Genomic DNA, 72,089 nt, shown 5'->3' on the forward strand with positions numbered 1-72,089 from the left:
ATGTAAATAACTTCTTTAATTTCCATTTATCTTGTATTCATATTTGGTTGGTATTTGTGTGTCATTTCACTCCTATATCTTGTTTGTTGATTCTTTTATGCTTAATAACGTGTTTAACACCCAATTTGTGTGTTTTAAGTCATGTAGTGCGTTTGTGCTCGTGTTTGTCCGCTTGTGGATACTTGTTGTGGTGTCGGTACATGTGTGATGCATTTTGCATGTGTTTTGTGCCCATATAGTTGCTGCCTCGTTTGGGTCTTATTATTTCTTTCGCTTATTTTTCATCTCTTATTTCTTTATTCATTTTCTATTTAGCTTTATAATGCATTAATGCAATTCCTATTGCGGCTTTTTGTTATCTCTAACGTGTGTGCTAGTATGCAAGGCATTTTGAAAGCAATTCCCGATCGACGTTCATTCATCTGTGTTCCGCTTTATTTGCATAACATGACGCTATATTTCTTTTGATTCGCATTCTCGCTCATGAGACGCGTGTATACTTTATACCTATTTGTCTGGATTACTTGTTTTCCCTACAGGTGTATTGTATGTTTGTACTCGACGCACATATCGACGCGTGATTTATTTTCACAACGTTGATATGATTGCATGACTATGCGGTATATCGAATTGCTGACTATTTGCTTGTTGCTTATTGCTAGCTCGCTCGCGCATTTTTCGAATTTCTTATTTCTTTAGTTGTTGTCTACGGATCATAACCCATTTGGTATTTATATTGTTTCATTTTATTTCTTTCCTGCACTTTCTCGCTTTCCGCATCATACATAACATGAGAAGTAGGACTAGGCATCCTGCATCTGGAAGTCCTCGTGGGACGCTCTGATGGAATAAGGTACGACACAACAAGAGGGGTTGGATTGTGTCCCTTTTAAAATTTATCTAAGTATTTAAAAAGTTGCCTTTGATCAGAAGAAAAAGATTAGTAATAACTTTAAAGGTTTTAAGTAATTGGTGTTAAAGTGTGTGATGAAGTATAGTTGTAGATAATATGAATAAAGGACAATAAATAAAGAACACAAGAAAACTTATCCTGGTTCACCAACTTGGTTAGTCCAGTCCCCACACCCTGTGAGATTATCCTTTATTGAATACTTCTTACAATAACCTTTTTCTTCTATGTATTCTTAGCCTCACCAGGCTTACACTTCTGAATGGTATAGCTTACAGATAGCTTACAAAATGATTAGTTTGTATATCTATCATATACTTTGTGGTCTTAGGAGGTTTACAATAAATTCCTAAATACTCTCCATATGGCAGTGAGTATTTAAATATAGAATGTGTATGATAACTCTTAATATATTTTGATCACTATATGGTAGTGAGAGCTAAAGATAATATATAGAGAGTATGATTGCTTTGTGAATAAAGACTTTGGTTTTCTTTGTATGCTTGTGGATATTTTCGGTGCATGAGAATGAAGCATAAGTCTTGTATTTATAGAGCAAAGCAAAGTGAGAAGGAAGTGCCGAGAGTTTGTCATGAGAAGTGTTGGCAGCTTTGGACTTGGTCTTGGCTTGACTTGGTACTGCTGACAATCTGCAAGTTCTGACATTTGACCATTTCAACAAAGACTTATTCTTGGCAAAGTAAATCTGGAGGAGTAACTCTGGGACGAGTAACTCTGGGACAAGTAACTCTGGGACGAGTAACTCTGGGACGAGTAACTCTGGAACAAGTAACTCTGGGACGAGTAACTCTGGGACCATGATTCTGGAGAGTAACTCTGGGGCCATAATTCTGGAGAGTAACTCTGGGACTGTCATTCTGAAGAGTAACTCTGGGACCATAATTCTGAAGAGTAACTTATTTAACTTCTGAGAATCCATATGTTCTTAAAGCTTTGTTCTTTGTCAGCTCAATCTTGAATCATCATTTTAACTTTTTGTTTGATAGAGACCATAAATTATTTGGATGATTAATTGATGAAATCACTTTGGAATTTCTTTAGATAAAATAGTTTGTAATATTCAAAACATTAACAGAATATGTTTCAACATTCTCCCCCTTTTTGAATGGTGACAAACTTTTTATTTTAATTTCTTTGAGTAAGGACTTTGAAACTCCCCCTGAAAAGATGTATACTTTGAAAGGGCAAATGCTCCCCCTCAATGTTAGTTCATATATAGTAAATAATTTTATCAGCATTTGAAACACATGTTGATTAGATAGCAGTTTTTGATTAATGTTTGAGGAATAATATATTAATTGATTTACATCAATATTTTGATACACAAGCACAAAAAGATCCTAGAGGACTACTGCTAAATATAATGCAAAGTCCTAGTGAACTAAAGATAAATAAAGTACAAAGAACTTAAACAAGACAAAGCTTTGGTCAAAGCTTGTTCTCCCCCTTTTGTCAAACATACAAAAAGAAAGGGGGCACCAAAAGATAGAGGACGAGAAGATTAAGAACCAGATGGTTCATCATCAGATGTTGCCTCAGAAGATAATGGCAGAAATGGAAACTGAATCTGAGAGGGATCCGGAGGAGGCATTCCTGGAAACCTCGGGCATACTTGTTCAGTGACATAATCAATCCAGAATTTTTGGTAAGCCATTAACTGCTTTTGGAGAGCAGTAAATGATCGAAGGTTGACGCCCTGATGGGGGTTAACCGTTTCAGATGAGGTTGCAGATCGAGGATAAACTGGAGGACGATTACCAATGCTGGGGAAATTGTTAAAGAATGAGGATGTGATGGATGCAATGGGATTTTGAGGAAGGGTATTTGAATTATTAGTGGTGTTTCTTGGAGGTGACGAGTCATACCTTGGAGCAAGCAGTGTTTGAACGTTAAAAGAGTTAACATCGTCTTCCTTGGGAGAAGAAAATATTGGGGAGTTTGATTGGAATACATAAGGATCAAGTGGTGGAACAGAAGGCATAGCGTGTGATTCTGTAGGATCAGATTGTTCAGGTGGCTGACTGGAGTTATTAAAGAATGCTTCGATCTGAGCAGTAAGATCATCAGAGTCAGTATGATTGATGGAGAAGAGTTGAATTCTTCTAGGAGAAGGTTCTTTGTAGGAATTTGGAGAGTTCAGAGGTGAGGTCGTGGAGAGAGGATTTGTTGTCATAGTAGGGGAAGTGTATGTGGCAACATGGGGAATAATCGAAGTTTGTTGATTTGAAGTGGGTGGAGTTAATAATTCAGCCTCAAGCATGGATATGAGTGAGGACAGCTGAGCTGAAGCAGGAGTGTAAGGAGATATTGGTGAGGGTGGTTGATGAGCTGAAGCACTAGGAGGACTTGAGAGAAGGTTTTCAAGAGCGAAAATGTTGATCATGTCAGTGTTAGAAGTCTCTAGGGTTGGAGGACTTGAAACATTTGAGATAGTTTCAGTATGGAGAGAAACTGGAGCTTGAGTGATGACAACTGTTTGTGGTGAGGATTCTACTGGGATTGGTGATGTAGATGTGAGGTCAATGCATTGTGTGATTACAGGAGATTGTTTATTTGTTTCCTTTGGGTTTGGAGATACGGATTTAGAGGCATGAGGAGAGATCGGTGAGGGCTTTTATGGGGATTCTAGGTCAGCAGTGTTTGGAAGAGCCACAGATAATGGAATGGGAGAATTTGTGGTCAGGATGTTTGGAGAGTTAGGAGATTCAGTACCTGTTGTTAAAGGTTCAGTTGGAGCATATTGCTTGACAAGACGCCTGCGCTTTGATTTGGCCTCAGGTTTAGGTGATGGTGCACGCTTGAGTGAAGGAATTTTCATGCGCTTCAACTTGGAGGCATCCAGGATTTTGTTGATCTCGAAGGAGTCCTCATCGTCCAGAGGAACATTAAAGTGCTTGAATATTTTGGTAAGAAGCATACCATAGGGGGCGCTTCTTGCTCTAAGACCAGTGTGTTTGATATAGTTGAGCACCAAATATCCTATATTGAGAGGAGTTTTCTTTGAGAAATGATAGATAACAAGGAGGTCTTTATCAGTGATTCGTTCCATACTGCCTTTTCTTGGAAGGATAGTGTGAATGCAGAAGTTATGAATGATATGGCTGAGGGGTTCAAGGTTGGCAGACACAAAACGGTCAGTTTGATGTTTGGTGATGGAGAGTCTGTAGGATTCAATGTCTAGGTCATAAGATGAGGGCCAGTCATCATTAAAGAGATGAAGTCTATTGTTTGGGACATGCAAAATGTCGCAAAGGAGCTTTGGAGTTAGGGTTATTTGACGACCCTTTACAGATGAGATTAGCTGTGTATCACTTTCAGAGGGTTTAATAGCAGCAAAAAAATTTCTAACTAGTCTAGGGTAGAAGACATCAGAGAGTTGGAGAAAGTTGGTCCAACCTGTGGCTATTGCGAGTTCGTTTATGTCGTAACCCCAGATAGAGTAACTATCCAAGTTGACGGTTTTGCCGGCGACGATAGGAAGTGAACGTCATTTTTCGTTAAAGAGAGCACGAACATCATCATCAGAGATGAATTCTTTTGTTGAGATTTCAGATGGATGGTCATAGGCTTGGAAATACGAAGAGACAAGAGAAGTTCCTTCGCTTGATTGAGTGGAAACGTGCGAGGAAGATGGTTTGGTGGGTTGAGGAGCAGAAACGATCTGGGTTGAGGGAAGAGAAAGATTAGGGTTTTGAGATTTTTCTGTAGTTTGCTCGGATGGAGTGGAATCGTGGGGGGTGTTTGCATGTCGTGCTGAGCGACGGGTGGGAGTGGTGGGCGTTGGACGAGAATCAGTGGATTTCATGGTGGATTTTTGTCGAGTGGTGGTGGTGCGGCGTTTGGTGGGTGGTTTTTCCATGGAGAGGTTTTTCTGAGTTTTTGAAGGAAGAGTGAATACAGTATCAGCAAATGGAACAATAGTAGTGATGATTTTGAATACCATTTGAAGGGTTTAAGAGAGAGTAAGTTGAATCATTTGAGAACGTTGGGAAGACCACTGATCTGATGGGAGGTTGGTAGAAGGTGTGCTGATTTGATTGGTAAGGGAAGAGGCAGTTTTTTCTGTGTAATGATGAAGAAGTATAGAGAAACGAGAAGGACAAGGGAGAAACACACGTGATTCTTTGGACAATGCTTATTAAAAGCAAGTTTTGATTTAATTAAAATTCTAAATATTAATAGCAACAAAACAATGTATATATATATATATATATATATATATATATATTAAGATATTTTTGTTTTTTTTTTGTTTTTTTTTTTAAAGAATAATAGGTAAAGGAAAGAAAATAAAAGGAGCTATATTTACTTAGGTATTTTGATAATAGATAATTTTGATTTTAGAAAATTAAATCTATCTTCCACTAGAGGTTTGGTGAAAATATCTGCTAATTGATTGTTTGTATCTACAAAAATGAGTTCTATGTTTTCTTTTTGAACGTGATCTCTTATAAAATGATGTTTTATTTCAATGTGTTTAGATCTCGAGTGTTGAATAGGATTTTTTGACAAGTTTATAGCACTGGTATTATCACAAAAAATTGATACCTTGGAGTATTGAAGTGAGTAGTCTTCCAGTTGATTTTTTATCCATAAAATTTGTGAGCAGCAATTTGCAGCAGACACGTATTCTGCTTCAGTTGTTGATAAAGCAATTGTATTTTGCTTTCTGCAAGACCATGTAATAAGAGCTTGTCCTAGGAATTGACAGGCTCCACTTGTACTTTTTCTTTCTATTTTATCTCCAGCATAATCAGCATCACAGTAAGCTATTAAGTTGATGTGATTTCCTTTTTCATACCATAGGCCAATGTCAGTGGTACCAACGAGATATCGAAATATGCGTTTGACAGCAGTTAAATGTGATTCCTTAGGGTAAGTTTGAAAACGTGCACAAAGACCTACTGAAAAGACAATGTCAGGTCTACTGGCAGTTAAATATAATAATGAACCAATCATACCTCGATATTCTTTTTCTGATACAGATAGTCCTTGTTCATCTTTATCAAGATTTGAAGAGGGATGCATAGGTGTTACCATAATTTTTGCTTCATTCATTCCAAATTTTTTTAATAAATCTTTAATGTATTTTTCTTGACATATGAAGATGCCATTTTTGAGTTGTTTTATTTGTAAACCCAGAAAGAAGTTGAGTTCACCCATCATACTCATTTCAAATTCACTTTGCATCAGTTTTGAAAAATCATCACACATTTTTTCATTTGTTGACCCAAATATGATGTCATCAACATAAACTTGAACTATTAGTAAGTCATTTTTGTGTGATTTTTTGAAAAGAGTTGTATCAATTTTTCCTCTGAGAAAATCATTTTTAATGAGAAAAATACTAAGTCTTTCATACCAAGCTCTAGGAGCTTGTTTAAGACCATATAATGCTTTTGTTAGTTTAAAAACGTGATTAGGATGAGAATGTTTTTCAAAACCAGGTGGTTGATGAACATATACTTCCTCGTTTAGGAACCCATTTAAAAATGCACTTTTTACATCCATTTGAAAAAGTTTAATATTTTTATGAGCAGCATATGCTAAAAGAATTCGAATAGCTTCTAACCTTGCCACGGGTGCATATGTTTCATCATAATCTATACCTTCTTGTTGATTATAACCTTGAGCTACGAGTCTAGCTTTGTTTCTGATTACTTTTCCATTTTCATCAAGTTTATTTCTGAACACCCATCTTGTACCAATAATAGTTTTATCTTGAGGGTAAGGAACTAGTTTCCAAACTTGGCTTTTCTCAAACTGAGATAATTCTTCTGTCATGGCTTCCATCCAAGATTCATCTTTTAATGCATCATTGATATTCTTTGGTTCTACCTGAGATATCATTGCCATGTTATTAGAGTTATCTTTAAAGAAATTTCTAGTTCTTACCTGATCAGAGGTGTCTCCTATTATTTGTTCATGAGGATGATCAGTTACACTTTTCCATCCTTTTGGAGGATTTGTTGTAGGTTGTTCAGAGTTGTTTTTAGCTTCTTGAATAATGTTCATAGTGTTGCTTGTATCTGTTGATTGAGTGTTAGGAATTGCTTCTAAATCGGTTACTTCATCCTCGTGAGAATTTTCTAAAGCTGCAACATTTAGTTCATCAAACATAACATGCATGCTTTCTTCTACACATTGATTTTTCAAATTGTAAATTCGGTAACCTTTTGATGTTGAGGAATAACCAAGAAAGATGCCTTTGTCAGATTTTGAATCAAATTTTCCTAGAGAATCTTTGTTGTTAAGAATATAGCAATAGCATCCAAAGATATGAAAATATGAAATATTTGGAGTTCTATTTTTCCATAGTTCATAAGGAGTTTTCTTCAAAATTTTCCTTATGGTTACTCTATTTAAAACATAGCAAGAAGTATTGATAGCTTCAGCCCAGAAATATTTTTCAACATTTGATTCATTTATCATAGTTCTAGCCATTTCTTGTAAAGTTCTATTTTTCCTTTCTACAACACCATTTTGTTGAGGTGTTCTTGGACAGGAGAAATTGTGAGATATACCATTTTCATCAAAGAAGGTTTTAAAGGAAATATTTTCAAATTCTCCTTCATGATCACTTCTTACAGCAACAATATTTGAGTTTCTTTCATTTTGAACTTTTTTGCAAAAGATTTTGAATGCTTCAAAAGAGTCATCTTTATTTTTTAAGAAAAGTACCCATGTGTACCTTGAGAAATCATCAACAATGACAAAGCCATATCTTTTTCCACTTAGACTTGAAGTTTTTACAGGACCAAACAAATCAATATGAAGGAGTTCCAAAGGTTTGTGTGTTGACACAATATTTTTTGAATGAAAACTACTTTTGACCTGTTTGCCTTTTATGCAAGCTTCACAAATTGAGTCTTTTTCAAAATTGAGTTTGGGAAGACCTCTAACAAGATCTAATTTTGAAAGTGTTGAAATATTTTTCATACTTGTATGACCACATCTTCTGTGCCATAGCCACTTATCCTTTTCCCTAGATAAAAGGCAAGATTCAGATGAAAGATCATCTAAATAAAATGTGTAAAGATTTTTGTGCCTTTTTCCTAGAAAAAGAATTTTGTCAGAAGATGGGATTTTTACAATGCATGAATTTTGATTAAAACTAACTTCATAGCCATCATCACATAGTTGACTAATGCTAAGAAGATTGTGTTTTAATCCTTCCACATATTGCACATTGTTTATAAAGATATTACCTTTTTTACCTATGGAACCAATACCTTTGATTTTTGCTTTATCATTGTTTCCAAAGGTTACAGTTCCTCCTTCTTTATTTTTGAAAGAGACAAAACTTTCCCTATCTCCAGTCATATGTCTTGAGCAGCCACTGTCCAAGTACCAAGGCTTTTTCTTGAGAATCAGAAGACATTCCTGCATTATGCGTTAGTAGCCTTTTAGGTACCCATATTTCTTTGGGTCCTTTATTGTTAGAAATATGATCTTTTGATATAGTGGTTTTCTTTTTGAAATAACAATGTTTTTCAAGATGATTTGTTTTCTTGCAATAACAACATTTTGGTTTGGTAATATTTTTTCTTTTAAAATATTTTTTTCTTTTATTTGGATTTTAGTTCTATTTTTATTTGGAAGGAAAAAATTTTCATAGATCATTTGATTTTCAGATTGTTTAAATCCTAAGCCAGCTTTATCAAAGACCCCTGATTGAGATCCCATTATTTTTTGAAATGTTTCAGTAGATTTTACAAAGGAGGTTATATCTTTAGTAAGAGTTTCTACTTGACTTTCAAGATTTTCAATTTTATCTTGATTGTTAAGAGGTTTGATTTTTTCATTAATAACTTTCTGATGTAATGACAAACAAGAATATGCTTTTTGTAACTCCTTAATGGTTTCTAAATGTTTTAGGTTGGATTTTATTAGATCTTCTTTTTCAGTTTTAAGAGTGTGAATCTGTTCTTTTTGAAATAAGCATTTCTGAGTTAAGATATTTGAATCTTCTAATAAATTATCGAATAGAATTCCTATTTCTTTGCAGGTATAACAATAGTTTAGTGTATTTACCTCTTCAGAGTCGGAGTTAGTCATCAGGCATAAGTTGGCTTCCTCATCTTCGGCTTCAGAGTTAGAGTTCTCTGAGTCATCCCATTGTGCAAGCATGGATTTTTTAGAGGAGAAGTTCCTATGAGTTTTGAGTGGACATTCTGTTTTGAAGTGTCCAAGTTTGTTGCATCCATAGCATGTAATCTTGCTTTTATCAATCTCAGGTTTTTGGTATTCTTTCCTGGGTTGAAATGATTTTCTGTTTTGATTTCTTTTTAAAATCATTTGTTGAATTCTTCTAGAGATTAAAGCCAGATCATTTTCATCCTCAGATAGACATCCGGTATCTTCTTCAGTTGTTCCTTGTGAAGTGGTGATTTTAGATGCAGAATTTTGAGAGGTTTTAAGAGCTATCATTTTTCCTTTTCTTTGTGGTTTATCTTCATTGAGGATACCTTCATGAGCACGAAGAGATCCTATAAGTTCTTCAACTTGTAGAACCTTTAGATCTTTTGCTTGTGATATAGCTGTTACCATAGGTCTCCAAATTTTCGGGAGACATCTTAGAATTTTTCTGATTCTTTCATGAGCAGTATAAGCTTTACCAAGTGATCTAAGTTCATTGACAATTACAGTGAATCAGGAGAACATTTTATCTATGGTTTCTTCTTCCTTCATTTCGAAGGTTTCAAATTTCCTGACTCCTAGATCAATTCTTTATTCTTTAACATGATTTGTTCCTTCATGATGTATTTTGAGAGCATCCCAGATTTCTTTGGCAGTTGTGCATTCCTCTATCCGGTCATATTCTTCCCTGCTAAGAGCACATGATAATATAAATTGAGCTTTAGAGTTTAGTAGTACCTTGTCGTTTTCTTCTTTTGTCCATTGTGACTGAGTTTTTGGAACTGACGCAACTGTGTCTGTTGCAGTAGTCATTGGAGTGTAGTTGCCATTTTCAACCACAGACCACATGTTGTTATCTTGAGATAGTAGAAACAATCTCATCTTACCTTTCCAGTAGTAGTAGTCAGAACCATTAAAGTAAGGAGGCCTGTGTGATGATCCTCCTTCAGCTATAAACTTTGTATCAGTCATTTCCTGTTTGATCGATTAACTCTAACACGGTTAAGTGTTCTGTATATTCAGAGCCCGTAGCTCTGATACCAATTGATGGAATAAGGTACGACACAACAAGGGGGTTGGATTGTGTCCCTTTTAAAATTTATCTAAGTATTTAAAAAGTTGCCTTTGATCAGAAGAAAAAGATTAGTAATAACTTTAAAGGTTTTAAGTAATTGGTGTTAAAGTGTGTGATGAAGTATAGTTGTAGATAATATGAATAAAGGACAATAAATAAAGAACACAAGAAAACTTATCCTGGTTCACCAACTTGGTTAGTCCCCACACCCTGTGAGATTATCCTTTATTGAATACTTCTTACAATAACCTTTTTCTTCTATGTATTCTTAGCCTCACCAGGCTTACACTTCTGAATGGTATAGCTTACAGATAGCTTACAAAATGATTAGTTTGTATATCTATCATATACTTTGTGGTCTTAGGAGGTTTACAATAAATTCCTAAATACTCTCCATATGGCAGTGAGTATTTAAATATAGAATGTGTATGATAACTCTTAATATATTTTGATCACTATATGGTAGTGAGAGCTAAAGATAATATATAGAGAGTATGATTGCTTTGTGAATAAAGACTTTGGTTTTCTTTGTATGCTTGTGGATATTTTCGGTGCATGAGAATGAAGCATAAGTCTTGTATTTATAGAGCAAAGCAAAGTGAGAAGGAAGTGCCGAGAGTTTGTCATGAGAAGTGCTGGCAGCTTTGGACTTGGTCTTGGCTTGACTTGGTACTGCTGACAATCTGCAAGTTCTGACATTTGACCATTTCAACAAAGACTTATTCTTGGCAAAGTAAATCTGGAGGAGTAACTCTGGGACGAGTAACTCTGGGACAAGTAACTCTGGGACGAGTAACTCTGGGACGAGTAACTCTGGAACAAGTAACTCTGGGACGAGTAACTCTGGGACCATGATTCTGGAGAGTAACTCTGGGGCCATAATTCTGGAGAGTAACTCTGGGACTGTCATTCTGAAGAGTAACTCTGGGACCATAATTCTGAAGAGTAACTTATTTAACTTCTGAGAATCCATATGTTCTTAAAGCTTTGTTCTTTGTCAGCTCAATCTTGAATCATCATTTTAACTCTTTGTTTGATAGAGACCATAAATTATTTGGATGATTAATTGATGAAATCACTTTGGAATTTCTTTAGATAAAGTAGTTTGTAATATTCAAAACATTAACAGAATATGTTTCAACACGCTCTATTTTTGTTGGTGTGTTTACGTTTGTGCTTGCAGAAAGTCCTAACAAAGGCAATTGTAAGTCCTCGAGAAGGCAAGCGGAGAGGGTTCGCAGTCAACCCCCGTAACTTTCAGTCCAGTCGTTCCTATGCTCACTATTTACAAGTTTCGAGCTCTGAACATGTGCTAAAGATCATTGAGTCGAAGGCCCCAAGAGGGTAAGTGGACATGTTTAACAGCTAAACCCCCACATTTCTTATAGCTTGTGTTGTTTGACGCTGACGCTTGGTGTACACACGCACCTTTTCCCCGAGATCCTTTCATGCCCCGGTGATATGATACCACGGTTAAGATACCCTTTTCCCACAATGTGACGGCTCGGTTGCTAAGAGGGACTCACTCCTCTTGTTTATGGCCTGATCTCCTTATTGCGCTTGGTTTGATGCTTGGTTGAATCGGGTGATCCGCTCCCCTTGGATATGGCGGGACCATTTTTCTATTACTTGGATATGTTTGTATGATACTTTTGCTTGCATTTGTTTTCCCTATAGGTTGTTAGTTTTAGCGTAGTCATTCCCTTTGCATGCTAATTTAGGTAGAAGTTACCCTTTCCTTCCCTTTGTTCTAGGTATCCTTTTATGCATTGCTTAAAACACAAGCCAAACTATTTGATTTTCATTTTCTTAAGAGCATGTTATTTCCGCTCCATTCCCAGCTTAAGTCTCCAAAGGTCGAGCCGCGGAGTGTGAATGTAACTGTCCACCTAAAAAACACAAAACAAACAGAAATTAGTTAGTCGGGCTACGATACCTCTGATTACTCAAAAAAGGGTGCGTGGGCACAGGGTACGAACGCCCTAACGAGCAAACTTTTCTTTTCTTATTTTGTTTGAATTTTCTTCTATCTTGCTTTTTCTTCAATTGCATATTTCTCTTTGCACATTGCATGATACACACACTGATCGGTGGTTTTTACACGTTTATTCACCGTTTATTTTAGTTATCTTTGATTTATATTTTAAACATTTCATTTCATTCTTCTTTATTTTATGTGTTGGTTGTGTGTTTTAAAGTTTTTAGGCTCAGACGAATAAATCGGGACAAATTAGTGCGAAAAAGTGCAAAATGGAATAAATCTGGAAGCAAGTGCACAGGGGCAGAAGCTGACACGGGCGCCAGTGTCCTACGACACGGCCGTGTCAGCTCAAATGCAAGAAAAGAAGATCCTGAAACATGGGCAGAAGCTGACACGGGCGCTAGTGTCAGGCGACACGGCCGTGTCAGCTGAAGAGGCAGAAAAAATGCGTGTAAAGCAGGATCAGAAGCTGACACGGACGCCAGTGTCAGGCGACACAACCATGTAAGCAAGTCCGCTCAAATTTTTGGTTTTTTAAGTTTTTGAATTTTCTGATTCATTTTTGACATCTTGCATTATTGAGGAATAACCTAACACTATTTAGACCTAGTTTTTGAAGAGACTTGGATCTTTGTTGGCACACGGAGAATTGTACGATTGAAGATTGAAGCTTATGCAATTGGGGAAGAACAAAGAACTTTCATGAGCGGGAGCGATTGAAGATCAAAGTTCATCATCTATATTGCAATGTCTTTATTTGATATTTGTGTAATTTCTTTGAATCCTATGAGTAGCTAAACCCCCCAATGCTAGATATGGCATGTTGCAGCCAATTTCAAACGTTTCATTGCTTTTCTGAAAATGCAAGGGACATCCTTGATCAGTCTTGAAGCCACTCACAGGTCAGAACGAGTGCAGCCGTCTTCACCGGTTGGCCAATTTTTCTTGAATTCAATATGTCTATTCACGCAATATAAATGCATTTAATTCATACATCCATGATCATATTGATGTTTAGGACGTTTTAGTACCATCTTTTATAAGTTTTGATGCAGGAATAGTACTTTGCCACTGTTAGGGCTCGAAAATGGTGGAGCTTCGAACTTTATATTCCAGGCACTTTCAGGATATAAAAATTGTACCATTGAACTCACAAGGTCTGGTTTAGTGGATCTGGGCTATTTTGCTTTTTGTTTTGGTTAATTTTCGTAGGTTGCCATTATTGCTTCACCGGAGAAGGTGACGGAAAGCACTGTTCCGGCGGCGAAGACTGTCCTTGTTCTGATTGGCTCGTCAGGGGATAGTGGGATCCGCGTTGAATTTCCACATTAACAGTTATTTCTTTATTTATTCTTTGTGTCTTGTTTAATTAACAACGTAGGAAAGCAACATAGTTGGCAAAAGGCGTGGATGTTGGGTGAAGTTACCTAGGTTCGATCCCCAGGTTTTACAATATTTTTTTCAAATCTTTCAAACACGGATCCGGTGCCTTCCATACCTACACACGTATGATACATCGTTTCTTCTCAGCCCTCAGATTGTTGCACTGTTGGATCCAACGCTTGGGGATACGCAGACACACCATGGAACCTAACAGGCCAACCTCACAGAATTTTCAGCGCCCAGGTTTTGTTTCATTGTGTTATTTGCTTATTTTAAGTTGTTTTTTTAGCTATTTAACAACTAACTCTTTTACTTTAACCAATTAAAATTAGAATTAGGTTTTTATTTTTGAATTAGTTAATATAATATTAGGGTTTAATTTAGGCATTAGGTTTTTGATTAATCAATTTAATATTTTTAATAATTAGGATTTTAATTAGTTTAATAAAATTAGGATTAGGTTTTTATTTTATTTTAGTTAATTTTAATTAATTTAATTTAATCTTAAAATCTCATTTAGTTAATTAATTTAGTAAATAGGATTATATTTCCTCTTTAGGTTAATTTAGGCTAATTAGGTCAACTGACTTTTCCTTGTAATTTAGTGCAGTTAGGCTTAGTAATTAACCTCAACTTCAAAAATCATAGAAACCATTAAGGTAGGTGTTGTCCATTAACTATAAGTCCAGGTTAACCCTTAGGTTTTTATCCTTCGGTTTGCCTTTAGGTTTTTTTAGCCACTAAGTTAACCTTTAAGGTTTAGGTTTACCATTTTGTATTTAAACATTGAATTTCTTTTATGCACGAATTCTCTCCTCATCTCTTACTCCAGTGTATGTCGCATGCCTTTGATTGATTTCTTTTATTTATTTTTGCCATTTAAATTCTAGAAAATGTGTATAGGCTTGTAAGGTTTTTTTGTAATAGCTTAGGGCTTTTAATTTTCTGCCTTTATTTTCCTGCCTTTACTTTCCATACCTTATAACTGCTGCTATAACTGTGTTTATATTATTCTGATTTTTAAACTGCGTGGTTAGTAATTTAGGGAGTGACAACGATTTAATGAATTTATTTTGCCTAATGCAAGATAAATATTTAAATATAATCACGTGATTGTTGCGCCCACACACCTTTAGGGTAACTCCTCTTATTGCTGCCTTTCAATTAAAAATAGTCAAGTCCCTCAGATACAAGGATGCCTTAGCAAATGTTGCCCTCAGTTCATTATCATCATCAAAGATCATAAGACCCTTTGATGTTGCCTACGATAAGATGATGATCTTCCCTTTCAAATGCTAAGGTATCCTCATTGGTTGCCTAAAATGACTATTATATCCTCCCCTGAGACTTCCTACCCTCTTTATGGTATGGATAGCCTTATGGCGAACGGTAATTCTCGACGACCCTATTTAAATCCAATGAAAAGACTACCTACCCTCCTTATAGTATGGATAGCCCTTTCAAACGAAATGCTTAAAGAACAAGAAAGACGAACTTAGGGTAGGTACTCTTAACTTCTTGCTCACAACAAACTTTCAAATTACTTTTCACACCCCTTTTTCAAATCAATTAAAAAAGGCTACACTTATTTTCAAGCTAAAGTCCTTATTCAAATCTTTTCTAAACACACACGACACCTTTCAAATAAACAAAGTGAGCTAAGCAATTAAGAGCCCATGGATAACCATTGATACAAAGGGTGCTTACACCTTCCCTTTGTATAAATCACCCCCCGAACTCAAAATCTTTCAAAGGTATTTCCTGTTCTTTTTGCCTTTCCAATTGGATAAAATAAAAGTCGGTGGCGACTGTTGCTATCCGCACATTTAAAAAAGTCAATTCTCCCACCGTGTTACAACATCTTTAATGACTTTGATTTCCCAATTTTAGTAATCTATTATCTTTCATGTTCAATTTAATTGTACAATGTTTCTAAAGCTTTCCGCGTCGGACCAACAAGATTGATGTATGACTTGCAATTAGGCTGGACCGCCATTGTTAGGGTTTTTGTACAATTAGACTATAGTAGATATTTCCCAAGAATAGGGATACCCGATAGTAACCAGAACATTCTTGATAATTCAAAGGCTTGATTTCATCATGATTCGCTAAGGATTTAAGATTTAGGATGAATCTTCTAAGGTTTGCCCCCTAAGGAATTAAGAGCAAACATCCTTAAGAACCGATAATTGATAAGTTATAAATTGTTATTGAAATAAGGATTCAAAGTTGTTACATGTTAATGCACACACCTACCTTGGCATGTTACTCATATTTGGCTAAGTTAACCTTTTACGTTTATTTGCTATTTAATTCAAAATTTTCCAAACCAAAACCCCAAGGCTTTTGTTTAATTGAATTGAGATATAACTCTATAACATCACGCAATCCTTGAGATCGATCCTTTAGGATTTCCCATTATTACTACATTGGAAAAATAGTACACTTACACTTGCTATTTTATCGATCACACACACACACACACACACACACACACACACACACATACACACACTTAGATTAGAAACTAGCAAGAATGGATCATGTGGAGTACCACAGACGTGAGGGGTGCTAATACCTTTCCCTTGCGTAACACACACCCTTACCCTTTCTCTGTGACCATTGCTTATTTATCTGGTTTTCTTCGATATTTTCCATTCCTTCGCTTAGGATAAATATATGTTCGATGGCGACTTCATTGTTTATTTGATGAGTTTTGCGGTTGCTTCAATATGTTAGGTGAAAAACATTGGTATGTGATTATTTTCTCGGTTTTACTCCCTAGTGTATCCCGGTACTAAGGTATTTATAATCCCCAGGGCTTGGATCCATGTTTTCATAGGATACTACAACCACTCATGGACTGGGTAGTTTCTTCACTAAAATTTAAGGAGCACAGTTAAATCCCACGATCTCTTGTGTGACGTTTGTTAACTCGATACACATTTTACACACGATCTTACGCTATGTACGTAGACACCAAGGTTCCAAGTGACATATTTAGAGATCGAATGCCCTATCTGAAAGAGGGCCGCTCGAGCAAATGAAAAGGCGAGTTAGGAAGGACGATAGGCTAAGCATATGCCTTTACCCCGCCCCAAGGCCTCTTCTAATTACACCATTTCTCTATTATTCATATGAGACATTTTTTCAACCTAAGAGTCAAATAATAATTAATTTTTTGAAGTTTTTCCTCGCATAAATAAAGTTCAACAATCAAATCCAATAAATTAGCAGGTTATATAAAAATATAAACAAATGTATAAACTTGCTTAAAATGATAAAGATCATTGTCATGCTTGTGTTCTGTGTCGGCCACATACCCAATATAGTATATGCCTAACTATTGCTCATTGCAGATATACCACAATGCGAACAACAAAAAGTATAATTCTATTCACAATCCACTTTACACCCTTTATTCACATACTAAATTGGCTGTTGGAGTGTGAAGTTGCATTGCCTTCGCCTCCTTGGTTTATGTTTTGATTGCTTTTGCTTATGACTCAAATCAAACATTATTTTCACTCATTTTTGTGCTAGGTATATAGCACATACAAAAGCTTTCGCACTCAAAACTTTTCACAAAGTTTGAAAACCTACACTTACACGATTGATTTGAAATTTCACAGCACACTTGTTTTCTCACTTTCAAAAGAGTTTGGAATCAGTTTTGAGTTTTTTGGAAATGAATTCTTTCATCTTCTACATAATTCTTTTTCCATTTTCGTGTGGATATAAATATCATCTTTTGAGGTGTGTGATTTTTTAGGAGAGTTTGTTATTGTGGTTTACGTTTCTTTGAAGATTTCTTATGTTTTCAGAGGTTTGCAAAGTGTGAGTGATTATGACTAGTTTTGACAAGTCCAGCAAAAAAAAGGGGGTTCTTCTCTCCATAATTACTTTGTTAGTGTTGTATGGAAGCCTACGAACAAAGTGGGAGTTCTTCTCAATCTTCTGGCAGGTTAATCCTCAAGATGCCAATAGGATCGGGTAAAGATCAATGCATAACGCAAACTTTGGAGCATCATTCTTGGTGCTGGAAGATTCAAGATAATTTTGAGCAAAGATTTCACAAGTATTCAAATTGGATATTGTGTACAAATCAACAAGGATTTGGATAGAAGATTTTTATATTTTTAGCGTTATTCAGATAATGATTATACTGAAAATCTTGTAATTTGTCACAAATTATAGTGGAAGATCAAATTTTTTCAATGGGAAACCATTGGAGAGTGGAGTAGGTATAGTGAAGACGATGTCGGACCACTATAAATATGACGTACTCTCTTATTTCTTTCTCTCTATTTTAATTTCTTAGAATTGCATGTTTAGGTTGTCTTTATCGCTTTCATCGAATTGTATGTTGTTGGGTTTATTGTCTTAGTAGAGATTTATTTTCTAGGCGTATGTTTTGTTAGGTTGGCATTGTGAATTCTCTCGGTGTTGATTAATACTAGAAATTATGGTCTTAGAATTCTAATATGTATTTAATTTGTATACTTACACCTCTCATATGAGTTGATCATTATTCGATATACCATTTTGATTAATTTGACTAGTTACCTGGTTTGATTTTTGTACTTGTATATCAATTAAGATGTTTTGTGTATATATCATCCCATAAGCCTAATTAATTTTATACACACTTTGCTTCCGCAATGCAAATTGTTTTCTAAACTCTTATAAGTTTTTCAAACTAAATGTATTTTCAATTTGGTTAGTTTATTTTTATGAGGTCTATTCACCCCATCTAAATATTTGCATTTTCGTATTCTCGTCTAATAGAGTGCTAACCTTGAAGGTCCATCCAGCGCAATCACACCAGAGTAGCTTGTACCTTCCATAAAAAAATTGCATCAACATGTTTGGTTCTCGAACAGAACAATGACACTGTCGATGACATCATTTTAATGAAGTATCAAAAGTAAGTATTTATGTATCACATCCGTAGGTACTGGTGCAATAACATCATTCTAGTAACTATTATATTTTAAGTGAAAATGTTGATAAGATTGGTTTCAAAATAATTATAGAATTTGTAAAACCAATAAAGTAAACTTAGGATTTAGCAATGATAGAAATATGATGGAATTAGACTGTAATAACCATAACCACATGCACTTTCATGATCAATACATATAATTTTGTTAACATTTCATACTATCATGCGTTGATCAACAACATTATTCATATCTAAATAATGGTGCAAGATCAATCGTATTGATTAGTTGATGATCTCTCAGCTAAACTAATCAATACAATCATATTATACCATATTTAAGAAAAACTTGAATCTTATATATAGCTTGGACTCTCCCTTCTTTCACAAAATTAAGCGATGTAGGACGTATAAGAACTTCAATCCTGTATATAGCCTTGGATACCTTCTTCCTTCATAAAACTAAGCAATGTGAGACTTCTTCAACATATATATTTTCAACCAAACCCAACAATCTTCGTCTTGATTAAAAATAATACATCAACTTTCATTGTTTTCCATACTCCACCATAAAGAGTATCAACATGTATATTTTCAACCAATCTCCACCTAGATTAAAAATAATACATTAAACTTCATTGTCTTCACCGACAATCATACTCCACCATAAAGAGTATAGTCACTTGAAGCTACACCACTCCAAGAATTTTTCACATTGTCTTTACCGACAATCATAGTTTTAAAAACTATCATACTTTCACTTGAAGATAAACCACTTCAAGAATTTCACATTGTCATCTCCGACAATCATATACTTTATTATGAAGAATAAATTTTATTTGAAGGTAAACCACTCCAAATATTCCACATGTAAAAAACTAGGTTGAAAACTTATGGTGTAACTTTCTTGGTGGTAGGAAGTTCTTCAACCACCGACATAATCTTGCACCTTGTGTAAACTTGATTGTATCAACACATCATTGACTTTAGCCCAAACTGCACAACGGAATTTGTGATTGCAACTCAACAACTTTTTCACAACATTACCCCTTCTTTTCTAATATGGAAGATCAAACAAAGTTGCAACCACAAAGCATACTAAGAACATTTATTCTTGGATCGGACCAAAAACTCTAATACTAGTTGCTGTGATAAACAAAGCATAAAAAAAGAGGAACATAATAACAACTCAAGAGATTAACGTAGAAACTCCAAAACTGGAGAAAAAACCACGGGCTTTGTCAATAGACAACCAGAGAATAATACTATGTAAAAATTATTACGACACATTATATACCCTCAATTAACCCAGACCCCCAGTACACCCACATCCTCTAAAACAAATATTTAACTACATCTCACAATACTCTAATACAAGAGTATAAGAGAACAAAGAAAATCTAATACATGCTTAAAGTGTTTTTAATTGGTACATCTTGTAAATAAAATTTGAATCCTATATATAGCCTTGGAGTTCCCATTCTTTCACAAAATTAAGCGATGTAGGACTTCAAAAAACTTTAATCCTATATATAGTCCTAGACTCCTCCTTCTTTCATAAAACTAAATAATACTATGAGACTTCTTCAACATATATATTTTTCACCAAACTCAATACATTTAAATATCGATAATAAAGGATCAATTCATAAATGTAGAATAATATCTTACGCACAAATTAAGAATTTTAGTGGTTATTTCATGAAGAAAATAAGTATTGTTAAAAAAAAAAGAATATGTGAAATTTATGAAGTTATTCAGGTAAATTACACATTTAGTGCCTAAGAGGACCTCTTAAAAACTCATACTAAATAAAAGTGTGGTAAAAAAAATGAATAGACAAACTCTAAAATTCTAATAAAGTCAATGCCCCCATTTCCAAAATGATTTTCTTTAGATTTAGCTCTTATCTTAACGTGGGACTTAATGATACAAGATAACATTGTCCTTAAAATATTTTATAGCTTGTGTAATTAAAAAGAAAAAACTTTATCCTTTTTAAATTTTCTCTCTCAAGCATACTCAAAATATTGTCTAATAATAACACTTAAATATTTTCAATTATTATTAACCACAAAAAATCATTTATGATTTATTAACATGGTTTATATTATTTTAAAAATTCTCATTACAAAAGTGATATTGGGTGCAGTTACCGTGCATAGATAAAAATCTATGCATCATGCATAGATTATTATGGACCCTTGGATCATTGAATCAAATTCTATACATCAATTGTTATTACTCAATACTCAATACTCACCACTCAATACTCAATAATCAATACTCAATATTGAATTTAAAACATGATCCAATGACTTATGTAGACTTATGCATGGTGCATAAGTAAAATCTTTATGCATATTAGCCAAAGCCTATTACCAATTGTTAGTTGATTCAGTGGTGATTGACGCTTAACTCCAAAATTTAATGAAACTGGTGGTGATAAAAAAAATATATTTATTTAATTTATAAAAAAAATGTAATCAAAGACCAATAAATCAAAACAGCTTTTAAATAAATAATTAAATTACAAATTTGATATTTGATTACCGCATTTTGTTTTCGAAAAAATGTGTAAGTATAGAGAAAGGAAACCGTTGGGCGTGAAACATTATCTAAAATATTGCTTTTAAAAAAATACAACTAAAACAAGGTTATTTTACAAAATTATTAAGAAAAACTTGAATATTATCCAATTAAAGATTAAAAATGCATATTAAGGTAAGCAAATTCAAATCCTCAATAAAAGTCAATTTTACAAAATTCCAAGTATCTACTGATATTGAAATTTAATATATTTAGTAGAAAAAAGTAAATACATGAAAAAAATTAATAGTCAAAATAAAATTAAGAAATACTTTTTCTTTTGGTATAAAAAATAAGAAATAACTATTGGGTTAAAAATAAAAGAAAAAGTTATATTATTACTACCTAATTAGTATAAATTAATTAATTTTTTTATATTTTTTATTTTTTTATTGACATATTTGTTTTTGTGGTAAAAAATCAACCGAAACGCGTCTGATTCTGAAATTATATTTATAACTTCTATTTTTTTGATAAAATAATTCAAAAAACACAAATAAAAATTTGGGCGCGCATATGCTTTATTACTTTTAAATTTTTTATTTTAAATTTTATATGGTATTAATTTTATATGCCTACATTATTAAAGTTTGAATACATATAAAAAAAAAAGTTTACTTTTACTAAAATGAATTTACATATAATTCAGTAGCCAATAGTTTACATATTGTGCACACCAATTATTTGATTGTACCAAAAAGATATTTTTTGAAAAAAGAAAATATTGATTTAAAATGGAATTTAAAAAAAGGAAAGAAAAAATACAAAAAAAACAAGGGTAAACTAGTAAATTCGAATAACCGTATTATTAAAAATTCAAAAATAACGATAAAGGACAGGTTAAAACCTTAAGTTTACGTTGTTGTTCCTTACTCCTTAGTTAATCCAAATAAATCAGTTTAAACAAAACATATTCATAGCATTAAATAACATAATCTCATTAGGATACGGTATTAATACTGAGTTAAATTATCCAAATTCAAATTAATATTTTCACTCTGAGAAAAATATTTTTACAGTTAACGAGTCATCAGTGTTGTCAGAACATAATTCCAAAGAACCCACTATCTAGAGAGAGAGAGAAAATGCCACTTTTTGCGACCTATTGAAAGAGAGAGAAAATGGGGTAAACAAAGTGTTCTATTCTATTACATTTACAGCTGCTGCTACTCAAGCTAACATTGCTAGATTTCATTGTTTTGGGGTGTGAATGGTGTAATAGAGATCAAAGTTTGGTGCTTTTTGTGATTTAATACATACCCATTTGATTATTTTTTGGTGTTTTTGGATCTTCAGTTTGGATATTGTTGATCAGTGCTGGTTTTTGCTAGGTGAGTTTTGGATCTCGTTTTGAGTTTCATTTTGCATTCCTTTGAAGTTTGTACTTTTGTTGAGGTTGTCCAATGTTTATGTCTTCCTCGTAGTTCATGTTATGAACACTGTTTTTTCTTTTGATGTCATGTCACTGTTTCTTGCTTTTTTTTGTGGTAAGTTGTAACCTTTTTTAAGATTTCTTGTTTCTTTTTCTCTTCACCCTCTTGATGTCATTGTTTACCAGAAACATTTTTGTTTTATTTTGTTTTATATAATAAAGGAAAAAAATAATTGAATAATAGTTTTTGTACATTTGATTCTACCAATGCTGGTAGATTTTTTGGGTCATTTGATGTTTGAGATTTTTGCTGTTCTTGTTCAGGATCTCTTGGTTTCTGCTAAAAAGGTAGTTGTTTTAATGTATGTTCTTTCTTCTTTTTGTTCTCATTTTGTCTTTTTTTTCTTTCTTTACAGTTATCTTGATTTTGAACGGTTGAAGCTGTTGGAACATACAATTATATTTGTAACAAGAAGATATTAGAGCTGTGTTCAACTGAGCAGGTAACGCGGCATCCGTGTTTTTAATAGATTAAAGTTAAACCATGAAAGTAAAAGTTGAATTTCATGAATCTGAGTCGAATCTTATTAAATATGCGATGTTTTTTTCGTTTTCTTATCAGATAGACCTTGGTGGTGGAAATTTACGTACGGATAATCGGGACTGGATTCATTATCGGATCTTTGCTGTTTTGCAAAATCCAAACCAGCTTTGGTGTTGTTATTTGCTGGAGCTATGGCGGCTTTGTTGCATTCTGACTCGAGGCGATTATATTCGTGGTGGTGGGATAGTCATATTAGCCCAAAGAATTCTAAATGGCTTCAGGAAAATCTTACGGGTATGAATTCGTATTTTTAAGCTACATTTAATTTAATCAAAATACAATCATATTTTCTGTTGTTGTGATTCTTAACTTTAAGAGATGATTTTATGTGTTTTCGATAGACATGGACGCTAAAGTCAAAGCAATGATCAAGCTTATTGAAGAGGATGCAGACTCGTTTGCAAGAAGGGCGGAGATGTACTATAAGAAGCGGCCGGAACTCATGAAATTAGTTGAGGAGTTTTACCGAGCATACCGTGCGTTAGCGGAGAGATACAATCATGCAACGGGGGAGCTACGTCAGGCTCACAGAACAATGGCAGAAGCATTTCCCAACCAAGAACATTTTCTGCTGAATGACGATTCGCCGTGTAGTTCTTCAGGTGAGCCACACACGCCTGAAATGCCACAGCCGATTCGTACATTCTTAGATCAAGTTGACGGACAGAAAGATGCGTTAGGTCTAAGCAGAAAGGGTCTAAAGCAGCTGAATGATATCTTTGGATTTTCTCCGTTATCTGCTGAAAAACAGGATACGAATGCGAAGGGCCAGAACAATTCTGAGTCTGACTCTGAGCATGCGGGGAGAGCGGAAATTGAACTCGAAGCTTTACGGAAAACTCTAGCAGATGTACAGCTTGACAAAGATTCTATCCTTCTTCAGTATCAGAAAAGTTTGGAAAGTTTATCTGAATTGGAAAAAGAGCTTAATAAGGCGCGAAATGTATCTGAAGGCCTTGATGAACAAGCTAGCAAAGCAGAAATCGAAATCAGAATATTGAAGGAAGCCCTAGCAGAGCTAAAGTCTGAGAAGGATAGTGGTCTAGTTCAATACGACCGATGTCTGGAAAGGATAGCTAGCCTGGAGGCTATGTTATCTTCAGCTCAGCTAGAAGCAAAGGGGCATGATGAGAGGGCCGCTAAAGCAGAAACCGAAGCTAAAAGTCTCAAGGAAGAACTTGCCAGGCTGGAAGCTGAGAAGGATGCTGGTCGTCTTCAGTATGAGAAATCTCTTGAAAAGATATCTGTTTTGGAGTATAAAATTACCCTTGCCGAGGAGAATTCAAGGATGCTAACTGAGAAAATTGAAAGAGCAGAGTTTGAAGTTAAAGCGTTGAGGGAAAAGGTTACCACACTGAAAGAAGAGAAAGAAGCTGTAGCTTTCCTGTACAAGCAATGCTTGGAGAAATTATCTTCAATGGAGAGTGATATTTTGCATGCTCATGAAACTTCTGAACGGCTGAGTAGAGAAATTGAGCTCGGCGCCGAAAAGCTAAAGACTGCAGAAAAAAACTGTGACACGTTGGAGAAATCGAATCAATCTCTTCAGCTAGAGGCTGACAATCTAGTGCAGAAGATTTCTATAAAAGATCGAGAGCTTCTAGAGAAGCATAATGAGTTCGAGAGGATGCAGACTCTGATGCAGGAAGAGCATTCTCGCTTTCTTCAAATTGAGTCTACTCTGCATTCCCTGCAAAAATCGTACTCTCAGTCACAAGATGAGCAAAGATCCCTTGCGTTGGAGCTTAAACACGGGCTTCAGATGTTAGAGGACTTGGAACTTTCGAAAAAAGGTTTTAAAGAAGAAATGCAACATATTGTGGAAGAAAACAAGAGTTTGCATGTGCTTAACTTCGCAACCACCGGAACAGTAAAAGATCAGCAAATGGAAATTTCCAGGTTGAAAGAGATCAAAGAGAATTTGGAACGGGAGTTTGTTGTGAAAGTTGAAGAAAGCAATTACCTCCTACATGAATCTCGTCAAATAAAGGATGAGATCCATGGCTTGAATAATAGATACCGGGCCATACTTGAAGATCTAGAGTCTGTAGGTTTGAATCCGAAATGTTTTGCGGCATCTGTGATGGATTTACAAAAGGAGAACTCAAAATTAAAGGAGGCATGCAAAGTCGAACAAGATGAGAAAGAAGCTCTTCGTGAAAAGTCAAAGGATATGGATAAACTTTTGAATGAAAAAGCTGTTATGCAATGTTCCCTATCTAGTTTGAATGATGAGGTAAATGGACTAAGAGATACAGTGAAGAAATTTCAAGAGTCGTGCCACGTTCTGAAGGAAGAAAAATCCGGTCTTGTTGGTGAGAAATCGGCTTTATTGTCACAGTTGCAAATTATCACCGAAAGTATGCAGAAGTTAATGGAGAAGAATGCCTTACTGGAAAGTTCCCTCTCCGATTCAAAGATTGAGCTTGAAGGTTTAAGGGCTAAATCGAGTAGCTTGGAAGATTTCTGCAATCTCCTGAATAACGAGAAGTCTAATCTCGTTAAGGAAAGAACCGTTCTGGTATCTCAATTGGAGAGCGTTGAAGAGAAATTAAGTAACCTTGAAAAAAGGTTTACGAAACTCGAGGAAAAATATACTTATATGGAGAAAGACAAAGAAAGCAAAGCTAATCAAGTTGAAGAACTCCATGCTTTGCTTTTAGCACAAAAAGCAAAGCATGCGAATCATAAACACTCAAGTGAATCCCGATTGGTGAATTTGGAGAATCTCGTTCTTCGGCTACAAGAAGAGCGCCAGTTGGGGAAGGTAGAATTCGAACAAGAACTTGATAAAGCTGTAAATGCACAAGTTGAGATGTTTATTTTGCAAAAATGTATGGAAGACTTGGAGCAGAAGAATATGGGCTTATTATTTGAATGTCAAAAACATGTTGAGGCATCAAAATTTTCTGAGAAAGTTATTTCCGAGTTGGAGGGTGAAAACCTTATGCAACAGATGGAGTTAGAGTTCTTGCTCGAAGAAATTAGAAAATTCAAAATTGGGATTCATCAAGTGTTCGGAGCTCTTCAGGTTGATCCAGATAGGAGACACAACAAAGGTTTCAAACAAGAGGAAATTTCCGTATCGCATATTTTGAACAATATCGAAGGCTTGAAAGGTTCTCTTGTGAAAACTCAGGAAGAGAAGCTGCAACTGTTTATAGAGAATTCTGTTCTTGTGACGGTACTTTCGCAGCAAGAATCTGAGGGAAAAGAATTAGATTCCAAGAAAATGATTCTTGAGCAGGAGCTCGAGAACACAAGTGAGAAGAATGTGATGTTGCAGAAAGTTAAGCTTGAACTACTGGAGATGAACGAGCAACTGAGGTCTGAACTGACCGAGGGAGAAGAAAGGGAGAACGTGTTGAAATCTGAAATGGAGGTTCTTCGTATGAAATTGGTGGATTTGCAGAAAACAAGTCTTATGTTTCAGGAAGAAAATCGTAAGGTACTTGTGGAGAAAAATTCGCTAATTAAGAGTGTTTCAGAGCTCAAAGATGCAAAGTCTGCTGTTGAGGATGAGAACAGTGCGATGTTCGATGAGGCACTGAATCTTAAAAGCCTTAGTTTGGTTTACGAGAGCTTTTTCATTGAGAAGGTCTTAGAACAAAAAGAACTTTCTGAACATCTTAGTGTTCTTCACAGCATGAACAATAACCTCAAACAGGAGCTTGGTCTGTTACGAGAACAGTTTGAAGCGAAAGAAGCAGAGAATGTTTATCTGAAAGAGACAGTTGAGGCTATGGACGAAGATCTGCGAGAAGCCAACAAGGAAAATGACGACTTAAGTCATCAAGTTCAAAGTTCAGAGAATCTTCTTACGAAGAAGAAAACAGAACTGTTAGAAAAAGAGGAAAGGCTAAAGGCTGTGGAAATGTTGAACGCGGAATTTTGCAGAAACATTGAAAAACTGAAAACGGAGCAACAAGAATCAAGCCTGATCAATGAAAATCTTGAGAAGCAGATTCTCGAACTATCAGAAGGTTGCATGAATCACAAAAAAGAAATCGAACTCCTCAACGAAGCAAATAGAAGTGTTCTGTCAGAGATGAGATTGTTACACCAAGAAGTGGAACAACAGAAGGCAAGAGAAAAAACATTGAGTTCAGAGCTGATGGATAAAACAAACGAATTTCAACTTTGGGAGGCCGAGGCTGCTACGTTCTATTTTGATCTCCAGACATCATCCATTAGTGAAGCATTGTTGGAAAATAAGGTGAACGAGCTTACCGGGGTTTGCACGAGGCTTCAAGATGAGAGTGCTGCAAAGAGCTTGGAGATTGAAAAAATGACAGAAAGAGTCGGTTTTCTAGAAAGTGAAGTTGGAGGATTGAAGGGTCGTTTGTCTACTTATGATCCGGTCATTCGTTCTTTGGAAGAGGACTTTACTTCTTTAGAGCAAACTGTTTTTCTAACAAATAAAGCGTCCCTTGTATGCAAACAAGAACAAAAGGTAGAATTCTGTTATGTACTTTGGTTTTTGTCTTTCTCTTGTCTTGTTGAATGAGCATATGAAGATTGTGTATTCTACTTATTCTTGTTTGTCATGAATGTTTCCAGGTTGCTGTAGAAAACATCGATCCCGGTGTAACAGAAAACAAGATACCGGATGGTGTTTCAGATTTGATAGGCTTGAAGGCAAGGATTAAAGCAGTTGAAAGGCGTGTCAAGGAAGAAAATTTAACGTCTAAAGCCAATTCAGGAAAAGACTACAGAAAAGTAGAGAAGATACTCAAGGACGAGAACATGTTCGATATCACCACATGGAGAACGAAGTCCGAAAATGGATCGCTGATGAAAGATATTCCTCTCGATCAAATATCAGATAATCCAGCTTCTAAGTATCGCAGGAGAAAGAATAGCGGGACTGATGATGGGATGCTCGAATTATGGGAAACTGCTGAACATGATTGCTTTGATGATGGTTCAATGGTTCGTGAAGCAATGAAAAGGAATTCTGATCCAACCGAGGACATTGTTACATGCCATGAGTCGGACAACAATTCAGGAAGATGTATGAACACCTCTTCAGAATTGGAGGCGGAAAAGGAATTGGTTGTTGACAAGCTTCACATGATGAAAAGCATAAAAGACAGAACTCAAGATGGCAAAAGGAGAAAGCTACTGGAGAGGCTTGCATCAGATAAGCAGAAACTGAACGTTATTAAGATGACCGTGCAAGATTTCCGAACGAAAATGGAGACAAAGAAGAGAGGAGGCAAGAAGGGAGACGAAACCGAATACGAAACAGTTAAAAGACAAATCGAAGATCTTGATGGAGCTGTCGTGAAATTAGCAGATACTAATGATCAACTCACAAAGGAGATCAAAGAGAGTGTTCCGTCTTCAAGCAGGGAGACTTCGGCAGAGTTAGAAAAGAGCAGGCAAAACCAAAGGAAAAGAGTGATGGAGCAGGCGCGAAAAGGTTCAGAAGAGATAGGACGATTGCAGTTCGAGGTTCAGAACATGCACTATGTTTTGCTGAAATTGAGTGATGAAAAGAAGAACACAGGGAAGAAGAACAAATTCTCAGGAAAAACAGTAGTGTTTCTGAGGGACTTTATTCACATTGGAAAGAAGAGTAGTAGCAAAAAGCACAACAAAGGGTGTTTCTGTGGATCCACAAAGACTTCAGCTAATGAAGACTAAGTAAATATAGTCTCACTATGTTGTAAAGTGCTTTTTTTACTAATCTAGCTATCAATTCTTAATTTTAGCTTAAGGTTAGTGTTTAAATGATCATGGCAACTTATTTCAGATCTCTTATGTTTTTAGCTTTCAGAAGAACTTGTACTAAAACTTGTAAGTGACATTTTAGCTAAGTAGTTGTGTGTGACACTCTTATCAAGCATGAATCAGAAAATAAATCAATTTTTCACTCTCTTTCTTCAATATTGAATGAATATATTAGATTGTAAGTATTTATAAATAGTTTTTGACTTTTGCAAATTGGAAAATATAACTATGAAATTGTTAAAAAATAATATTTTTCTCACTTCACCTATTCTTGTAGTTTTATGGTCATTTTCAAAAATTAATAATTCTCTCTGCAACCAAATTCAAACACCTATTTTACAATCAAAGCCAAACAACACATGATGGAAGGAATTGCATGTTTTTCTAAATCTGATGCTAAAGAAGAGTGTGTTGATGTAGACTTAACCCAAATCTCTCTTCGACCCATTGTTCTTTCTGATCTTGATGATCTTATGTTGTGGACTAGTGATGAAAAAGTGGCTAAATATTGCACTTGGGAGCCTTATAGCAACAAAGAATATGGCATCAACTTCATCCAAAACATAGCAAGCAAATCTCTATGGTTCAGAGCAATTTGCCTTCGAGATCGTGCAATCGGGTGTATCGATTTCAGGTCGTGTTCGGGTAGATGCATGGACAAATCTGCTGAACTTGGCTATGCTCTGAACTCTAAGTATTGGGGCAAAGGAATTACAACACTCGTTGTGAAACAAGCAATTGAAACAACATTTAAAGAGTTTCAACATTTAGAGAGGCTTGAATCTCGAGTTGATGTTGAAAATATAGCTTCTCAAAGGGTGTTGGAAAAAGCTGGTTTTCAGAGGGAGGGAGTTCTCAGGAAATATCTCTTCATTAAGGGGAAAAGTAGAGATATGGTTATGTTTAGTGTTTTATCTAATGATTTTAAAGTTTGATTTGTTTTTGAACATGTTTTCAAACATGACAACTATTGTGCTATGATATCTAAAATGTAAAAGTAAGTTTATTAGTGATCAAAATTTCCCAGCATTCATAACAAGGATAAGCATTCAATATCTGCTCTTTTTTTCTCAAGGTACCCAACATAATCCAGACATTATTGAGTCAAAAAATGTTGTACACTCTGTTAGAAAATAGGTATGATAATCCTGGATAACTTTGAAGAATCGTGTTCGTACACTTTTCGAACAAAGTATTTCAACCTTATTCTTGCCCGGATTCACAAAATTTTTGTGGGGATAATTCTCGAAGAGCAATCTGTTTCTGACAATAGAGAACAGATCAGGAATGTAGAGAGGAAGTCTTAATTTTTGTGTCCAAAATCGAGGCCAAATGACTCCTTATATAGGAGATCAATAAAAGAAACCGAAAAGACACACCTGTTCAGAAAAAACGGTCATGCCTGTTGGGAAAGGGTACAACTGTTCAGAAAAATTTTCGAACGAGACCCCAGTCAGGGGCTCTGCCCCTTGGACCCCGACGGGGCGCTGCCCTGCACCCCGCTAGGGACTACACCCCTTGGAACCCCATTTCAATTATTCGTATTCAATTACACGTTTGGCTCGACGAGTGTGCACTCCGCACTACCCTAACTCGTTTAGAACTTAACGCATAATTGCATCGGCCTATAGTAAATCACATTACTACAAAAATACATTGATGATACTAAAATCACCAACACACTCTGCTTAAATTAAAAGTTCAGATTAAGTTAAACTTAAGCTCGCTCGAGGAGACAAGATACAAAAGAGATTACCCACATGCCAGCCATTTAGAGTATAAGAAAATGATGTCAAACTGACGCGTCTGATAGTGACCCTCGTATGGGCAAAAACAAACATCATCTGGTACCATACGGTCAAGAGAGACTATGAATGGCTCGACCGCACTATTCTCCATTTACGGAACAAATGTGGTTGCATGTGATCAGTCCGCATCATAGGTAGGCGCAGTCGCGCAGCTTCCCACCCAGTGATGCGGGGGAAGCGAGAGATGATACATCCCTATAAATGGTTCGGATACAATATTAATAACAAGTGTAAAAAAGTGAATTATGAAAATATTAGTAACAAGAAATTACCATAAGAAGCATGCAACTTCCTATCATCTGCTTTGTTTTCCAAAGACAACTCTCGCCCAACTTCGAGTACAAGAAGATCAAACAAGCGCCCCCCAGTAGTATTCGTGAATCAAAATCAAGTCGACGAAGTACTTAAGGTATACCACATCGACATAGGTTGCACTTTTGTCCACAAACATAGACGTGTCAACCAGGAACGATATGTAACACCTAAATGCACACTGTTGGTGGTACTCAACCTACATATCACCGCCTACAACATCCGAGGCCCGAGGCCCATTGCAGATGTTGTTTATAAAGTTTTTCCCAAAAAAAAAAACTAAATCTTGCATGAACACCTCTTGTGTCAGTTTCCTCTTGGGAGGCCTTACTAGGGGAAACCCCCAAATGGGTGGCATCATATCGACGGCTTCCTCTCGCTCGATCCTCCCATGGTCCAGTAATCTCCCCTGATGGGAAGATGGAGGAGGCATGAAATGTTATCCAAGGTGATGATCATCTCGCCTATAGGTATGTGGAAAGACGTCGTCTCTGATTTCTACCTCAGCAAAAGTCGCCTGCATGTCGTGGTTTATGGTCATGTAAGCAGAAGAACATAAATCGGCAAGATTAGAATAACGGATAACGTCAATGAACCAATCAACAGTGGACTATTTCAACTTCAATATCTTCTTGTCATGGTTTACTTATTTCAAACATGTACGTTCCTATAACAAATATCACTATCAACATCGATTTAATTAGTTGAAAACATATGTATTACAAAAGAAAAAAATATACATCTCTTTGCCAGACACGCCTTGCAGCATGGTCGGCATTTAGATGAAATAAGGATGTGTAAAATGGGTCTCTTGGGTAACTCTCTAAAGGAACATCGACAACGGCTTCCTCATGCGCTTCAGGGGTTTAAAGAACTTCAAGATTTGTTGCATCATATGCCTGAGAGGGTCGGCTACGAGAATCAGAGGGGTGGAAACCTCGGGGCTTCGAAGTAGATACATCATCAAATGAGTTATCAATAACCTGTGGCCTCGTGGTCCTCCCCGCGACACTCTCGTGTCGTACCGATGCGGTTTGGGACACACGTCCGAGCCTAATTCGGCCAACTTTGTTTTCATCTATTGCACATGCGTTAGAAAAAGAGACAAATATAAACTACACGTCAGGACAAATTCCATAAAATTGACCAAATTTTTGCCTGGGTCCAATTCGGAGATGTATCTCCACAAACAATGTAGAGCAAATATGAAGATGCGTCCCCGGATGAACCTCTGACTGTCTCTCATGGCAGAAATGTCATTTCTTCCTTAACAATCCAAAAATACATCAATGCATGTTCTTGTAGCCTGCCAATATCGTTTACACTACTATCTAATGAACCTAAAACAACTAATGTAACTTAAACAACTAACTACAAATCAAAACATAAAAAGAGAGGATTTTTTGAAAACTTACCAAATCAAATTAAATTGAGTTATGAGATGCTAAAAAGGAGGAGTAAGAGCTCCAACGGTAAAAGTTTGCTACAAAGAGAAGTTTAACTGGGACAAAGAGCTCAAAAGCTTAAGAACAAGAAGAGAACTTTTTTTTTTTGCAAAAAATAAAAAAAAATGAACAAGGAACTAGGAAAGACAGTCTGGCGCGAGAGATGAAAGAAACGTGTTCGAAGATGCATCTACGAACCACCCACAACTGTTTGAATAAATGGTGTTTACAGAGATATATCTTCGAACGCACTTTTAGGCATAAGGAAATGCATCTTCGGATTAATTTTTTGACACAATGGGGATGCCTCTTTGATTTGGTACGGAAAATGGCTAAAATATGTACGTCCGGAGATACATCTCCAAACTCTAGAGACAGTCTAGTCTTTTCATGGTGGTGTGAAATAACACATATGGGTGGAAAAAGGAACCCCTTATAGTTTTATAGGCATTTTCTAAAATTAATAATCTTCCATGCAATCAAACTTAAACACATATTCTCCAATAAAAGACAAACAACACATGATGGAAGGAATTGCAAGTTTTTCTAAATCTGATGCTAAAGAAGAGTGTGTTGATGTTGACTTAACCAAAATCTCTCTTAGACCCATTGTTCTTTCTGATCTTGATGATCTTAGTGTGGACTAGCGATGAAAAAGGGACCAAGTATTGCACTTGGGAGGCTTTTGGCAACAAAGAATATGGCATCAACTTCATTCAAAACATAGCAAACAAATCTTTATGGTTAGGTGTATCGATTTCAGATCATGTTCGGGTAGATGCATCAACAAATCAGCTGAACTTAGCTATGCTTGGGGCTCAAAGTATTGGGGCTAAGGAATTGCAACAATGGTTGTGAAACAAGTGATTAAAGTGGCATTTGAGGATTTTTCATACTTCTAGAGGCTTGAATCTCGAGTTGATCTTGAAAATGTTCCTTCTCAGGGAATATTGTTAAAAGCTGATTTTCTGAGGGAGGGAATTCTCAGGAAATATCTTCTCATTAAGGTAAAAAGTTTAGATATGGTTATGTTAGTGTTTTTCAAATGACTTTCATGTTTGGTTTGTTTTCAAACATGTGTTGTGATATCTGAAATGTAAGAAAACTAGTTTAATTGATGATACAAATTTTTCCCAGCATACATATCAAGCATAAGATTTCAATATCTGTTTTTTTTCAGGGTGGCCAACATAATCCAGACATAAAATTGAGTCAAAAAATGTTGTGCGCTCTGCTTAAATTAAAAGATCGGATTAAGTTTAAACTTAATATAACTCAAAAACATAAGTAACAGGAAACCTTAATCAAACAAAAAGAACAACATTAACAATAAATCAAGCTCCAACAATTTCAGTGGGTTCCTCTGCAACTGTTTCTTCAGCAGGTCTGTCTACCTTTGTGCCAATGTCTTCAGAGTAATCTCCATGAACCTGCGAGAATAAAAAAACAACCAATCAAAACCAATACAGTTTTCAAGAGGTCAAAAACATGTACTTGTGACCATTGTATTTTCATGCTACAATATGATTTGGGAAGTTAACAAATCATTAATAATAAAAAAGAAGAGAAAAAGAATATTGAAAACTTAAAGGCAATAGGATTATATTTCAAACAAACAAACAAGTATTCGTTGGATTAGCAAGTATTAGGATTTGAACTGATGAAATAGCTTTTATACGAGTCTAAAAGTAAACACAGAGAAGCCATATGTTGTGCTTTTGGATAGATTGAAGTAATTGTTTCAAAAAATAGATCTAACCAAGCATAAGTGAAAACAAAGCAAAGAACAGTTGTGATTGAACAATCAAAGTTCAGGAAACAAGGTAGTCGAAAAGATTATTAGGTACGAATGTAGAGAAAAATATAGAAGTTTGATTTCAAAAAACAATACCTCCATCAATTTTCCAAGATCAAACTTGGGAGCTTTAAGGATCTTCACTTTACGGATGAACACATTCTGCAATGGGTAAATACCAGTGGTAGCCTTCTCAATTTCTTTTCCAATCATCTCAGGAATGAACTTCCTGACCAATTCCTTCAAATCACAGGATGTTGCTTGGTTGGTCATGATTTCTCTCATCTTCCTACGGATCTGAACAAATAAAGTTAAATTAAAATTACAGACCTATTTATTTCTTCATTTCATATAGCAGCATTTTATAAAAGAAAAGTGCAACCTAAATCATGTGTTGGATACCATGTTGTACACGGTAACACCTGTATCTAAAAGATTAGTGAGATTTGAAAATAAAAAAACATCAACCTATATACCTGTTTAACTTGGCTGGACTGAGCATAGCAGGTCCTCTTAACCTGGTTAGCTCTCCTCTTGGTAAATCCAATGCAAAACATCCTCAATGTGTAGTTGTCAGATGTCTTCACGTCAACATGGGCTTCAATCAGTGTTTGCCACTTACGCACCAACGACCTCAATTTGTCAGTGGTGAGATTCATCCCCCAGAAATTTGTCAAGAGATTCTTCCCTTGAACATCCTCAGCTCTCAGCCTAATCTTCCTGAAAGCGTGTTCTTCATCTCCTTGGAGATCAGCTAGAGAAACCTCAAACACTCTATGTTTGAGCCCATCTGAAGCAATCTGTCGTCACAAAACAATCATATTTTAATATTTAAGTATGCAAAATTCCAATGCAGCAACTATCAGCGACCCATGAAAGACCATAACTAAGACATCCTTAAAATTTCATACAACCAAAAACACAACAAAATAAGCATTGAACATTATTAAGATTAACACACCTAATTAAGTTGTATGAACAAAATAAAGCAGATTTAACAATTACATAACAATTTACCTATGAAACCAAATATCAAAAACCATTATAAAGAGGAGAATAGTACCTTGGTACCCTGAGTACGAGAAACGAGGGTTTTGCCAACATTTTTGACCTGGAAAACTGACGGAGCTTTGATATCATACCAATCCTTTTTGGCAAAGGGGTCAGCTCTGCAGATTCAGAGAAATCAAATAGATCAAAACACAGAATTGAATGTGAACTCAAAATGCAAAGGAAAATGTGAAAAGGGGACTTACGCTTTCTTCTTTCCACCCTTCTTGCCCTTGGAGATCCGCTTGTTCTTCCCCACTGCCATGGCTCACTAGCTCACTGTTTGCAGATAACAGCAACTACTAGTGACGGCTGAGATTTCAGAGCAATAGCAACAATGGCGGAGGAAAATCTAAACCCTAATCTTTTATGTATATATAAAACTCTTCCATGTTTTCGGGTTTAGGGTTTTCGGATCCCAATATTACATGGGCTTAAGTTTGGGCTTTTCTTAATTATATTTTGCAAAGGAAAATTTTAGATCACTTAACTTACCACCTCCTAGTCATACCTGACACCCCATATTTAGAGTGCTCTTACTCTTGTACCCTTCATTAAAAATCGGATTTTTCAAAAAATATTGTAAACTTAACGGAAATTTTAATTATGTACTGATTTTTTTAAAAAAATTATAACTTTTACCGCAATAAATCTAAAAGCACCGGAAATTTGATAAACATTTGCATGTTCTTATCGGAAGCTTTGAAATTTCTGGTAACTATCGAAAAATTTCAAAAATTTAAATTTTTTTATATATAGTCAGATTACCTTTTCCACTTTTTTTCTGCATTATTTTTTCTCAAATAATTGAATCGATAAAAAAAACTACCCGATAAAATATATACATATAAGAATACAAAATAAATTATGATTAAATCCTAACTACGTCTTCCAAATGCCTAAATCGTCCCGCATATTCTAATTCTCATGCTTTTGCATCTTCAGTACAATTCTGTCTCCAACGATCAATGACGGGAGGCAATGGGCAATCAAGTTTCAACTTTACCTGAACCCAATGATTGTTGTTGATAAAACCAACAAAAATGATTTTATGTTTGTTTGTATACATAAATGGAGTTAAGGTAAGAGGGGAAAATGTGATGTTATGTCTTTTAGAAAAGGAGACAAATACGACATTGTACCTAGAAGCAATAGGGTAACCCATATCAAGAATCGTCATCCATTTATCCATACCCTGCACACCCAAGTATTATACTCGTAATGCATTTCTAACTGTAGAGACTATCATATTACAACTTAGAAAATAATTGAGGGTGTTGATGAACTTGAGTATCTAACTACGTTCGAATCAAATGCTATGACTATTCGCTCCATCCAATAAAGGTGCAATAACACGGAAAACACAATTTCCATCATCACCAACATCAATAATGTCATCAATGTATGAATGTAAAAAATCAGAAAATTGAGACAAGTAAACAAGCCTTGGAAGATTCGGTGGACGATTGAATTCCAGTCGACATACTTGATAGTTGACTTCCAGTTGGTTTTGTGCATGATCTCTTTGTAGTCTGACTCCATGCGAACCCTCTCCATATTCCCGCTATGAAAGATCATGATGCATATCACTCTCTTGACCTTTTATATTTTTCTTTGTAAGTTATTCAGTGCGCCTAAGAGAGGGTGAATTAGGATTTTGAAAATTTATCGATCTTTAGAAACAAGTTGTCTTATTTTTCTGGTTCGATGCAAGAGTTTAGAAATGTGTTACTTTCTTTTCTCGTTACGATTTGTGAAAGCGGTAAATGTGGAAAAGTAAAGAACACGACGATGTATCCCAATTCCCCTCACAATCCGAGAGTACTCCAGTCCCCTTTCAACACGAAAGAGATTTTACTATTGTTATGACTTATACAAGACTAACACAATCACCAAGAACAATCTCTTTCTTCCAACAATCCTGGATAGCAAGGATACAAATCAATCAAGTAGAACAAGAAAATAACCTTTCCTTTCTACTCTCTTGTTTCCAACAATCTTGGACAACAAGGAATTATAACCAAATTTGGAAATTATTTGAGTAAATAAAGTTCATGAATATATATCAATCACTAGGATTGATATTCTCTTCCAAACAAGAAATTTATAATGACAATATAGTGCTAAAGTGTTTATGAGAATGATATGAATTTTCTGGATTGTTATGAACATACATGGAGGAAAATTCTTTGTGAAATATGAAGAACAAAAACACTTGTTTGAAATTTTGAGAGAATAATATGATGTTAAATTTCAATGGAAGAGGTGATTTGTAATTTGAAATTTCATGTATTTATAAGAGCATAACACCTTTATGAATCATGGTGAAGTCATGGAAAAATATCATGAACAAATGCCAAGTTAAAATGAAAAGGTTTCATGAAGAAGAGCATGAAAAGGTGTTAAAAAAATTGTTGTTTTTTCAAATTCGTACAGGACCTTTTAAGTTGGTTAAAACGGTCACCTGACTTAACAAGTTCGCAGCAATTTTCAAATTTAAAAATACTGTTTCAAAACGTTGTAAATTATGACGGTTTTGGTGCTGTTATGGAAGGTCAAAATGCCACAATTTACCAAAATCTGAATGTTTGTAAAAATTGAAAAATTAAAAAAATTGCTAAATATTTGAACCAACTTTATGTAACATCTATTGATTTATCCAAGTCAATAGATTATATTTGAAAGTGATTTAACATGGTTCAAACATGAAAAATATTATATTTGAAAATGATTTAACATGATTCAAACATGAAAAATATTATATTTGAAAATGATTTAACATAGTTCAAACATGAAAAATAAATTTTCAAATGCATGATAAAAAATATTTTGAGCACTAAGAAATTAATATAATTTGCATGCTTGTACCTCTACTAATTAAGATCAATGCTAGTCTTCAAAGTAGAATTCTTGATATGTTTGTTGCTAGCTTTCATAATAATGAGTCTTGATCACTTGATGTTACAATTGAACTTGAAGCTTTTTCCATTCTCTATCCATTCATTTGTTTATCATTTTGTCTTCATCAAAACACAATAGATGGAGAGTCTTGACTTCATATTCTTAACTCCCTCCTTTTGACTTGTACTTCACCGGCGATAGACATATAGAAGTTGTGGATGAGTGTGTTAGTTCCCAGACCTTTTTCTTCAACACCATCTGGCCTACAATATCCAAAGTACTAAAATATGTTTTCAACTCTTCACACTCTGCATCTAAATCCATCTGTGTACCTTTTTTATGACTTACCTCGTGCTCTTCAATGTGTAATTTCTTCCAAAATACAAGTATTGATTCTAAAGAAACATGATTGTCTTTTATTTGGAAACCGGTAAGCTGACACGCAGACGGTAACTCATGTGTTGTTCTAATGAAGGAACCACATGCATTTTGGCTTGAGCCAATAAATTTTACCCTTTATAGTTCCTTTTCAATGTGTTGTATACATTGTCTTGAAACAAACCGTGTAAGTTGGCATAGAATGGAGTGTTATACTGATGCTCCATGTTGACAATACCTTTTTCAAATGACACTGTGATTGAACCTAGCTGCAACTTCAACATGGTGTTCACATCTTTCCAACTTTGGCATAAATCTCCAAGTGTTCGATAATTGGTCACTTTATGTTTTTCCACTAATTTCATTGGAAATAGGTTGTCTTACATAAACCATTATAACGTTTGATTGAGAACTTGGTATGTTAATTATTTTTCATCATTATACATTCTATAAGGTTGTGCGCATATTTGAGTTTCCAATAATTGGTTTGATTTAGACGACTTTTTTTTATCTAAACTAAAACTTATGCTCGCCATAGTTTTGATCTTTTCGAAAATATTTAAGAAAACAGAAATTTTACCTTGGGGATCTATTCACCCCCCTAGATAAGTTGTCGTCGTCTAACAAATGGCATCCCGAGCTCTGGTTAATTTCGTGCTTCAAAAATCCTTATTAGATAATAGCTACCGAATCTAAATTGGCGTACAATAGAGCGCCTATTTTCACCGGTGAAAACTATGGTTATTGGAAAGCTTCTATGCACATTCATATCAATTCATATAATAAGGGTGTATGGGATGTCATTATGTCCAACTCAAATTACCGTGACTGATGATAATGGTGTTGTCACACCTAAACCGGAAGCACAATGGGATGACAATGATAAGAAAAAGTGGTCTTACGATTGAAAAACATTAAATATTTTCATATCGGCTCTTGGTGTTGATGAATTTTATTGTGTTTTCCATTGTGAAATCGCTAAATCTACGTGAGACGCATTACAAGTTGCCCGTGAGGGAACTAATGAAGTCAAACAAGCTAGAATTAATACACTAAATTAAAAGTTAGAACTCTTTCGCATGAAGCATGGTGAAACCATTGCCGAAATACAAAAGTGGTTCACTCATCTCATAAATCGTTTGAATGCATTTGGGAAACCTGTTTTCAATGAAATTGCAACTAATAAAGTTTTGAGGTGTCTTACTAGGGATTGACAATAAAAGGTCACCGTGATTAAGGAAGCTAATGATCTTACAATATTAAACCTCAATACATTGTTTGGTAAGCTTCGAGAACATGAGAAAAATTCACTTGTTTAAAGAAACATGCATGAAAAAAAGTATGAGAAGAAGCTTAAGAAAGAGAAAAGTAAGTAAGATGTTTCTTTTTTATATAATCTGGTTTTTCACAAATACTTAATTACATTTTTGGGTATAATTTTTTTCTTCTTTAATTGCGTTCAACTGCCGGTAAAACATCAAGTAAGTTTTTTCATTTCTCATAAAAATCTCTAGTTTAACCTAATTGAGAAAACAATTTAAATTAAAATACTTGGCGCTGGTATTATACTTGCACAGCAGCTATACTTGCTAAGTTTTAAAAGTAAATATTGTATTTAAATTGTGGCACTTGAATTATACATATACATATAACTTTTGTGTGTGGTAATTATCAATGATAATGACAACACATATCCGACATTCATTCATGATACTAAATAAACTAAATCACACTTGACCCAGCAATTGACAATTTTGTTTATGAAACAAAAATTCTGTCAGTTTCACCTAAAATTTGGTTTAGAATTGGAGTTTTTAAATATCCGTTTCTGCATCATATTCACAAGTTTCTTCTATTATGCCCCTTCGACACTTATTTATTTATGAGAAATGTTAGCCTTACACTGCATGTTGACACTTACACCGTATTTGTATACGGTTTTGCTTTTTGTATCATATTTAATAATTATATTTTATTTTTTCTGACACAAATAAATACATAATCATGTTGTTGTTTAAATGGTGTAACATTAGGTGTAAGTTTTGTGGTGTACAAATAGCAACTCTCTTTATTTATTGCTGCAACTAACAATAGTTTATAATTTAATAAAAAAACTTTGGAGAATGCGGAATTCAATTTCAATTTTCTCAATTTCAAAACAAGCCTTTAATCCAAGGTGGAAATGACAATAGCTAAATTCAAATTCCTTATGATTTTATAAATTTGTTTTTTATTTGGTTAAGCTGATTTTATATATTTTATTTGTACAAGAACAACATATATGACCAAGTAAACATTATACCTCTAATTCTTACGTATATATCTCCAATAAAGAAAACAAGAATTTTTAAAAAAATAATATCACAACTCTTATCTCTATCATCTCATCATAGATAATGGTAGTAAACTTCCGCAGGAGGAGGTGGTGATGGTGGTGGAGGAGGTGGAGGTGGTGGTGGTGGAGGAGGAGGAGGTGGTGGAGGAGGTGGAGGCGGAGGAGGTGGCGGAGATGGAGGTGGAGGTGACGGAGATGTAAAAGAACAACCAACACCACTGCAATGAACAGGATGTTTATAAAAAACTTCACACTCATAACCCGACCTTTGCAACGGCCTAAAAGGAATACAATTCAACCTATCATCCTTACTTTTCAACTCAACACAACTCTCCGATTCATCACTGAAAAAGTTAAACGAATACGTAAAATTCTCCAACCTCGGCAACCTACAAACACTCTCCGGAACCACACCAGAAAACCTATTATGCGCCACATTCAACTGCTCCAAACTCTTCATCCCACCAATACTCTCCGGCAATTCACCAACAAACTCATTGTAACTAACATCAAACACCGTCACTTTATCCAACTCACCAATCTCATCCGGTAAACAGCCTTTCATTCCACTGTTAACCATTATAATCTCGTTAATGGTGTCCTTCATTTTCACCACACTCGACGGAATACAACCTTTGATGTCATTGTTCGCGAAAACTACAACAGAAGCTGTAGAGTTTCCGAAATTCTCCGGCAAAGAGAATTGAAATTTATTATCGTTGATGAAAACTGCATCAAGTTTTAGATCAAAGAGTTTCTCAGGAACATTTCCTTGAAAATTATTGAATCTTATGTCTAAAAATTTCAATGAAGTAATGCATAAAACAACTTCCGGGAATGGTCCGGAGAATTTGTTGTTACTGATGTCTAGCTCGTGGAGAAATTCGAGAGAGTCGAAACTGTTTGGAAGGGAACCATGGAAGCTGTTTGAGTTAATGTGGAAGAGAGCTAGGTCTTTTAGAAGACCTAGCTCTTCCGGTAATGAACCTGCTATGTTTGCATGGTTTATGTCTATGCCAGCAACTGTGTAGATGTAGGGATCTTGTGGGGAGGGTGCACAGTAGATACCTGTGTAGTTGCAGACGTTTGGGCCATACCAGTTTGAGGTGAAGTTTTTTGGGTCAGAGGTGAAGGTTTGTTTCCATGCTTGGATTGCTGTGTGGGCTTTGATGAGTCTTGGGTTGAGAGGTGGGAGAGCTTGGTGGGAGGGGTTGATGGAGGATAGGATGAGAATGGAGAAGATGAGAATTGGTGTGAGATTATTAGGGGATTCCATTGGTGATAATAGATGGGTTTGGTTTTTGTTATGGGAATGTGGGTTTATATAAAGTTTGGAGAAGTTTTGAAAGTTTGTGTTTGGTTGCTGCAAATTGACATTGCTCTTGTAATATGATAAAATAATGGGTACAACTTCTCTACCCATCACAAAAAATTGGGTAGTGTACCTTCAACCAATTACAAGGTTACAATTAATATTAACTCATTTAATTAATTATAAAATAGTACAATTATTTGTTGTTTCCAAGACATTTTACATTGGAGGTAACTTTACCCAACTTTTTGAGTTGGGTAAATAAGAATTCACCTAAAATAATAGTGTAATTGTTTGGTTAGACATTTAAATGGACACACATTAGATCTAAAATACCAAGCTTTTCATGATTAGAATTTTAAGAAAGTGAATAGTTGGTTAGACTTTTTCATTCTTTTTCTGTTTTTATATTGAAAATCTACCGTCTAAATGCTTTTATATATGAATGGTTTGATTTTCTTTACCACTTTTAAGTCTTTGGATTTTGATGAAAGGTTTCAAGTTGAATTTAATTTTGATGAATGGTTTTAGTAACGTGAGTTTATTAGTTTCATAATTTAGCTGTTTTTTTTTTACATGTACTAATGTTTCATGATTATTGAATTTACTCTTTGTTTAAGTATATTTTATTTGATGTATATTGGATGGGATGGGACTGCCAAAATGGTATACAGCCGGCTTTATTTAAAATTAAGGAATTTTTAACATATAAATTATGATAAAAACTCTAAATTGTGATATTGGACTGTTACACCTAAAAATTGTATAAGTCATAAGCAGTTCGAAAGGCAACACAAATTAATAACTCAACATGTTATTTTGAATTAAATTAGTAGAAAGACAATTTCAAACGGTGACTTTCGCATTTAAATTTTTTTTAAAAAGTAATATATATATATATATATATATATATATATATATATATATATATATATATATATATATATATATATATATATATATATATATATATATATATATATATATATATATATATATATATATATATATATATATATATATATATATATATATATATATATATATATATATATATATATATATATATATATATATATATATATATATATATATATATATATATATGGAGCATATCAAGTGAGAACATTTTTAAATGAGAGATGAGAGGAAGAAATACCAACCATTGGATTCATCAAGAGAGAGAAATTAATAGCATCATTAATGTATTAACATTCTCTCTCTTGATGAATCCAATGGTTGGTATTTCTTCCTCTCATCTCTCATTTAAAAATGCTCTCACTTGATATGCTTATATATATATATATATATATATATATATATATATATATATATATATATATATATATATATATATATATATATATATATATATTATATTTTGTCATTATATATATAATAATATAAAAGGATTTAATAGAGATGCACTTATTTTTATACTATCATCGAATAGGAATATATTATTTTGCCATGTTATACAAATAATTTAAAAAATTTCAGTCTAACTTGACAAAATATATAATAGTCATTAGTTGACAGTGTGAAATTAATTTATACTGTTTGTGCATCATCCATTTTCTCTAAATAAAAACTAACATAAAACACATTGCAAACAACAAAATAACAAACCAAACAAAAAGGGAAAAAAGTTTAAATAGCTAAAGACTAATCCTTTAGAATTCAGATTAAAGCCCATACTACTAAAATCACTATCAACATATCACAAACCACAAAAATAACAATAAAAACCATAAATCAACACCTACTTTAAAACTAAAGAGAACACTCAATCAACTATAGGTTAATGACAAGATTATTAGGATTCAGAAATCAATTATAGCACGGGAATGAGTTCACTTTTGATTTACCTAGATGCCATTTGCAAGCCAACATAAATACTATTCTCCTCCAACTCTTAATTTTTGTGCACCATTAAAAATAAGATTAATACGGGCTCTCCAAATTGTTCAGACTAAAATGTGTCAGATCATAACAAAATCACACATAAACTTTGACCTACCACCTAAAGAAAGAAAAGACTAAAAAAGAAGCCTATGTATATTAGGAAGAACCACCTGCCAACCAAACCACTGGAAGATCCTATACCACACAGATAAAGCTAACTCACAAGTGACAAAAAGATGAGATACATATTCAACCGAATCCATACAATAAAGACAAGAAATCCCTCTAGGATCACTAATCATCCACATTTAGCCAGACTCGCTCTAGATGAGAATCTATCTTGTAAAAGTTGTTAAGAGAAGACCACCACTTCATGAGGAACTCAACTAATCAAGATGATGATAATAATCAAGTTCTCGGTCGTAGAAAATGGTGAGAATCCAGCAAACTAAACATGATAGACACTGACAATAGAGAAAAAACCTTTTCTAAAATGCTTCTAAATCTATTTATATATTGAGAGAATAACACCTTGGAGCAAATATAGAATATTTTCAAATACAAATAACTCTCTAAGTAAGAATGTTATTCTCCACCTAAAATTCCAAATATGTTCCCCATTTTTACCAGTCCAATCTCTCCACCAAACCTTTTGATTGGATGGAGTTAGAATAAATACTAGAGAACTTAAACCTAAAGGGGATAAGTCCTAACCAATGATCTTTCTAGAAGGAAGTCTGGAGACCCGAACTTACTTTCCTTAGGATACAATCAACAAACCAATAAGAGGAATCTTTTTCTTTGGACCCAAGCAGAGACAAATATTTTCACTGAGTAGAAGTTGAACGGAACACCAAAGCCCTTTCCCCTCGAAAAGAGGAAATAATCAAAGTTCCATCTCTAGCTACAAAAATACTATTCCACATACCTGAAGCACGTGCAAGCAATCATTATCTCCACTTAGCTAAAAAAAGATAGATTTACCAACCAAAGATCCATGACTCTTAGCTCCTCTTCTTTCTTAGGCTTACACCAATTATCCCATTTAATTTAGGAGATATCAGATTCCTTTTTCATCCTTTCCTAAAGAAACATTCTCTATAACCTAAAAACCTTCTTCCAAATATTTTCATACACCTTTAAAAAGGACATGAAAAATATGGAAATAACTTTAAGCAAAGAATTAAGAAGAGTCACCCCACCTCTTAAAGAAATTACCCCGAAGTCCTAAATCCAACTCGAACCCTCTTAACATTGCCTTAATTCTCCAAAGATTTTCAAGAGTATGGACCGCCACATGAATTGTATCATCCGCATATTAAAGATGAGATACCACTAAATTAGACATCCCACCCTAAACGCTAAGTAAAGACTAGTTTCCTTAGCCCTCTCAACTAAGTCACTTAGCCCCTCAGCCACAAGCAGGAAAAGGAAAGGAGATAAAGAACCCCCTTGCTTTAAGCCCATTTGGCAATCTCTTGAGAAGGACACACAAGCTCTCATCCAAGTTCTTCACTTCTCATTAAATCCAAATCTAATCAATTAATCTTTAAATTTCTAAGTAACTAAATCATACGCTTTCTCAAAGTCGAATTTAAAATTAAGACAAACTTTCTTGGATCTCTTGGACAAGTCTATCACCTCGTTGACAACCACCACTCCATCAAGCAACATCACACCTTTAAGAAAAATCAATTGGTTAGGGGAGACGAGTTTCTCCATCCCCAGTCCAAATATAGTGGCCAACACTTTAGCCACAAACTTACAGAAAGATCCCTCTACAAAAATTGGCCTAAATTCACCTAAATGAGAGGGAGATTCAACTTGGAGAATCATAGTTTCAAAGTAGGACACTAGGTAGAGATTCAAAATAGTGAATTTGGTCAAACATGATCCTTAAATCATCTATAAAGAGATTTCATAACATTTTCAAGAAGGAGAAATTGAACCCATTCGAACTTGCACTCTTGTTATCATCACAACGAAACACTGCACAATCTAACTTCAAAAGACTAAATGGCGTCGTCAAAATTAGATTTTCATCTTCCAAAAGAGCACGAAAAACAACACCATCAAGACAAGGTCTATCAACATCAGTTCTCTAAAAATATCAATGGAATGCTTAACAACCTACTTCCTAATTTCTGATACCCCTTCCATCTAACATTCTCCAACCTTAGAGCTATGAAAATATTCTGTCTATCACTACTCTTTACATCAAGCATGAAAATAGCAATAATTAGTGTCTAATGCCTAAGCCATTTAGACCTAAATATTTACGACAATTGAGAATCTTTAATTCCTAACAAGGACCAAAAAATCACAATCGCTCCAAATCTATTATCGGCTAAAGAATCCACTTTATTCACCCCTCTTTTAAATTGTCAATTTTAGATTAAGATTATCAAGCGCCTATTATTCAAAAATTTTAAATCTGGGTAACATGACACATAATCAAAATAAGTTATTACCAGTATAATGTTCAACTTACTTTATTATCATACTTACCTGACTTATTCCTGTAAAAAAAAATAGTCGTATTAAATTTGTGAAATCACGTACTACTACTAGTGTGCTATTTTTTTAATAGTAGTACATGGTGGAAATGAACTGGCATGCAATGCAAACGATGTCAATGCTGATTTTTAATGATCTTGCTGGTAGATATAAGCCACCCAAAACACGGTTTTTACCATATTTAGCTTATTTATATAAGCACACACTACTTTATTTCCTTTGACTTTGAAATGTATATTTTCCCTCACAATAATTTCACATAAGAAGTGAGATAAAATAACTGCTGTATTATAGACTATATCAAGAAAATTCTAAGTTCAATTGATTACAACATAATCAATTTATCATTATGTTTCTTGAACAAAGTTTTGGATCACTAAAAGGGTTAGATTTGAGTTTAGATTCTAAGTACATGTCTTTGTTAATAATGACATGCTTCCATAAAGTGATAATTGATTAATTTACAAGTAATATACGTCTTTAATAGTAATGAATCTGATAATGTTCATGTGGTCAGGTCAACAAATGTTATGCTGTGTCTGAAAGCAAACCTACGCAGTTGAAAGATTTATTAGAACTAACAATGATCATTAGACCAATTAACACTCTTCAATTACATATGTCCCTGTTGTTCAAGTTGCTTTCTATTTTCATTTAATAAAACTAGATTGTCCACCCGTGCTCCGCACGGATATATTAGAAATAAAACTACATTATTTTATAATAATTCATATTAAATTTTTTATTTGTATATAAAATTATTTTATAATCCATTTAGATTATGTTTGGAATTATACTTTTAATTTTTTAATGAGAAACAATAATGCAAAAAGTGTTTTATATTATTGTTTTTTCTAGATTATCAGAAGATCTATTATGATTTCATTTATATATTAAAATAAGTAAATTATTTTAAAACATTATGATTATAGAAATATTACTACTTGAAGTATAATAAGTTTAACATTTAATTTATAATTTAGATTAATTTTAGTACAAATGAATATAATTGTATCAATCATAGTGAAAAATATGTAGATATTAAAATTTTAAAAGCACAGTTATGCAAATTGTAACAATCGTAGTGAAAAATAAGTAGATATCAAAATTTCAAAGGCACAATTATGAAATTATGTTGTAGTAAATCATGTTATTCTCTATATAAAACATTTACATTGTAATAAATCTATATAATACACAAATGGTTAAATATGCAATTATTGATTATATTTTATTAATTAGATCATATAGTATTAATTAAATATTTTTTTTATTTATTAGCACTATTATTGATTTTATTTTATTAATTAGATCATATAACTTTTATTAAATAAATATTTTATTTATTAGCATTATTATTTATTAGCGTTATTATCAATTTTTAAACATTACAATTTCGAATACCAATTAATTGAAATAATAAAAGGAAAATTTGACGATTTTTCTTTGAAACAATAATTCAACTTTAAAAATTATTGTACTAACTTATTTTTTTTTAATATAATACTAACTGACAATTTAAAATTTTGATGGGTGGATAATGTCACTAATATTCTAAAATGGAGTTTCGAATTTTTTTTATAATTAAAACTTGGAATTGATGAATAATCATAAATGGTGAGAAATGACTTTTAATTCTTTTAATAAGTCATTAATGGTTGAATATAAACTTAGATTCATAAATTATTATTGGTCACAATTAAAAAGAAATAAAAAATAAAACTTCATAACAATTAAAATAAAAATTAAATATTATTGATATGTACTAATTATATTGTAAGAATCTAGATTGTTAGAAACAATATGTTTAAAGAAATAAATTATTTTTTATAAAGAATAAAAAATCAACTATTCCATCTAAATATTTTGAAGTTGAGATGAAGAAAATTAAACCAAATACTAACAATTAAATATAAATTAAATATTATTTGGATGGTTATATTCGAAAGAAAATCATAAGTGGAAGAAGAAAATTAAACAAAAACAATCTAATTGGTAAGTTATATCTGGATGAAAGCATGTGTATTATATTTTTAGAAATTTGACAATCTAAATGATTGCAATAGTCTTATATTTTCATCTTCATTCTAAGGCTAAGGCTATGGTTGGTTTTTATTTGTTGACGATAAAGTTTCAAATAGAAATATAAGAAATTAATTACAACAATAAACAACCTAATAAACAACCTATATTAAAATAATAATGAGTATAAAATATGATTACAATAATAATTAAAATTTTTATTCGAAAGAAAACATAAGTATTATTGTTCTAGAATTGGGAAGAAAGAGGAAGGAAATTAGACAAAAAACAATACACAAAAACTAAACTAAAGCATATATTTAAATTCGTTCTAAGATTGTTATTTGTAGGAGCAGAAGTCGATTAGACTCTCATTCAAATTGTAAAACCTGTAAAATAATAATTAGAAATTATATTACACAATAGAAATATGAGTATGAAATGAATTAGAATAGAATCAAAATAATATTTATGAAATAAATTCAAATATGATCAAAACAATCAAACTAAAATTTATACGTACGTGCATGGAATTAATTGGAATAGATGAAAAAATGAAACTATCCCAGAGCTTTTGGATTGCAGTTGATATTGCTACGAAGACCTGCAAAATAAAAACTGATGAGATAGTTACGTGTAGAGTGCAATGTCCTCAAGAATTTTATGAGTATTATACTAATTCTCCACGATTTAAAAGACTTTTCTCGAAAGATGAAAGACACAAAAACTTGCATGAAATATTATCCCAAAGAGATATTTTAACCCAAAATACGTTAATTTTTGAAAAGATAATTTTTCTCGTATACATCTTTCTGTTTTTTCATCCCAAAATCTATATATATTAAAGACCTCTTATTTTTTCGTTTTAAAAGGAAAATTTCCTTATGAAATTTTATTACCGCATTTAAGAGTCATTCAACAAAATGGAACGTTTCATATAATACATTAACGTTGGCAATATCAGTTATTGATTAAGAATATAATTGGGTTCAAAATCAAAGTATTGAAAATAAATATTCGACATTTAAGAATACCGTTCAACAAAATTTTAATTAATATTAAAAACAAATTAAACTATTCATCACTCTTAATTACATGGCAGCAAATAGTAATCAATATTATTCCTATTCATTATTAACGTATTCATGAGGTTTAAATATATTGGTTAATTAAAAATATTTTAATTATTATTTGTAAATGAAGGTTAATAAAAATAAATTTCTAATTGATTTTAATAAAATATTTCTACATTAACTACTTCTTTTTTTTTAATTATAAATTATTATGTAAAGTTATTTATATTTATTTATATATTTTTAATGATTAATATATATATATATATATATATATATATATATATATATATATATATATATATTAAAATTGTATTTAGATTTTTAAATTTTCTAATATACCTTAATAGGTAAATAATTATATTGCAATTTTTAAAAATATTATTTTTAATCGTGTTAGTTGAACATTATATTATTATTATTATTATTATTATTATTTTCGATTATTTTTATTAGCTTAATATTATATTATAATTTTTTTAATAGTGATAGTTGATTATATTATTTTTTTAATAGTGTTAGTAGAATATTATATTATTATTATTATTATTATGATTATTATTATTATTATTATTATTATTTTCTATTATTATTAGCTAAATATTATATTATAATATAAAATTAAATATATGATTTTGTCACTAATTAAAAATTTATATAAAAATATGAATAAAATTTTAAATACTTTTATTCTTACTTGATTTCTTTTATTTTAAGTTTTAGGTGAGTAGTAATTATTAATATATTACTTTTTTGTTTTTTACTTTTTATATTATCACAATTATAGTATATTAGTTATAATTTAATTGATTACTAACATGAATTTTATAAAACAATTTTTTATTTTTTGAATTAAAATAAAAAGAATGAAGAGTTTTATTCTTTATTTTTAATTTATAAGTGAATAGGAATAGGAGTATGTATAGCATTATTATCGTGAGTTTTATTTTTTTAATTTATAATTGAAATTGGTAATTAGTATATTTAGTGTTTTTTTTCCAAAGTTAATATGAAGATGACATGTCAGCGTTTGATTACTATGAAGATGACATGTCAACATTAGGGTTAGGTTTGCTTTCAAGGTTGTCATCATGACAACCTTGGATTTATATTAAGTAGATATGTGTTAATTTTACTTTGCTAATAAAGAAATCTCAAAATAAATAATTGTATGTATTATTTTTGGAATAATATTTAAAAATGTTTTTTTGTTAAATGTGCCATCTTTAATTAATTAAATTATACCTATATACATTTGTATGGGAGGAATTGGCAAAAAAATAATAAATTCATGGAAATGAAGGAAAAGCTTAGCTACATAGTCTATTATAGCATGCTTGAAATTTAAGAAGAGAAATTTCTTTAATTTATTGTGAAATGAAAACCTGTATATTTTTATCCCACTTGTGATATAAAAACTTAATTATCATAAAATTATTAAATTAAGGATAGGGATTAGAGAACCGATCAAAGTCATATACCACGAGACACCAAGAACGATTGCACCTCTTCATATTCTTTTTAGTATTTTATTAGGACCAAAAAAAAAAAAACACACACACACAGATATATATATATATATATATATATATATATATATATATATATATATATATATATATATATATATATATATATATATATATATATATATATATATATATATATATATATATATATATATATATATATATATATATATATATATATATATATATATATATATATATATATATATATATATATATATATATATATATATATATATTAGTCGTTTATTGGTCGAATTATTGAGTCAATAGTTAAACCGTGTGATTAAATTGGATTACTTGGTTGAATAAATCAATCTGAATTGGTAGAAACGAATGATTTAGTCTCTAAAAAATATCACAATACCTACAAAATTTTAAAATATCATAATTTCACAAATTCATTCTTTAAATTTAAGTTATAAACATAGTAATCACACACAATAAAATAATACAAAATATAAATAAATTTTTAACAAAATCTAATTGCAATATAAATTTAATAAGGTTTGTCTAATAATTTTTTTAAGAGAAAGTTATTCAAAATAAATTTTGAACCAAATATACTTATATTTTATTTTTTAAAAAAGAATAGTATTAAAATAGTGTTATATTGTTTGAAAAAAAAAACATTTAACCCGTCAATTTTCTAAAATCGGCGGTTCTTCGACTTTTACCAATTTTGACCAGTTCTGTTTAATTTATACTGACTTAATAATTTATCTGATCAATCAATCAAACCAGAACAATGATCTCTCTAATTTACGATCCTACTGATTTGATCAGTCAATTAGATTCTGGTTGGAAAACACTGGTTTGTATACTTCTAAATTCTAAATATATATCAATTTCTATTTTTAATTTTTTAAAATAATTTTTTAAATGAAGGTTATAAATATATATATATATATATATATATATATATATATATATAATATGATTGAAGATGTTTGTATCGATGTTTTAAAAATTGGACCGGTCATCAAACTGATGAAAGTATTGAGTTAGTCATTTATTGGTCGAATCACGGAGTCAATGTTCGAATCGTGTGATTAAATTAGATTACTCGGTTGAATAAATCAATTAAAATTAGACCGGTCATAAAACTGATGAAAATATTGGGTTAGTAATTTATTGGTCGAATCAATGAGTCAATGGTCGAATCGTGTGATTAAATTGGATTACTCGGTTGAATAAATTATTATCTATAAAAAAACTAAATAGTTATTGAATCGGTAGAATCAAATGACTTGGTCTCTAAAAAATATCACGATACCTACAAAATTTTAAAATAACATAATTTCACAAATTCATTCTTTAAATTCAAGTTATAAACGTAGTCATCACACACAATAAAATAATACAAAATATAAATGCAAATAAATTTTTAACAAACTCTAATTGCAATATAAACTTAATAACAAAATAATTTGTCTAATAAATTTATTTTTAAGAGAAAATTATTCGAAATAAGTTTTGAACCAAGTATACTTATATTTTATTTTTTAAAAGGAATATCGAAATAGCGTCATTTTGTTTGAGAAAAAAAGACACTACAAGAAAGTTGGTCTCCTGCGACATAAATTAGCGACGTGGCATTCACGTGAGTAGTTGCGACGTGATTCCCACATCACAACAAACTTTTATAATAAAAAAATCAATCCAACGTTATAATCAGAAAAGTTAGAGGTTGTTTTTTTAAAAAATATTTGCGACGTGTGAGTCACGTCGCTACTAAAAAGTAAAAAAAAACTTTAACGTTGTAGTTGGAGGGAGGTTTGAAATTTTTTGAATTTGAGTTGTGACGTTACTCCCACGTCGCAACATTTTACTTGGGAAAATAACTCTGCCACTTTTACAGATGTGGCAGAGTGTGTAATTATTATTATGACCGTTTGAGCGTAGAGACGTGCAACCCACATGGCAATGTAGCGACGTGAGGACCACGTCGTTGATTTCCTTATATATTACTTCAAAACACTTACGTTTCATAAACCAAAACTTAGAAGTTTCATTTTTTTTTCTTTGCTTGCTCTTCTCCCTCGCCCCCTGTTCTTCCATTGTTCCATTGTTGCTCTCTCAAAGTTCTCTCTCAATCAATCTCTAATATTTGTCCTAACAGGTAACTAATTTTATATTTTATTTGTATAATTTTGTTTTTTTAGAACTTTTAAATTTCTGAATTTAATTTAGGGTTTTTTTGTTGAAGAATTGTAGATTGAAAAATTGTGAAGAAAATTATATTGATACTACAAGATTGAAGGAGATTTGAAGAAGAGGTATTTTAGTAACTTTTTTTTAATTTTTTTCTATTGTGATTTATTTAGTTGTTAGTTAGGTTTTATTGTGAAGAAGGAGATTTAGTTAATATTTTTATTGTGATTTGAAGGAAATTTTAGTAAAGAAGGAGATTTAGTTAATATTTTAGTAAAGAAGGAGATTTAGTTAATATTTTATTATGAGTTAAAGGAAATTTCTGAATTTATTTAGTTGTTAATTAGATTTAATTTAGGTTTTATTTTAGTAATTTTTTTATTGTGATATATATATATATATATATATATATATATATATATATATATATATATATATTAAAATAGAATATAAAATATATTAAAAATATATAATGAAGTAAGTTATTAAAAAGATGTAAATTAAAAAATAGAATATAGAGTATAAATTTTTGAAGTAAGTTTTTAAAACAGAATATAGAATATAAATATATAATTAAAAAACAGAATTTTTTTTGCATATATAGAAAATAATTTTTTTATGTTTATATTAAAAAGATAATATTTTTATATTATGAAGTAAGTTATTTTATAGTAGTATATGCAATGAAAATGGATTTTTATAGTAAGTTATTTTATAGTAGTTATTTTATAGTAAGTTATTTTATAGTAATTATTTTATATATGCAATGAAAATGGATTTTTATGTTTATATAAAGTAAGTTATTTAAAAAAAATAGAAATATAAACAAACATTAATTAAAAATACATTATTTTTGTATATATTTTATAAAAATAATTTTATTAAAAAAATTCTAATGGAATATGTTTTACTATATAATATATATTATTGTTTTTAAAAATAAAAATTATTAATAAAAATAATATACATATTAATCTTAATGAATGTAGAAGTTATGTTTAAATGATATGTAATAGATATTTAATAGTAGAATATATTAGAATATATTATATATTTAAGAGTAGTATATTATATATTTAATAGTAGAATATACATTTTAAAAGTAGAATATATTATATATTTAATAAAAATCTTTAACATGATATGTAATAGATATTTAATTAAAAATAAGTAGTACTTTTTAATATGTAATAGATATTTATATGGTACATGTTTAGTAGTTGAATCAAAAATAATATTTTTAATAATAGTAAATATTTAATAGTAGTATTTTTATTAAATAATATTTCCAATGTGTAGTTTAAAATGTGTAGTTAAAAAAATAGTAACTTTATGGTTAACATATGTTCAATATAACATGTGTAGTTAAAAATATTAGTAGTATTGTTATTAAATAATATTTTTAAGAATAGTAAATATTAACTAGTATACGTCTAAGAATAATATTAAGTTGATTAATATTACTAACTCAAAATGACAATGATTGTATAAATGTGCAGTATGAAATATTATCAGTATTATCGTAGTTGGATGTACGATAGAATATTTCCAGGAACAAACTGAAATAGTAAGGCAATTGGCGAGACGCGAAAATGAGGCACTGAGGCAGCAACAAGAGCAGCAAATGGAGATGATGCGGAAGACGCAATCTGATATGGAGCAACAGCATACGCGGTAAATAGAGGGTATTCTGAAGAAGCAAGCTGAGATGCAGAAGCAGATGAGACCATTTATGCAAGGTGGTGGAAATTACAGTAATGTTCCTGATCTAGAGCCGAAGGATGACGAAGTGGATGATGATTTTAATCCTGATAATTATTTTCTGAATGATGATGATGCCTCATAAAAACATTTTGTATTTCATTTGTTTTAAATTTATATTTATGCAACACTTTAATTCATTGAAATATTAGTTTTAAATTTTTAGTTTTATTTAATTGAATTTATTATATAAAATTTATTATATGAATTTATTTTATAAAATTTTATTTTATAAATTATATTTTATAAATTTTATTATATAAACTTTATTATATATAAATTTTATTATATAAAATAATTAATTTATTATAAAAAATACAATTATTCCACACCTGCGTTATTTAATTTTTTTTAAAAAAAAAAACATTCAAAGTAGTGACGTGGGACTAACGTCGCTAATAAAGTCAATTTCACAGTCCCCCATACCTGCCACACCTGCTCTGCGTGTAGGAACATGTTCCCCATACAAATATATTGCGACGTGGGAATCACATCGCAACCTTCTGACGTATTTTCCACGTCGCTACTGCTTTGCCACACGCACTCCTGCGACGTAGCAGCCCACGTCGCTATTGTTTGATTGTGACATGATTGTTTACATTGCGGCGTGACTTCCACGTCGCTGTAGAGCGTTTTTTTTGTAGTGAGAATTTAACTCGTAGATATTCTAAAATTGTCAATTCTTTGACTTTTATCAATTTTGACCAGTTCCGTCTGTTTTATACTGACTTAATAATTTATTTGATCCATCAATCAGATCAGAACAATAATCTCTTTAATTTTTTATCCAATTGAAAATTAGATTCTGGTTTGAATACATTGGTTTGTATACTTCTAAGCTCTAAATATATCAATTTTTATTTATAATTTTTTAAAATAATTTTTAAAGTTTTCATCCAAAATTTTGATTCCTTTCTATTACATTTATTAATTGAGAATGGCATCAATATCTTTGTTATATAGAACCTATTTGTTTTAGTTTTACTTTTTTTTTGAATTTTTAAAAATAATTTTTATAAAATGGTTTGTTTTTTTAAAAATTATAAAAAAATTATATTTGTTTTAAATAAATTAAAAAGTTAATTTTGACATTTTATAATATAAACATATATTGTTAAAGATCAAAATATAGTCGAAATTATAATTGATTTAAATAGTAGTTTTAAAAAAAATAATTTTAAGAAAAACTATTTGAAAACAACATCAAATTTAAGTGTTTTTTTCTATTTTAAATTTTGTTATCCAAAAATAGTTTTAATAAAATACCTAAAATAACATTTTAAGAATAACTATTCAAATCAATTTTTCATTTAAAATTTTTATTAAATTTTTTTTAATATTATTTTACACAAAAATATACAATATTATACAATTTTTTTTAAAAAAAGCCAGAAAAAATTGCCAATAGTGTGATACTTATTCTCTATCAACAAAAGAGACAAGAGGTGTGAATGAAAAAGTTTACAAAAATTATTATTTTAAAATTTTATTTTAAAAAACTAAAAATGAAATTAATATATTTAGGAAGAACCAAATTTATTTAACCCCATAACACATTTGTTAAAGCTTTGAAGATAACATCTTTTATATTATATTTGGAGTGCTACATAAATTTACACCTATACTATTTAATTTAAATATATCAATAGTAAATTATATATATATATATATATATATATATATATATATATATATATATATATATATATATATATATAATTTTAGTTATTTGTTTAAATATCGAGACAGATGTCAATTTTATACGATTTTATTAAATTTTTTATGTAAATGATGAAAAAAATTAATCTCATACTCTACGTTTTGTAAAAAAAACAATATACAAACATTGGATTAAATTGTATCATGATTAGTAATTTTTGAAATGGACAAGAACAAAAGGCCAATGTGTATTTAAAGCATATCCGTGCGACCGTGTCATATTATTTTGCAAAACATAGATATCATAGTTACACTACTACAATACTAGAGAGGTGACCGTGTCTATTAAGCTGAGTACAAGGCAGGTCTCTCCGAGTGCAGGAACAACCTTCATGGTAGAGTGTTGTGGTTAGGGGTGGGAATATGCCAGGTCGGTTTACCGGGGCCTACGGCTCAGCCTACATAGGCCAAGCCAGACCTATTTAATAAAGAGGTCAGATTTAGGCTTTTTTAAAAGCCTATTTTATTAAATAGGCCAGACTTAGACTATGAAAAAAGCCTATGAAGCCTTATAGGCCGGCCTATATTTTCATATATATATATATATATATATATATATATATATATATATATATATATATATATATATATATAACAAATGCTAAATAAGTTCACTTATATATGTATATATAGGCCGACCTACAAGATTTCTTAAGTTATATAGATTAATTGAAAAACTTTAATGAGACACAGGTTTTTTAAATAGGCTTTCAGGCCAGGCCAGACTTTTAAAAAGGCCAGGCCAGGCCAAAAAACTGAGCCTATGATAGGCCTTAGGCCAGGCTTAGGCCTTTTAAGTTTATCGTAGGCCAGACTCAGGCCTTCTAAAGCCTAGCCTAGCCTAGCCTATTTCCACCCCTAGTTGTGGCCCAAAGGCTCTTCGCCTCTAACAGTCGTGGCTCTCAAAGATAAACTCTCCTTTATCTGGCTGGATGTCAAAAATTGGGGATTATTATCTCTTGGAAAAGGCTTCTATGAATTTAATTTCTCGAATGCGGAAGATATGAGAAGAGTCCGTGCTTCTGGTTCCATCAATCTGAATCCTGACTTTTTGAAGCTCTTCGCCTGGACCAAGTATTTTAATCTGGCTACGCAACATAACTCCTCTGCTCAAGTTTGGGTCCGTTTCTTCGGTCTAGCGCAAGAATACTAGAGACCCCGTATTCTCTTTGCTATTGCTAGCTGCGTTGGCAATCCCATTTGTATAGATGCGGCTTCCTCGAAATCAAGGTTTGATAGAACCTTCAGGCATTTTGTACGTGTGTTGATTAAAATGGATCTATCTCAACCTCTCAACTATAATGTATTGGTGGAAAGGGAAGGCTTTGCTTTCTTTGCTGATATTGAGTACAAAAACATATCGGTCTTTTGTTCGCACTGCAAGAAGACAGGGCATGAGGTGAAAGAGTGTAAGCTTCTGAAAAGCGTTTCTCAGCCCCAAATAAAAACCAAACCTGTATTTCTTCCTAAAGCTAACTCGAAACCACAGGCTGTACCTGAAACTGTTGGGGAATCAACGCAGGAGGTTGCGGACAACAGCAATGATCAAGATGCTGGATATGGTGATGACATAGTCAAGAATACAGTTTCGCCCCAGGTTGATGTTGTTAGTCCCATTCTTGAAAGGGTGGAAGCTCTTGTCCCAGTCCCAATTCCTCCAAATGCTGATAATTTCATCTCGCAAGCGCCTGTGGATTCTGATGCGTTGGTTTTAACCTGTGTTGAGGTTACTCAGGTTATGATTTTAATTCAGACTGAAGGGGATAATGCTAAGTTTCTGAACAATGCTTAGGGAAATCTAGAGACTGCTAGAAATGATAACGATAACGAGGGTCCCTTTACAGCAGCGGTTATTAAGCTCGGCAAGAAGAATGTGATTAAGAAAAAGAAGCATACTACGAGGTCCCAAGCAGGCCTTAAGTCGACATTATTATGAAGAGCCTCTACTGGAACATTAGAGGTGTGGCTAATGCTCCTTCCAGATTAGCCTTGAAGAGATTAATTAAGACTCATAATCCTGAATTTATTTTTATAGCTGAACCAAAGCTGGATTTTAATAAACTTTCAAATAATTGGTTCTCTAGAATTGGTTACAAGCTTTTTGCTTCCGATAAAAAAGATCAACCATCTTTATGGTGTTTGTGTCTTGATGATATTTTTCCTTCTTTTATAGCTGCTTCTGACCAATTTGTTGCTTTCTCTTTTGAGCTTAATAGATCGCTGTTTGTTTGTGCTGCTATTTATGCCTCGACTAAGTTGGTTAACTGTAGGAAGATGTGGCAGGACCTCAACGTTCTCCAATGCTCTTTTAATCTCCCTTGGTTTTTCTTTGGAGATTTTAATGCCATTATAGGGGCTCATGAACACCGTGGTCGTTTATGTCCTGCTCAAGGTCCCATGAAAGATTTCAATTTGTGGACAGATTCAAATGATCTTATTCATACTCCTACTGTTGGTGCTAGATATACTTGGTCTAACAAGAGGGATTTTCCTTTTAGAGTGGAGAGGCAACTTGATAGGTATGTCGGGAACCAAATTTGGTTGATAGCTGCAGCCAAATTTCTGTCTCCACCCTTTCAAAAGTCTGTTCTGATCATTTCCCGCTCCTGCTGGAAATGCATACTACGCAGGCCAGAGTTGCGTCTCAATTTAAATTTCTCAAAGCTTGGACTCTTCATAAAGATTGCAGCAATGTCATCAAAAAGGTGTGGAAGCAAAAGATTGTTGGCTGCAAAATGTTTATTCTTACTAAAAAGCTGCAGCTTTTGACAAAGGAGTTGAGAAGTTGGAATAACAACGTTTTTGGAAATGTATCGGCTGCAGTTTCTCATGCTGAGGCAGCTCTTAATAAACTTCAGCAAAGGATAAGTGAGGTCACTGTTATTGATGAAAACCTTATGAAACAGAAAGTTAAGGCCCAATCTGATCGTAACACGGCTTTTTTCCACAGGTTGTCAAAGATCAAACATAAACTGAAGCCCGTATCTTTACTGAATCATCAGGATAGAGTGGTTACGGACCCAAGCGAGATTGCGGATTGCACTGTAAAGTATTACGAATCTCTTTTTTCAACTAACTCTTCTTTTTCGCAGGATTACTCGTTGGTGGAGGAAACCATTCCGTCGCTGGTAGATGAGTCCATGAACAACACTCTCACTAATCTTCCTTTTGTGAAGAACCGGCTTGGTGTGCCATTCTTTAGATTCGCTTTTGGGTAAGAGGGTTTTGGTATTGTCCCCCCCTCTTTTTGTGTATCATTCTTCTTTATTATTATTACCATATTCAAAAAAAAAATCAAACAAAAACTTTTAGGTTTTTAATATATGAATCGATGATCATAAGACATAAATATTGAATTATGTATTTATAATATTCGTTCTTTTCAGAAGGAAAACATTTCTTCTGCTTATAACTCTTTGACCATACAAAGTTTGATCGGGACCCAGCGGTCAGAGTAGTGGATGATTCACCCCTTTGATATAAAGGCGACGTAAAGTGAGAGACTTGACAGTTGACAGTCTCTCAAGCATGAGGCATGCAAGGGAAAAGTGAAGCACGACACCTATAAGGGGGAAAATGGTTATACGAGAGAATTAAAAATCCACAACTCCTTAAGCATGAAGTAAGTAAGGGTTAAGTGATTAAGCGAGAGACTTGAAAGTCCATTGTCCCTCAAGCACGAGACGTATAAGGGAGAAGTGATTAAATGATAAACTTGAGAGTCCATGGTCCCTTAAGAATGAGGTCTGTAAGGACAAAGTGGTTAAGAGAAATGTCACATGTAAAGGTAATGTCACATATGGGGTTAAGATTGAATTTGATTGTAGTCATCCAAATGGTGTAGAATCTTGTTTTTTTATCAAATGGTCTAATTAGAAGATTAAGTGTGTTATTAATAATGAAAATGATTAAATATGTGTTGGGAAAAACCAGTTAATCTGGGTCATTCATTGGCTTGCATGTCTGTGAGCAGATCCTATGATGCTTTGTCAAGTTAATGATGTCTATTTAGGATAGGGGGGGGGGGTAATCCTCTTTTATAAATACTAGAACATTTGCCTCCCATTTTTATCGCTCACTTGTTCAGTAATTGCTTCACTTTGCAGCCATTTCTTCTTGCTATCCCTCTTGCTTTCGTAAACTTGATTTCCAATATTTGCTCACAAAGCCTTACTACATGTATTTCCTTATTCCCTTTATATATATATATATATATATATATATATATTACATTTAGATGGTGGTATTCCTTAGTGATTGCGATGCTAGCGCTATCATAGTCGAGCCTGACATCTACAAGGAGAGGTGGGAGTTATGACGCTATTATGTTTAGCGTTTGAGGCTAATATTTGATAAAGGTAATTAGAGATTCATTGAAACGGAAATGTTTAAGAGTTATAATAATAGTTTAGTAGATATGATAGAAACAAGAGTAGCAATAATGACATTGTTTTGGTCTCTTCTTACCAAGGACCAACAAGATTACTGTAGGCTAATTTAGAGACAATGTTGGCCATTTTTGTGACGAAGTGGTGAAAATTAATTCTTTATTTAATAATGACACAATGGTAAAGGAATTTTCTGGGGACCTATACATATCAACCACCAGGAATGAAAATGATGTTTTGCTAGAGCCTTGCTTGAAAGGCGAGAAATCCTGCATGAGGCGTCCTCAACGAGTAGAGGATGATTACTTCTATATGTACACAAACTTTTTAATTGATTTGGTGGTAGGGACATTGTCCCTCAACTCCTTAAGCATGAGGGTTAAGTGATTAAGCGAGAGACTTGAAAGTCCATTGTCCCTCAAGCACGAGACGTATAAGGGAGAAGTGATTAAATGATAAACTTGAGAGTCCATGGTCCCTTAAGAATGAGGTCTGTAAGGACAAAGTGGTTAAGAGAAATGTCACATGTAAAGGTAATGTCACATATGGGGTTAAGATTGAATTTGATTGTAGTCATCCAAATGGTGTAGAATCTTGTTTTTTTTATCAAATGGTCTAATTAGAAGATTAAGTGTGTTATTAATAATGAAAATGATTAAAAATGTGTTGGGAAAAACCAGTTAATCTGGGTCATTCATTGGCTTGCATGTCTGTGAGCAAAGCCTATGATGCTTTGTCAAGTTAATGATGTCTATTTAGGATAGGGGGGGGGTAATCCTCTTTTATAAATACTAGAACATTTGCCTCCCATTTTTATCGCTCACTTGTTCAGTAATTGCTTCACTTTGCAACCATTTCTTCTTGCTATCCCTCTTGCTTTCGTAAACTTGATTTCCAATATTTGCTCACAAAGCCTTACTACATGTATTTCCTTATTCCCTTTATATATGTATATATATATATATATATATATATATATATATATATATATTACATTTAGATGGTGGTATTCCTTAGTGATTGCGATGCTAGCGCTATCATAGTCGAGCCTGACATCTACAAGGAGAGGTGGGAGTTATGACGCTATTATGTTTAGCGTTTGAGGCTAATATTTGATAAAGGTAATTAGAGATTCATTGAAACGGAAATGTTTAAGAGTTATAATAATAGTTTAGTAGATATGATAGAAACAAGAGTAGCAATAATGACATTGTTTTGGTCTCTTCTTACCAAGGACCAACAAGATTACTGTAGGCTAATTTAGAGACAATGTTGGCCATTTTTGTGACGAAGTGGTGAAAATTAATTCTTTATTTAATAATGACACAATGGTAAAGGAATTTTCTGGGGACCTATACATATCAACCACCAGGAATGAAAATGATGTTTTGCTAGAGCCTTGCTTGAAAGGCGAGAAAGCCTGCATGAGGCGTCCTCAACGAGTAGAGGATGATTACTTCTATATGTACACAAACATTATAATTGATTTGGTGGTAGGGACGTTGTCCCTCAACTCCTTAAGCATGAGGGTTAAGTGATTAAGCGAGAGTCTTGAAAGTCCATTGTCCCTCAAGCACGAGACGTATAAGGGAGAAGTGATTAAATGATAAACTTGAGAGTCCATGGTCCCTTAAAAATGAGGTCTGTAAGGACAAAGTGGTTAAGAGAAATGTCACATGTAAAGGTAATGTCACATATGGGGTTAAGATTGAATTTGATTGTAGTCATCCAAATGGTGTAGAATCTTGTTTTTTTTATCAAATGGTCTAATTAGAAGATTAAGTGTGTTAATAATAATGAAAATGATTAAAAATGTGTTGGGAAAAACCAGTTAATCTGGGTCATTGGCTTGCATGTCTGTGAGCAGAGCCTATGATGCTTTGTCAAGTTAATGATGTCTATTTAGGATAGGGGGGGGGGGGGGTACTCCTCTTTTATAAATACTAGAACATTTGCCTCCCATTTTTATCGCTCACTTGTTCAGTAATTGCTTCACTTTGCAACCATTTCTTCTTGCTATCCCTCTTGCTTTCGTAAACTTGATTTCCAATATTTGCTCACAAAGCCTTACTACATGTATTTCCTTATTCCCTTTATATATATATATATATATATATATATATATATATATATATATTATATTTAGATGGTGGTATTCCTTAGTGATTGCGATGCTAGCGCTATCATAGTCGAGCCTGACATCTACAAGGAGAGGTGGGAGTTATGACGCTATTATGTTTAGCGTTTGAGGCTAATATTTGATAAAGGTAATTAGAGATTCATTGAAACGGAAATGTTTAAGAGTTATAATAATAGTTTAGTAGATATGATAGAAACAAGAGTAGCAATAATGACATTGTTTTGGTCTCTTCTTACCAAGGACCAACAAGATTACTGTAGGCTAATTTAGAGACAATGTTGGCCATTTTTGTGACGAAGTGGTGAAAATTAATTCTTTATTTAATAATGACACAATGGTAAAGGAATTTTCTGGGGACTTATACATATCAACCACCAGGAATGAAAATGATGTTTTGCTAGAGCCTTGCTTGAAAGGCGAGAAAGCCTGCATGAGGCGTCCTCAACGAGTAGAGGATGATTACTTCTATATGTACAAAAACATTATAATTGATTTGGTGGTAGGGACATTGTCCCTCAACTCCTTAAGCATGAGGGTTAAGTGATTAAGCGAGAGACTTGAAAGTCCATTGTCCCTCAAGCACGAGACGTATAAGGGAGAAGTGATTAAATGATAAACTTGAGAGTCCATGGTCCCTTAAGAATGAGGTCTGTAAGGACAAAGTGGTTAAGAGAAATGTCACATGTAAAGGTAATGTCACATATGGGGTTAAGATTGAATTTGATTGTAGTCATCCAAATGGTGTAGAATCTTGTTTTTTTTATCAAATGGTCTAATTAGAAGATTAAGTGTGTTATTAATAATGAAAATGATTAAAAATGTGTTGGGAAAAACCAGTTAATCTGGGTCATTCATTGGCTTGCATGTCTGTGAGCAGAGCCTATGATGCTTTGTCAAGTTAATGTTGTCTATTTAGGATAGGGGGGGGGGGTAATCCTCTTTTATAAATACTAGAACATTTGCCTCCCATTTTTATCGCTCACTTGTTCAGTAATTGCTTCACTTTGCAACCATTTCTTCTTGCTATCCCTCTTGCTTTCGTAAACTTGATTTCCAATATTTGCTCACAAAGCCTTACTACATGTATTTCCTTATTCCCTTTATATATGTATATATATATATATTACATTTAGATGGTGGTATTCCTTAGTGATTGCGATGCTAGCGCTATCATAGTCGAGCCTGACATCTACAAGGAGAGGTGGGAGTTATGACGCTATTATGTTTAGCGTTTGAGGCTAATATTTGATAAAGGTAATTAGAGATTCATTGAAACGGAAATGTTTAAGAGTTATAATAATAGTTTAGTAGATATGATAGAAACAAGAGTAGCAATAATGACATTGTTTTGGTCTCTTCTTACCAAGGACCAACAAGATTACTGTAGGCTAATTTAGAGACAATGTTGGCCATTTTTGTGACGAAGTGGTGAAAATTAATTCTTTATTTAATAATGACACAATGGTAAAGGAATTTTCTGGGGACCTATACATATCAACCACCAGGAATGAAAATGATGTTTTGCTAGAGCCTTGCTTGAAAGGCGAGAAAGCCTGCATGAGGCGTCCTCAACGAGTAGAGGATGATTACTTCTATATGTACACAAACATTATAATTGATTTGGTGGTAGGGACGTTGTCCCTCAACTCCTTAAGCATGAGGGTTAAGTGATTAAGCGAGAGTCTTGAAAGTCCATTGTCCCTCAAGCACGAGACGTATAAGGGAGAAGTGATTAAATGATAAACTTGAGAGTCCATGGTCCCTTAAGAATGAGGTCTGTAAGGACAAAGTGGTTAAGAGAAATGTCACATGTAAAGGTAATGTCACATATGGGGTTAAGATTGAATTTGATTGTAGTCATCCAAATGGTGTAGAATCTTGTTTTTTTTATCAAATGGTCTAATTAGAAGATTAAGTGTGTTAATAATAATGAAAATGATTAAAAATGTGTTGGGAAAAACCAGTTAATCTGGGTCATTGGCTTGCATGTCTGTGAGCAGAGCCTATGATGCTTTGTCAAGTTAATGATGTCTATTTAGGATAGGGGGGGGGGGGGTACTCCTATTTTATAAATACTAGAACATTTGCCTCCCATTTTTGTCGCTCACTTTTTCAGTAATTGCTTCACTTTGCAACCATTTCTTCTTGCTATCCCTCTTGCTTTTGTAAACTTGATTTCCAATATTTGCTCACAAAGCCTTACTACATGTATTTCCTTATTCCCTTTATATATGTATATATATATATATATATATATATATATATATATATATATATATATATATATTACATTTAGATGGTGGTATTCCTTAGTGATTGCGATGCTAGCGCTATCATAGTCGAGCCTGACATCTACAAGGAGAGGTGGGAGTTATGACGCTATTATGTTAAGCGTTTGAGGCTAATATTTGATAAAGGTAATTAGAGATTCATTGAAACGGAAATGTTTAAGAGTTATAATAATAGTTTAGTAGATATGATAGAAACAAGAGTAGCAATAATGACATTGTTTTGGTCTCTTCTTACCAAGGACCAACAAGATTACTGTAGGCTAATTTAGAGACAATGTTGGCCATTTTTGTGACGAAGTGGTGAAAATTAATTCTTTATTTAATAATGACACAATGGTAAAGGAATTTTCTGGGGACCTATACATATCAACCACCAGGAATGAAAATGATGTTTTGCTAGAGCCTTGCTTGAAAGGCAAGAAAGCCTGCATGAGGCGTCCTCAACGAGTAGAGGATGATTACTTCTATATATACACAAACATTATAATTGATTTGGTGGTAGGGACATTTTTACCATACTTGAGTTCGATATTGTAAAGTAAATCAATGTCGCTAGCCTCGTAACTCCATCCAAATAGTCAGACCTTTGTGAGGGGATTCAAAATCCTCTATGGAACCCTTGGAATGATGCATATTGTGAGTGTTTTCTTTTTGTCTTATGGAATGAAGGGGGTTGATAAGGGTAGATGGATTTCTATGAGCGCTCATTCCAGTAGGGGACTACTCGCCATGTACTTGTCTAATTACAATAACTAGAAATAAAAAATTGTTAGAGTGTGGGGTGGTTGATGGTTATTTTGTATGCAAAGGTATACTGATTCAAACTAGTAACAAGTGATGAGAAAAAGTATTGATCCCAAAGAGATTGTATTGAGCATAATAGTTTTCATACAAGAGTTTGAAAAGTATACACGAGTCATTAGTAAAATAATAGTGTGTGTCACATGGTCAGAAACAAGATAATCATGAAATAAGCATAAGGATTTAAGAGAGTGAATTAACATGTTGGACAATGAATCATTTAATGACTTTATCTAACTACATGTGAAGTCAGAACTCAACCTTGTGGTGAATGTCTACAACATAAAAACATGCATTGATTAAATATAGAACTTATGTCTAAGTCTGACAATAGCACCAATACATTTCATATAAAACTTATTATGTTTACCGCTATGTCCTTAGCACTTTACACCTAAAGTGACTAAGAGGAAAATGTATTTCTACTTGCTTTTTAATAATATTACCTCATGAAATCCATTTAATAGATGATGCATTGACCTAATTAACTATTATTTCCTTGAAACATACTTAACATGTCACCCTCCATAAAGCAGCGAGACGTGGCGAGCTCGCCTTAGTGTCTTCCACATGACCCCTCCCTACTACCTTTTAGTATTCCATGTTCTACTTACGAGTATGTGCGTAAAACTTTGATATTAATTAGGCTTTTTTATTACATAAAGGTGCACAATCCCTCAAACACAAGGCCTAAAAGGGAGAAGTTATTAACTGGGAAACTTAATATTCCAACCCCTAAAGCACGAGGTTTGTATGGGAGAAGTGGTTTAGTGGGATACTTAACAATCCATAGTCCATAAAGCATGAGACATGTGATGGCGAAATGGTTAAGCGAGAGACTTGATAATGCATAGTCCCTCAAGCACAAAACTTGTAATGGCGAAGTGGTTAAGCGATAGACTTGACAAACCACAGTTCCTCAAACACAAGACTTGTAATGACAAGTGGTTAAGCGAGAGAATTGAGACCACAACCCCTTAAACATGAAGCCTATAAGGACGAAGTGGTTAAGAGCAATGTCACATGCAAAGGTGATGCCACTAATGGGATTACGATTGAATTTGATTGTGGTCATTGGAATAGTATTGACGACTAATTTTATGATCAAAGGGTTTAATTATAAGATCAATGAGTTATTAATTATGAAAATGATTAAAAAACATATTGAGAATATCCAATTAATTTGGGTCATTCGTTGACTTGCATGCCTATAAGCATAGAAGCCCTTAATGTTGTACCACGTCAATGATGACTATTTAGGCTAGAGAGTCCACTTCCCTTTTATAAGTACAAGAATATTTGTCTCATCTGTGTAATACTTATTTTGTACTAGAGCAAAATATAGATGAATAGTCTAAAATGCCCGGTGTAAAAAGGATTCTGATTCAATAATTGATGTCTCGAATGATTAGAAAAGGGGCAGGGGTGTACCCATAATTTTAGATTCAAACTGTTAAATTAATATTTAAAAGAGGTGAAACTCTTGCAAGGATGAGTGAATACATAAATGAATGTGACTCATAACATGATATCCCATGCTTGAATTTGATTAATTTGTATTGTCTATTTTGATTTTGAGCTAAGTAATCTAGCCTATAAGTAGTGAATCACATTTGGAGAACAACTCTTATAGTGATCTAGCTTTACATACATTGTGTCAATGTATATAAGTAAAACTTGGCACAGTTTCTAGAATGTCAACTAGTTAGAGTCAATCAATGTACAATATAACCAAAAGTTTTGGACTGAGTAAAAGTCGAACAGAAGCTACATTATGTCATTCTTTTTAAAGATATTCCAATAAAATATAATTGCCAACCAACAATTATTATTGTTATGATTATTAGTAAATACTTTGAAAGTTCATGGAAGATTGTCGCTGCTATTAATATTATGAGTAAAATTTAAAAGTAGCAAGTGGGTGTGAAAAGTCATACGAAAACTAAGATAGTAAGTGAACAAAATAGGAAGAAAAGTTTTTTATTTTCTTATATATTGTTAGTTTTTCCTTTTGACTTAATTTTCCACAGATTTATTTTAATTAGTTGGTAGATAGCATAAGAAACTTTCAACTCAATTTTATCAAGGATTGTAAATAAATTTCATTTTTCAAAAATATAAACCGGTTTATTACTCTTTCATATACAATTAATCGACAAATTAACAAGGGCATGATTCTTCTTTCATACATGCCCCCATATATATATATATATATATATATATATATATATATATATATATATATATATATATATATATATATATATATATATATATATATATATATATATATATATATATATATATATATATATATATATATATATATATATATATATATATATATATATATATATATATATATATATATATATATATATATATATATATATATATATATATATATATATATATATATATATATATATATATATATATATATATATATATATCTTATTCCATCCTATACTTTCCACCTCATACCTTTTCTTTTCCAGCGTATCACGCGGAATTTAAAAAATGCCTCTTAAAATTGGAAATGTATTTCCGGTTCGTACCATAATAGACACGAACGTTAGAATAGTTGAGAACTAACCGGAAATATACCTACAATATGAAACCGTAAGTATATTTTCTGTTCGTGGAACAACATAAACACGCGTTGCCTCTTCCCCTCCCATTACAGTTTCAAACTATATCAATACCAAAATACTCTCCGAACTCCTTCAATCTCATTTTCACCAAATCAACCACATTTACAACTGAAGTTGTTAAAAGCATCAAGCACCAGTAGCTCAAGCATCCAACCACAATCAATCAGCAAAAAACAACCACCATCAATCAAGTAAGTTATTTTTTTTTAACATTTTAGAGTTTATGTAAAATCTACTTAAATGTGTGTTTTAGGTTAGAAATTAGGAATTTGTGGTTTGTTTTCAACATTAGGAATCATTGGTGAAGTGTTGAAAATGTCTTTTTCATGATCAATATCTATTTTGTTGTGCTCATTTGTGTGGGTGGGAAGCCATTAACATAACTCTGAAATCACAGAAGAAACCGGAAATGCATTTCCGGTTTTCATCAAGAACAAAACCGCACGTTCATTTTCAGTTTTGTCCGTGTCTGTTTTTCAACTTTGTTTTCAACATAAATCCTTAAGATAACATTTTTTCGTTGCTTCTACAGGAGAAATGATTGACATAACATCTCAATTGAGGCACGACAGGGTTGCACATCATGCTTTTGCGGAGAGAAAGGAATCAGGAAACCCAACCTTCTCCAACCTCTGGATAAGCCGTACCGGATACACCACCTACAACTTCATTCTATGGTGTTCCTGCTGTTACTCCTACTACTTTGTCCTCCCGTAGCAGGCGGGATTCTCGAGTCCATCCTTCTCCGCCCCGTCCTTTCGCAAACGCACCTCTCCACCGACATCATTTGAGGTGGGAGAGAACTCCGGTTCTAAAGCGACACCAAAGGCCCAGTCACAACCTTAGTCACAACCTCCATCACAGCCCTAGACGACACCTGAGGCGGCTCCTCAGTCATCGTAGGCACCTAAGCGTGCACCTGCACAGGCTACGCCTGTGGTGCCTCAGGCTTTTGGAGGTGGACCGTCTAATTTATCCCTTCTTCCTCTTTACCCTGACCATGCTGTGAGATATATCTAGGACGGACATGTATGAATTTTGAATTTTGATTTATATTACATTTTGAATTATGAATTTTATTATTAATTTAGAATTTTGGTTTGTTGATTAAATCCGTCTACATATTTATGCAAGAATGTGAGACGCTAAAGGTCATTAGCCATGAGCGAAAGATCATTAGACTCGTACCACCTGTTGAGCCATGGTTTGATGAGATTTTAGTGCTTTCAGGGTTGAAAGATTTGGCCCAGTGTGGATACAGCATGGTCAACTGGGGTATGATTAACGCTTTTATTGAGAGGTGGCACCATGAGATATCGCCGTTTCACCAACCACATGGTGAGATGACAACCGCACTCGACGGCGTCCCGTGTCTACTGCATCTTCCGATCAGAGGGAGATTCTTGGATCATGAGAGGATCGGTAAAGAGGAGGCATTAGATCTGTTGGTTAAGACGTTGGGAGTTATCCTTGAGAGTGCTCTAGGAGAGATTGATAAAACCCGAGGTAGTCACGTCAGGTATAGTTATTTGACTCAGGTGTTCACGGATGAGATACGGCGTGCACAAAAGACTGATGGTGATCCCAAGCAGGTTACCATTCACAGGAGGTTTGCTATGATAGCATACCTTTTGTATCTTGTTGACATACAGACTTTTGTGGGCACTAGTGCCACTTACACTGATATCATGTACCTCTGGTTTTTCGATGATTTTGAGACGACCCTTGCTCGATTTACTTGTATACGAAGTTAGATGAAGGGATTAAGTGGAATACGAGAGAGATCTTAAGGCCGTGCAAGTATGGGACCGCATAGCTGAAGGAAGGCTTATAAGGATTGATTGGTATTACCTATACAACAAGACACATCTTTTTCAGTAGCTTAACAAATAAGAACTCCACATTTAAGCGTGCTTGACTTGGAATAGTATTTGGATGGGTGACCTTCTGAGAAGTTTCTTGGAATGGGTGGGAGTGAGGCCAAAACTAGAGATGGCAAGCAGACCCAAACCCGTGGGTCCCACCCGCATCCGAATCTGAGTCAACGGGTGAAAACCCGAGTTGACCGGGTTTGGGTTCGGGTGGCACCCGATATTTCGGGTGCGAGTTTGGATAGTGTGAAACTCGCACCCGAAACCCGAAATCACACCCGCTTATATATATATATATATATATATAAATATAAATATAAATATAATATATATATTTATATATATATATATATATATATATATATATATATATATATATATATATATATAATATTGTGGAAAGTTGTAGGAAAATTGTAGAAAAAAATATATTTTATGCATATTGCTGTGGGTTCGAGTTTGGGTGAAAAAACCCGAACCCAACGGGTGTGGGCGTGGGTGTTATTTTGCCACCCGAACAACATTTGGGTTTTACTTCGGGTTCGGGTGTCAATTTCGGGTGCGGGTTTGGGTAGTGTAAAACCTGCACCGACCCGTTGCCATCTCTAGCAAAAACATGCTGAAAAGACCCGTGTTGGTAGAGTTGTCAATATGGGCTACCCGACCCTAAACGGGTCGGCCCTAGCGGGCCCTGGACTTTTCAGGGCTGCGCCAAAAAGGCCCTGTATAATATGGGCTCGAGATTTACTACCCGAGTCCGGCCCAAGATGGGCTTCGGGCTACCTGGCCCTAAATGGACTTTTTTATTTAAAAAAATTAAAATAAAAACTCTATAATATTTATTATAAATAAAATTAAAAATTATGTTATTTTAAATATAATACATTTTTAAGTACTATATTATCTCTTATAAATACTATAATGTGTTTCTAAATGCAATATATGTCTAAATTGTATAAAATAATACTTGAATATTTATTATAAGAGAAAAACTAATATAATACGATGAAAAAATGTTGATTATATTAATGTATAAGATTTAAAAGAGAAAGATTGAATAAAATAGAGATAAAATTTAGTGAAGTGAGAAAAATCAATATGCTATTTTGGAGTAAGATAATATAAATATTAATATATTTTTTTAAAATTTATAATTATGCGGGCCTGATGGGCTAC

The 72,089-nt window shown here is 33.1% G+C and overlaps 4 protein-coding genes and 1 pseudogene across 5 annotated transcripts; 3 read left to right on the forward strand and 2 right to left on the reverse strand.

Annotated features, from left to right (window-relative positions):
• The first annotated feature begins 22,080 nt into the window (after positions 1-22,080).
• LOC131643487 (protein NETWORKED 1A-like) lies at positions 22,081-28,908 on the forward strand. 2 transcript variants are annotated; one of them, XM_058913716.1, is made up of 5 exons: positions 22,081-22,371; positions 22,829-22,915; positions 23,035-23,250; positions 23,358-27,469; positions 27,577-28,908. In XM_058913716.1, the coding sequence occupies exons 3-5, from the start codon at positions 23,148-23,150 to the stop codon at positions 28,663-28,665; spliced, it is 5,304 nt and encodes a 1,767-aa protein (XP_058769699.1). In that variant the 5' UTR covers positions 22,081-22,371; positions 22,829-22,915; positions 23,035-23,147; the 3' UTR covers positions 28,666-28,908. The 2 variants fall into 2 exon arrangements, with proteins under 2 accessions (XP_058769699.1, XP_058769700.1); XM_058913717.1 differs by having other exon boundaries at positions 23,039-23,250.
• A 138-nt stretch (positions 28,909-29,046) lies between these two features.
• LOC131643488 (uncharacterized) lies at positions 29,047-29,821 on the forward strand. Its single transcript, XM_058913718.1, has one exon. It carries the CDS (start codon positions 29,112-29,114, stop codon positions 29,685-29,687), a length of 576 nt encoding a protein of 191 aa, XP_058769701.1. The 5' UTR covers positions 29,047-29,111; the 3' UTR covers positions 29,688-29,821.
• Positions 29,822-32,841: 3,020 nt separating this feature from the next.
• Positions 32,842-33,442, forward strand: LOC131643491 (uncharacterized; annotated as a pseudogene).
• A 14-nt stretch (positions 33,443-33,456) lies between these two features.
• Positions 33,457-35,526, reverse strand: LOC131643490 (small ribosomal subunit protein eS1-like). The gene is made up of 5 exons (XM_058913720.1): positions 35,369-35,526; positions 35,176-35,281; positions 34,589-34,912; positions 34,209-34,409; positions 33,457-33,747 (listed from the first exon to the last, which is right to left on the reverse strand). Exons 1-5 carry the CDS (start codon positions 35,425-35,427, stop codon positions 33,652-33,654), a joined length of 786 nt encoding a protein of 261 aa, XP_058769703.1. The 5' UTR covers positions 35,428-35,526; the 3' UTR covers positions 33,457-33,651.
• Positions 35,527-40,731: 5,205 nt separating this feature from the next.
• On the reverse strand, positions 40,732-42,091 carry LOC131643489 (leucine-rich repeat extensin-like protein 6). The gene has a single exon (XM_058913719.1). It carries the CDS (start codon positions 42,050-42,052, stop codon positions 40,829-40,831), a length of 1,224 nt encoding a protein of 407 aa, XP_058769702.1. The 5' UTR covers positions 42,053-42,091; the 3' UTR covers positions 40,732-40,828.
• Positions 42,092-72,089: the final 29,998 nt, after the last annotated feature.

The sequence above is a fragment of the Vicia villosa genome, linkage group LG1 (assembly GCF_029867415.1).
Source record: "Vicia villosa cultivar HV-30 ecotype Madison, WI linkage group LG1, Vvil1.0, whole genome shotgun sequence".
In the NCBI taxonomy this organism is placed as follows: domain Eukaryota; kingdom Viridiplantae; phylum Streptophyta; class Magnoliopsida; order Fabales; family Fabaceae; genus Vicia; species Vicia villosa.

What these genes read in the sequence shown, in the direction of transcription:
- LOC131643487 (XM_058913716.1), top strand. Translation starts at nt 23,148, where the DNA reads ATGGCGGCTTTGTTGCATTCTGACTCGAGGCGATTATATTCGTGGTGG. An exon ending in GCTTCAGGAAAATCTTACGG is followed by an intron (nt 23,251 to 23,357) that starts GTATGAATTCGT and finishes TGTTTTCGATAG; the next exon opens with ACATGGACGCTAAAGTCAAA. An exon ending in TATGCAAACAAGAACAAAAG is followed by an intron (nt 27,470 to 27,576) that starts GTAGAATTCTGT and finishes GAATGTTTCCAG; the next exon opens with GTTGCTGTAGAAAACATCGA.
- LOC131643488 (XM_058913718.1), top strand. Translation starts at nt 29,112, where the DNA reads ATGATGGAAGGAATTGCATGTTTTTCTAAATCTGATGCTAAAGAAGAG.
- LOC131643490 (XM_058913720.1), bottom strand. Translation starts at nt 35,427, where the DNA reads ATGGCAGTGGGGAAGAACAAGCGGATCTCCAAGGGCAAGAAGGGTGGA. An exon ending in AAGGGTGGAAAGAAGAAAGC is followed by an intron (nt 35,282 to 35,368) that starts GTAAGTCCCCTT and finishes CTGAATCTGCAG; the next exon opens with AGCTGACCCCTTTGCCAAAA. An exon ending in CTCGTACTCAGGGTACCAAG is followed by an intron (nt 34,913 to 35,175) that starts GTACTATTCTCC and finishes TTGTGACGACAG; the next exon opens with ATTGCTTCAGATGGGCTCAA.
- LOC131643489 (XM_058913719.1), bottom strand. Translation starts at nt 42,052, where the DNA reads ATGGAATCCCCTAATAATCTCACACCAATTCTCATCTTCTCCATTCTC.